The sequence below is a fragment of the Pelobates fuscus genome, chromosome 12 (assembly GCF_036172605.1).
Source record: "Pelobates fuscus isolate aPelFus1 chromosome 12, aPelFus1.pri, whole genome shotgun sequence".
In the NCBI taxonomy this organism is placed as follows: Eukaryota; Metazoa; Chordata; class Amphibia; order Anura; family Pelobatidae; genus Pelobates; species Pelobates fuscus.
In genome coordinates, this window is record NC_086328.1 from 78,330,798 (window position 1) to 78,391,745 (window position 60,948).

Genomic DNA, 60,948 nt, shown 5'->3' on the forward strand with positions numbered 1-60,948 from the left:
ATTGCTGGGACCATGATAATATCTCAGCTTTGCGCCAATCAATTGTGGGGTTATGCTTCTGTAACCAAGGGTATCCCAAAACAACCTGGTAATATGGAGAGGAAATGACCTGGAATTGGGTCGTCTCATGATGTAGAGCCCCTACAGCCAGAGATATGGGCACGGTTTCTTGGGTCACGTGGGTTGGCTGTATTGGTCTGCCATCGATGGCTTCGAAGGCTAGTGGGGAGTTGCGAGACTGTAAGGGTATAGAGTGCTTTGCTGCAAATGCACAATCTATAAACAAGCCTGCGGCCCCAGAATCAAGTAACGCCCGGGTTTCAATGGATGAATCAGACCAGGAGAGGATAACAGGCACCAAGGGTTTGCGCACACATATCTCTGGGTCTGCAGAAAGACCACCCAAGATCTGCCCCTGACAGTATCTTGGGTGCGGGCCCTTTGCCGGACGAATCGGGCAAAATTTTAACAAGTGACCATGGTGTCCGCAGTATAGGTACAGACCCTCCCTCCTCCTAAAGGCTCTCTCCTCGACCGAGAGGCGTGAGAAGCCTAATGCTTTGGCTCCACACAGACAGAGGACTCAGGACCAGGAGGCATGGGAGGTGAGGGAGGTTCGGGTGGGCAAGAAAAGCTCGGTGCCAAGTTTACAAGAGGCCTCCGCAGGCGCTCCTTGGATGAGGATCTCTCTCGGAGTCTGATGTCAATGAGGGTGACAAATGATATCAGTTCCTCGAGATCTTTAGGTAATTCTCTGGCTGCAATCTCATTTTTAAACACACCGGAGAGACCTTGTGCAAAGGCAGCCACGAGAGTCTCGTTGTTCCAGCCACCCTCTGCTGCCATGGTACGGAATTCGCTGGTATACTCGACAATTGTTTTTGTGCCCTGAGAATTAGACATGAGTAGTTCGGCAGTAGGGGTGGAGCGAGCTGGAATATCAAAAACCCTATTGAAGGATGCAACAAATTCAGGGTAATTGTAAATAATAGGCTTCTCTGCCTCCCAGAGAGGTTTTGCCCAAGCTAGGGCCTTTTCAGACAGCAAAGAAATCATGAAGTGAACTTTGTCACTGTCTGTAGGAAATGCCTGGGGCAGGGTTTCAAGGTATCCTTTAACTTGATTTATAAATTCTCTGCACTGAGCTGGGTTGCCCCCAAAACACTGAGGGAGCGGCACAGACCCAGTCATTTCTCTAGCCTCTACAGGTTTGGAGGCTACAACCGGTGCTAGAACAGGAAGTGAGGCAGAGGCGGCCGCAATCGCAGGCTGGCCGGGTACTGGATCCAGATGGGCATACTGGTCCAAATGGTGGTTCTGCTGGTCCCACTGGGTAAGCAGGTTAGGTATAGGTGTCTTGCCTGTACAATCTGTATTCATGGCCCTTGCGTAATGTCAGGGACCAGGAACCAGACAGAGACAGAAGTAGATGCAAACACACCTTTAATAATAAATAACAAATAATAAACAAAAGCAAAGTCCAGGAATCAAGCAGGGGTCAGTCACCAGAGCGGGTAGTCAGACAAGCCAGGATCAGGAGCACGGAGAGCAGCGGAGTCAGGAACAAGGCCGGAGTCAGGAACCAGGATCAAACAGGAAACACAGGAACAAGGAGACTTCTGGGAAACAGGAAACCACGCAAGGGCAAGGAGGTTCTGGGCTTAGCTGCTTAAATAGGCAGAACTGATAAGCAGCAAGGTTGATTACTACTCACAGGTGAGTAACCGTGGCAACAAGCAGAAGCAGCTCATAGTAATTGCAGCTGAAAACTCAATCACTGAAACAGAAAGGGTTGCTGTTTAAAACAGCAAAGAAACCCTGACAGTGTGTAGGTCTGTGTGTGTATGGATCAGTCTGTGTGTGTATGGATCAGTCTGTGTGTGTATGGATCAGTCTGTGTGTGTATGGATCAGTCTGTGTGTGTATGGATCAGTCTGTGTGTGTATGGATCAGTCTGTGTGTGTATGTGTCAGTCTGTGTGTGTATGGATCAGTCTGTGTGTGTATGGATCAGTCTGTGTGTGTATGGATCAGTCTGTGTGTGTATGGATCAGTCTGTGTGTGTATGGATCAGTCTGTTTGTATGGATCAGTCTGTGTGTATGGATCAGTCTGTGTATGTATGGGTCAGTCTGTGTGTATGTATGGGTCAGTCTGTGTGTATGTATGGATCAGTCTGTGTGTATGGATGATCAGTCTGTGTGTGTATGGATCAGTCTGTGTGTGTATGGATCAGTCTGTGTGTGTATGGATCAGTCTGTGTGTGTATGGATCAGTCTGTGTGTGTATGGATCAGTCTGTGTGTGTATGGATCAGTCTGTGTGTGTATGGATCAGTCTGTGTGTGTATGGATCAGTCTGTGTGTGTATGGATCAGTCTGTGTGTGTATGGATCAGTCTGTGTGTGTATGGATCAGTCTGTGTGTAGGGGGGGCAGTCTGTGTATGTATGGATCAGTCTGTGTATGTATGGATCAGTCTGTGTATGTATGGATCAGTCTGTGTGTGTATGGATGATCAGTCTGTGTGTGTATGGATGATCAGTCTGTGTGTGTATGGATGATCAGTCTGTGTGTGTATGGATGATCAGTCTGTGTGTGTATGGATCAGTCTGTGTGAGTATGGATCAGTCTGTGTGAGTATGGATCAGTCTGTGTGAGTATGGATCAGTCTGTGTGAGTATGGATCAGTCTGTGTGAGTATGGATCAGTCTGTGTGAGTATGGATCAGTCTGTGTGAGTATGGATCAGTCTGTGTGAGTATGGATCAGTCTGTGTGAGTATGGATCAGTCTGTGTGAGTATGGATCAGACTGTGTGTAAGGGGGGTCAGTCTGTGTGTGTATAGATCAATCTGTGTATGTATGGGTCAGTCTGTGTGTGTATGGATCAGTCTGTGTGTGTATGGATCAGTCTGTGTGTGTATGGATCAGTCTGTGTGTGTATGGATCAGTCTGTGTGTGTATGGATCAGTCTGTGTGTGTATGGATCAGTCTATGTGTGTATGGATCAGTCTATGTGTGTATGGATCAGTCTATGTGTGTATGGGTCAGTCTGTGTGTGTATGGGTCAGTCTGTGTGTGTATGGATGGATCAGTCTGTGTGTGTATGGATGGGTCAGTCTGTGTGTGTATGGATGGATCAGTCTGTGTGTGTATGGATGGATCAGTCTGTGTGTGTGTATGGATGGATCAGTCTGTGTGTGTATGGATGGATCAGTCTGTGTGTGTATGGATGGATCAGTCTGTGTGTGTATGTATGGATCAGTCTGTGTGTGTATGGATCAGTCTGTGTGTGTATGGATCAGTCTGTGTATATATGGATCAGTCTGTGTGTATGTATGTATGGATCAGTCTGTGTGAATGGATCAGTCTGTGTGTGTATGGATCAGTCTGTGTGTGTATGGATCAGTCTGTGTATGTATGGATCAGTCTGTGTATGTATGGATCAGTCTGTGTATGTATGGATCAGTCTGTGTATGTATGGATCAGTCTGTGTATGTATGGATCAGTCTGTGTGAGTATGGATCAGTCTGTGTGAGTATGGATCAGTCTGTGTGAGTATGGATCAGTCTGTGTGAGTATGGATCAGTCTGTGTGTAGGGGGGGTCAGTCTGTGTGTGTATGGATCAATCTGTGTATGTATGGGTCAGTCTGTGTGTGTATGGATCAGTCTGTGTGTGTATGGATCAGTCTGTGTGTGTATGGATCAGTCTGTGTGTGTATGGATCAGTCTATGTGTGTATGGATCAGTCTATGTGTGTATGGATCAGTCTATGTGTGTATGGATCAGTCTATGTGTGTATGGATCAGTCTATGTGTGTATGGATCAGTCTGTGTGTGTATGGATCAGTCTGTGTGTGTATGGATCAGTCTGTGTGTGTATGGATCAGTCTGTGTGTGTATGGATCAGTCTGTGTATGTATGGGTCAGTCTGTGTGTGTATGTATGGGTCAGTCTGTGTGTGTATAGATGGATCAGTCTGTGTGTGTATGGATGGATCAGTCTGTGTGTGTATGGATCAGTCTGTGTATATATGGATCAGTCTGTGTATATATGGATCAGTCTGTGTGTATGTATGTATGGATCAGTCTGTGTGAATGGATCAGTCTGTGTGTGTATGGATCAGTCTGTGTGTGTATGGATCAGTCTGTGTGTGTATGGATGATCAGTCTGTGTGTGTATGGATGATCAGTCTGTGTGTGTATGGATGATCAGTCTGTGTGTGTATGGATGATCAGTCTGTGTGTGTATGAATGATCAGTCTGTGTGTGTATGAATGATCAGTCTGTGTGTGTATGAATGATCAGTCTGTGTGTGTATGAATGATCAGTCTGTGTGTTTATGGATGATCAGTCTGTGTGTTTATGGATGATCAGTCTGTGTGTGTATGGATGATCAGTCTGTGTGTGTATCGATGATCAGTCTGTGTGTGTATGGATGATCAGTCTGTGTGTGTATGGATGATCAGTCTGTGTGTGTATGGATGATCAGTCTGTGTGTGTATGGATCAGTCTGTGTGTGTATGGATCAGTGTGTGTATGTATGGATCAGTGTGTGTATGTATGGATCAGTGTGTGTATGTATGGATCAGTGTGTTTATGTATGGATCAGTCTGTGTATGTATGGGTCAGTCTGTGTGTGTATGTATGGGTCAGTCTGTGTGTGTATGTATGGGTCAGTCTGTGTGTGTATGGATGGGTCAGTCTGTGTGTGTATGGATGGATCAGTCTGTGTGAGTATGGATCAGTCTGTGTGTAAGGGGGGTCAGTCTGTGTGTGTATGGATCAATCTGTGTGTGTATGGGTCAGTCTGTGTGTGTATGGATCCGTCTGTGTGTGTATGGATCAGTCTGTGTGTGTATGGATCAGTCTGTGTGTGTATGGATCAGTCTGTGTGTGTATGGATCAGTCTATGTGTGTATGGATCAGTCTATGTGTGTATGGATCAGTCTGTGTGTGTATGGGTCAGTCTGTGTGTGTATGGGTCAGTCTGTGTGTGTATGGGTCAGTCTGTGTGTGTATGGGTCAGTCTGTGTGTGTATGTATGGGTCAGTCTGTGTGTGTATGTATGGGTCAGTCTGTGTGTGTATGGATGGATCAGTCTGTGTGTGTATGGATGGATCAGTCTGTGTGTGTATGGATGGATCAGTCTGTGTGTGTATGGATCAGTCTGTGTATGTATGGATCAGTCTGTGTATGTATGGATCAGTCTGTATGTATGGATCAGTCTGTGTGAGTATGGATCAGTCTGTGTGAGTATGGATCAGTCTGTGTGAGTATGGATCAGTCTGTGTGTAGGGGGGGTCAGTCTGTGTGTGTATGGATCAATCTGTGTATGTATGGGTCAGTCTGTGTGTGTATGGATCAGTCTGTGTGTGTATGGATCAGTCTGTGTGTGTATGGATCAGTCTGTGTGTGTATGGATCAGTCTGTGTGTGTATGGATCAGTCTGTGTGTGTATGGATCAGTCTGTGTGTGTATGGATCAGTCTATGTGTGTATGGATCAGTCTATGTGTGTATGGATCAGTCTATGTGTGTATGGATCAGTCTGTGTGTGTATGGATCAGTCTGTGTGTGTATGGATCAGTCTGTGTGTGTATGGATCAGTCTGTGTGTGTATGGATCAGTCTGTGTATGTATGGGTCAGTCTGTGTGTGTATGTATGGGTCAGTCTGTGTGTGTATGGATGGATCAGTCTGTGTGTGTATGGATGGATCAGTCTGTGTGTGTATGGATGGATCAGTCTGTGTGTGTATGGATGGATCAGTCTGTGTGTGTATGGATCAGTCTGTGTATATATGGATCAGTCTGTGTGTATGTATGTATGGATCAGTCTGTGTGAATGGATCAGTCTGTGTGTGTATGGATCAGTCTGTGTGTGTATGGATCAGTCTGTGTGTGTATGGATCAGTCTGTGTGTGTATGGATGATCAGTCTGTGTGTATGGATGATCAGTCTGTGTGTGTATGGATGATCAGTCTGTGTGTGTATGGATGATCAGTCTGTGTGTGTATGGATGATCAGTCTGTGTGTGTATGGATGATCAGTCTGTGTGTGTATGGATGATCAGTCTGTGTGTGTATGGATCAGTCTGTGTGTGTATGGATCAGTCTGTGTGTGTATGGATCAGTCTGTGTGTGTATGGATCAGTCTGTGTGTGTATGGATCAGTCTATGTGTGTATGGATCAGTCTATGTGTGTATGGATCAGTCTATGTGTGTATGGGTCAGTCTGTGTGTGTATGGGTCAGTCTGTGTGTGTATGGATGATCAGTCTGTGTGTGTATGGATGATCAGTCTGTGTGTGTATGGATCAGTGTGTGTATGTATGGATCAGTGTGTGTATGTATGGATCAGTGTGTGTATGTATGGATCAGTCTGTGTGAGTATGGATCAGTCTGTGTGAGTATGGATCAGTCTGTGTGAGTATGGATCAGTCTGTGTGAGTATGGATCAGTCTGTGTGAGTATGGATCAGACTGTGTGTAAGGGGGGTCAGTCTGTGTGTGTATAGATCAATCTGTGTATGTATGGGTCAGTCTGTGTGTGTATGGATCAGTCTGTGTGTGTATGGATCAGTCTGTGTGTGTATGGATCAGTCTGTGTGTGTATGGATCAGTCTGTGTGTGTATGGATCAGTCTATGTGTGTATGGATCAGTCTATGTGTGTATGGATCAGTCTATGTGTGTATGGGTCAGTCTGTGTGTGTATGGGTCAGTCTGTGTGTGTATGGATGGATCAGTCTGTGTGTGTATGGATGGGTCAGTCTGTGTGTGTATGGATGGATCAGTCTGTGTGTGTATGGATGGATCAGTCTGTGTGTGTGTATGGATGGATCAGTCTGTGTGTGTATGGATGGATCAGTCTGTGTGTGTATGGATGGATCAGTCTGTGTGTGTGTGTATGGATCAGTCTGTGTGTGTATGGATCAGTCTGTGTATATATGGATCAGTCTGTGTGTATGTATGTATGGATCAGTCTGTGTGAATGGATCAGTCTGTGTGTGTATGGATCAGTCTGTGTGTGTATGGATCAGTCTGTGTATGTATGGATCAGTCTGTGTATGTATGGATCAGTCTGTGTATGTATGGATCAGTCTGTGTATGTATGGATCAGTCTGTGTATGTATGGATCAGTCTGTGTGAGTATGGATCAGTCTGTGTGAGTATGGATCAGTCTGTGTGAGTATGGATCAGTCTGTGTGAGTATGGATCAGTCTGTGTGTAGGGGGGGTCAGTCTGTGTGTGTATGGATCAATCTGTGTATGTATGGGTCAGTCTGTGTGTGTATGGATCAGTCTGTGTGTGTATGGATCAGTCTGTGTGTGTATGGATCAGTCTGTGTGTGTATGGATCAGTCTATGTGTGTATGGATCAGTCTATGTGTGTATGGATCAGTCTATGTGTGTATGGATCAGTCTATGTGTGTATGGATCAGTCTATGTGTGTATGGATCAGTCTGTGTGTGTATGGATCAGTCTGTGTGTGTATGGATCAGTCTGTGTGTGTATGGATCAGTCTGTGTGTGTATGGATCAGTCTGTGTATGTATGGGTCAGTCTGTGTGTGTATGTATGGGTCAGTCTGTGTGTGTATAGATGGATCAGTCTGTGTGTGTATGGATGGATCAGTCTGTGTGTGTATGGATCAGTCTGTGTATATATGGATCAGTCTGTGTATATATGGATCAGTCTGTGTGTATGTATGTATGGATCAGTCTGTGTGTGTATGGATCAGTCTGTGTGTGTATGGATCAGTCTGTGTGTGTATGGATCAGTCTATGTGTGTATGGATCAGTCTATGTGTGTATGGATCAGTCTGTGTGTGTATGGGTCAGTCTGTGTGTGTATGGGTCAGTCTGTGTGTGTATGGGTCAGTCTGTGTGTGTATGGGTCAGTCTGTGTGTGTATGTATGGGTCAGTCTGTGTGTGTATGTATGGGTCAGTCTGTGTGTGTATGGATGGATCAGTCTGTGTGTGTATGGATGGATCAGTCTGTGTGTGTATGGATGGATCAGTCTGTGTGTGTATGGATCAGTCTGTGTATGTATGGATCAGTCTGTGTATGTATGGATCAGTCTGTATGTATGGATCAGTCTGTGTGAGTATGGATCAGTCTGTGTGAGTATGGATCAGTCTGTGTGAGTATGGATCAGTCTGTGTGTAGGGGGGGTCAGTCTGTGTGTGTATGGATCAATCTGTGTATGTATGGGTCAGTCTGTGTGTGTATGGATCAGTCTGTGTGTGTATGGATCAGTCTGTGTGTGTATGGATCAGTCTGTGTGTGTATGGATCAGTCTGTGTGTGTATGGATCAGTCTGTGTGTGTATGGATCAGTCTGTGTGTGTATGGATCAGTCTGTGTGTGTATGGATCAGTCTATGTGTGTATGGATCAGTCTATGTGTGTATGGATCAGTCTATGTGTGTATGGATCAGTCTGTGTGTGTATGGATCAGTCTGTGTGTGTATGGATGATCAGTCTGTGTGTGTATGAATGATCAGTCTGTGTGTTTATGGATGATCAGTCTGTGTGTGTATGGATGATCAGTCTGTGTGTGTATCGATGATCAGTCTGTGTGTGTATGGATGATCAGTCTGTGTGTGTATGGATGATCAGTCTGTGTGTGTATGGATGATCAGTCTGTGTGTGTATGGATGATCAGTCTGTGTGTGTATGGATGATCAGTCTGTGTGTGTATGGATCAGTGTGTGTATGTATGGATCAGTGTGTGTATGTATGGATCAGTGTGTGTATGTATGGATCAGTCTGTGTGAGTATGGATCAGTCTGTGTGAGTATGGATCAGTCTGTGTGAGTATGGATCAGTCTGTGTGAGTATGGATCAGTCTGTGTGAGTATGGATCAGACTGTGTGTAAGGGGGGTCAGTCTGTGTGTGTATAGATCAATCTGTGTATGTATGGGTCAGTCTGTGTGTGTATGGATCAGTCTGTGTGTGTATGGATCAGTCTGTGTGTGTATGGATCAGTCTGTGTGTGTATGGATCAGTCTGTGTGTGTATGGATCAGTCTGTGTGTGTATGGATCAGTCTATGTGTGTATGGATCAGTCTATGTGTGTATGGATCAGTCTATGTGTGTATGGGTCAGTCTGTGTGTGTATGGGTCAGTCTGTGTGTGTATGGATGGATCAGTCTGTGTGTGTATGGATGATCAGTCTGTGTGTGTATGGATCAGTGTGTGTATGTATGGATCAGTGTGTGTATGTATGGATCAGTGTGTGTATGTATGGATCAGTGTGTGTATGTATGGATCAGTGTGTGTATGTATGGATCAGTGTGTTTATGTATGGATCAGTCTGTGTATGTATGGGTCAGTCTGTGTGTGTATGTATGGGTCAGTCTGTGTGTGTATGGATGGATCAGTCTGTGTGTGTATGGATGGATCAGTCTGTGTGTGTATGTATGGATCAGTCTGTGTGTGTATGGATCAGTCTGTGTATATATGGATCAGTCTGTGTGTATGTATTGTGATCCTTGTTAGTAGATAGCACGGTCCTCTAGGGCAAAATATGCACAGTCCTTTTATTTTCTTATAATCCCGGCAACTTTATTTGTAAATTTACACATCAGGCAGCAGCAAACGAAACATAAATGCAATGATGTAACACAAATCCCTACAACAAAAAGCCTAGCTCGTCTGAGCACTAACTCACATCAGATTCCCTATCTAGCAGGGGTTAAACTATAACAAAATTTGTGGGTTTCACCAACCTAGTGTATTTGTCTGCTCTCAGCACTCCAGTGCTCCAAGCCAGCCTTGACTGCTTCTTCTCAGCACTCCTAGTGCTCCAAGCCAGCACTCCCAGTGCCTCAAGCCAGCACTCCCAGTGCCTAGTCTCCTTGACTCTCTTACTGGAGAGAACACCCTCTCTCCTACCTGCTTCCTGAGAGGAAGCCAGCAATCCCCCTGTACCTGCCTAGCAGGGAGTGGTTTATTCCCACTGCTCCAGCTGATCATCTGCAGCTGAGTAGTGGGTTGGAGACTGTCCAAAAACCCTGGCCTGGATCTTTGTCTCCCAAGAAAACCACTAAACTGTGGAGTGGAGCATTGGTCCACCCTTCTCCAAATACTCCACCCCAGGGGCCCATAACTAAACAAAGCTTTGTGTTGTGCAACACGAAAACTACACATACTTCCCCTGGGGTTAAAAGGCCTCTCTGCCTTCACTTTATCACATATCCTCCCCTCCAGCTCAGACCCATCGGGTCGAGCGGCCTTAGAACACAAACCGTGAACATTCACGTCACCTAGGGCTGTACCAGCCCTGACTTGCTCCTCAGTTACAGGAAGTGGCCTATTGTAGATGGCTGCTACCTTGCTCCCTTGTAGTTTAAGGAACCTCCACCCAAGTGGATAACCCAAATAGTTAGCTTCCTCAAATCCTAGATAACACTTGTTAGCGGTCAAACCGGTAGCCCTTACATTATGCACAACCAACTGGACCTTCATCAGGTGTGCTTCCAAGTCCACCCTGTGAATCGCCACACCGCCAAGGTAGGCAGCTGCATTCTCTCTGTGGGGCCAAAGTATCCTATTTATATGCAGAAAGGGGGCTGGTGCACTATGCAACCTGAATGGCCGTACTTTATGTTGCCATAACCCCTTGGGAGTAGAAAACGCTGTCCTTCCCTTTGCTTTCTCTGTCAGGGGAACCTGCCAATACCTTATGACCAGGTCCAAGGTACTCAGATACCTGGCCTTACTTATACGCTCTTGCGTTTGAGCTGAATGTACTACAGGGCATTTAACATTTACAACCTCAGTGACAAACTCTACCTCTGCCTTGGGGTATGTGCGGGTGTCACCATGTGTACATACAATATTAAACATTTGTCTTATATCACATTTCTCTGGCTGAAGCAGAACACTTTTCAAAGTAGCCTCGCTTCCTGAATCAATTAGTGCTTGTGCACAATTCCCTTCCACCATCACCACTTTTAACTGTGCTGTAACACCACCACCAGTCGCCATAAACATCTTTAAGCAGGTCAATACAATCCTATGCAGAGCCCTTAATACTATGTCACATTGTATTGTCTCTTCACTCTCAGGACGGTTATATGTAATATGTCCTTGCAGGTGGCAGTTGAAGCATCTGAGCTTTTTCTCAGTCTGGTCTCGTAGCCATAATGGGACTTTTGGGTACACTCTACCATCATATTTATATTGTCCCTGGCTCAGTATCAGGTTTTCTCCTTTCTTTCCAGTTTCCCCGCTAATATGGTTGTTAGCGGATCTAGGCTGAAGATCAATACGGTGTGGCTCCTTAGCAGCCAAGTTCCTCACAATCATCATCATCTGCTTCCACATCCGCAGCTTCTGATTTGATAATCTCTCAACGTCGGAGTAACTTTCAAGCGCAAACTTTACAAAGGCTTGGTGTGTAATTAGCCTTTTTCTATCAGCTAAAGGCTTGTCAGGGTCTGCAGATATTTGGTCATATTGGTAAGCCTGCATCTTCTGGAAATGGCGGATAAGACTCTGCTTTTGAATCTTCAGCTGGGTCCACTTTTCATCCCACTGCCACACAAGCCACAAGTCATTAATGTTAAGTTCTGGTTCCACATATTCTTTTCTGTAGAATGCAATAAAGGGGACCCCAAAATGCTGATTCCTCATGAAATTTAGGGCCTCTCTGATCTTCTGTATAGTGCTTGGACCCTTCCTGCTGAAGGTGGCTCCAGCTTGTCCACGTTCTAGGTAGTCCGTGCTTTCCTGTAGAGATATTGTTGGTGTTGCAAAAGTATTTCTATATATCCAGTCAGCTTCTTCTTCAAGCTCATCATCTTCATCGCCTGCCTCATCAGGTGATTGTTGGAAAGAGACTTCTACATCGTATGGATTTTCCAACATTCTCAATACCCGCTGTACCTCGCTGAAATCTCCCTTCTCAGCTGCATCAATTGCGTTTTGAGCAACATAATTTCTGAGCACAAATGCCGTATTGTTAGAGTCCATTATTTTCACACGTTCAGCCACAAATGTATCATTATCCCCAGTAGTTGCTTGATCTTTTGACAACCGAGTGCTGTACTTGTGAAGCCATTCTTCCCAGAGTGCACGGTTATTACTCAGTAGCTGGTCTTCACTGGACTCTTGCAGTTTATTGTAGCGTTCGATACGATCAAGCTCCTTATATATGTTGGCTTTTGTTCCATTCAAAGCAAATAACTGAGGGTTACTCTGCGCTAACAACAGCATCACCGACAGTTGTCTTGGATCCATTTTGGGTTTGAACACCACCTTTAACTCGTCCAAGGAAGCGTACTGCTCAGTTAGAATATCTAGAAAATCCTCTGCGCTGACGAAATTCCCAGCATACTTGCTGAGCACTCTGAAAGTATTTGTAAAATCTGCTCCCGTTTTGTTCATGGTTTCCAACAGGTCTGAGATAAGACTGCTGTCCTCCTCGAGCTCTGCTTGAATCAGGCCAAGCTTCTTTCGCATCTTCTGCATATACCACCTCTGGAACTCTGAATCATACTCCTCATCAATTATACTTTGACTGATTGAAAAAGAGGAGTGGGTGTAGTTGGATTCACCAGCTCCTCCACACTCCAAATAGGTTACTAGAGGTATATACAAGGGGCTTAACCCCAGAGAAATCAGAGAAGAATAATGAAAATGAAAACTGAATATGGAGAACACTCACATACAGTGAGTGTAGACCAGATCCGTCTTCATGGGTTATATACCTCAAAATAGTGAAAGGCACATATAAAGGAAGGGGGGAAGGGAAAAAGAAAAGAAAAAAACCGGGTAAACCTTTATTAAGAAAACAAATGTAATTTAAAGTTAAAAAGGGCCGTAAAAAATGGCCACAAGTAGGTGCCAATGCACACTGAAACCTAAACGGTGGGCAAATAAATTGTCATAGAATAGATACTTTGACTGATTTCTACCGGAAACTCTGGTACCAGCGACTCAGCGAGCTTTCCCAAGTTCCACTTACAGATTTCTGGTTGCTTGTTGTAGGCATAACGACCCATGTTATCCGACCCATTGCAAATGTGATCTGGATCATACCTGTCCATGAATCCATATGGGCCATAATCAATAGTAATCCCAACAATGCTCATGTTATCAGTATTTAACACGCCATGGCAAAATCCAACACACTGCCACTCTGCAACAAGCCTGGCAGTCCTCCTGGTTATCTCTCTGAAGAAAGCTGCATTTCGTTCAATCTTGTGCTCTGCATGTGTATTCTGAATGTCTGGATAGAACGTACTGATAACATAATCAATCATTTGGATGCGAACGTCATTTCTGTTGACACTAGGACCCCTTCTGCCTGTTAATTCATCAGTTTCCTTGAATATTTCAAAAGAGCCAAATCTAAGGAATGTAGGAGCGATGCGTAAAACTATAGTACAGCTTTCTTCCTTTGGGTTTCCCTCTGCTTGCTCGGCCTTGAGTGGCCACCTCCCAATGTCAGCAATGATTTCCTCTGGGCTGTCTGGCGGTCTCCCTGCTCCCTTGGGGGTGTCCAGAGACGCAGTCATGTCCTCTCGCTGGGTCAGGACAGCCCCGGTATCAAACAGCCGGTCAGGCATTCCGAGTCCCGCCTTTAATCCCATGACTGTGTTCCCAGAATCTGGCAGCTGTTCCAGGTAGTCAGTGCGCCCAGGCCTTGTAGCAGTAGTCTTTGCCAGCAGATCCAGTTCTACAGCTCCCGGACAATCATTCAAAGTCTTTGTAGCAATACCAGGTGTCTCTGAAATATTTTGTTCTGCTACGCCAATGTCACCTACTTTGTAACTTTCGCCTTGGTCTGGCTTAGCTGCGGACGTGCCCATTTTATCATCACAGCATGGTTCTGTAACAGTCGCTCTCTCTTGAATTAGATCAGAAGCGACTACATTGCCTTTCTTATCGTGACTTTGTTTTGTCACTACTTCTCTGTCTTGCTTTTCTCTACCAAACTGTCCAACAGCTGGTTGACATTTTTGGGTAGCCTCTGCTACTAAACAGTGCACCGCATTGTTATACTCAACTGGGGTGCCTTGCTTCTCTCTATTAAGCTCAGCTCCTTCGCTGTTGTCTTCTCTGACTCCCCAAGTCAGTCTGTTTTTCATGGCTTTAACTTGTTCACTTGGGTGTACATCAGCGGCTTCTGCTTCACTTTTTATTACACAAACCGGCTTGACACTGCTGGCCTCAGCCACAGTAGTTTTTTCTCCTTTTGTTGCCTTGGAAAGATTTATCAGCACCTTTCTGTTTTCTAATGTCTTTCCAGCTTTCTCTTGAAACATGCAAGATTCAGTTTCTGAGCTTGAAAATGTTTTTGTTTCCAACTCTTTTTCTAAGACTTCATCTGTTGTGATGTCACTCAGAGCAAGTTTGAGGCTTTCACGTGAAGCTGCAATGTTTTGATTCTCATATAAACACTTGTCAACTTCAGTTATCAGTTTGTCTTGTTCTCCCTTCTGATTCTTCTGCTCCTCACGGGCTACTTTAAACATCTCCGCTTGTGTCACAGCAAGCTGTTTCACCAAGGACTCAGTGCACTCCATTTGTGTTTTGGCCAGGACTTTAGCACCCTCTGCCTGGGCCAGCACCAGTTGCTGCAGGGCTGCACTGTTTTCTGCAGCTCTCCTGTTAGCCTCCTGTTGTACAGCAGTTGCCTGTACCAGAGCCTTCAGCAGGTCCTCCATTATAGCACCACGCAGGTAACAGTCTTAAAGGTACAGTGCTTTTTATTCGATTAGCAGGTCTGCCAAAATAAAAGTCCTCAATAAGCAGACCCACGGATGACTGGCACACCCACAGACCCTCAATGTGCTACTGTGCCCGCATTCTCCACCATATTGTGATCCTTGTTAGTAGATAGCACGGTCCTCAAGGGCAAAATATGCACAGTCCTTTTATTTTCTTATAATCCCGGCAACTTTATTTGTAAATTTACACATCAGGCAGCAGCAAACGAAACATAAATGCAATGATGTAACACAAATCCCTACAACAAAAAGCCTAGCTCGTCTGAGCACTAACTCACATCAGATTCCCTATCTATCAGGGGTTAAACTATAACAAAATTTGTGGGTTTCACCAACCTAGTGTATTTGTCTGCTCTCAGCACTCCAGTGCTCCAAGCCAGCCTTGACTGCTTCTTCTCAGCACTCCAAGTGCTCCAAGCCAGCACTCCCAGTGCCTCAAGCCAGCACTCCCAGTGCCTAGTCTCCTTGACTCTCTTACTGGAGAGAACACCCTCTCTCCTACCTGCTTCCTGAGAGGAAGCCAGCAATCCCCCTGTACCTGCCTAGCAGGGAGTGGTTTATTCCCACTGCTCCAGCTGATCATCTGCAGCTGAGTAGTGGGTTGGAGACTGTCCAAAAACCCTGGCCTGGATCTTTGTCTCCCAAGAAAACCACTAAACTGTGGAGTGGAGCATTGGTCCACCCTTCTCCAAATACTCCACCCCAGGGGCCCATAACTAAACAAAGCTTTGTGTTGTGCAACACGAAAACTACACATACTTCCCCTGGGGTTAAAAGGCCTCTCTGCCTTCACTTTATCACAGTATGTATGGATCAGTCTGTGTGTGTATGGATGATCAGCCTGTGTGTGTATGGATGATCAGCCTGTGTGTGTATGGATCAGCCTGTGTGTGTATGGATCAGTCTGTGTGTGCATGGATCAGTCTGTGTGTGTATGGATGATCAGTCTGTGTGTGTGTGGATCAGTCTGTGTGTGTGTGGATCAGTCTGTGTGTATGGATCAGTCTGTGTGTATGGATCAGTCTGTGTGTATGGATCAGTCTGTGTGTATGGATCAGTCTGTGTGTATGGATCAGTCTGTGTGTATGGATCAGTCTGTGTGTGCATGGATCAGTCTGTGTGTGCATGGATCAGTCTGTGTGTAGGGGGGGGGTCAGTCTGTATATGTATGGATCAGTCTGTGTATGTATGGATCAGTCTGTGTGTAGGGGGGGGTCAGTCTGTATATGTATGGATCAGTATGTGTATGTATGGATCAGTCTGTGTATGTATGGATCAGTTTGTGTATGTATGGATCAGTCTGTGTGTGTATGGATCAGTCTGTATGTAGGGGGGGTCAGTCTGTGTATATATGGATGATCAGTCTGTGTGTGTATGGATGATCAGTCTGTGTGTGTATGGATGATCAGTCTGTGTGTGTATGGATGATCAGTCTGTGTGTGTATGGATGATCAGTCTGTGTGTGTATGGATGATCAGTCTGTGTGTGTATGGATGATCAGTCTGTGTGTGTATGGATCAGTCGGTGTGTGTATGGATCAGTCTGTGTGAGTATGGATCAGTCTGTGTGAGTATGGATCAGTCTGTGTGAGTATGGATCAGTCTGTGTGAGTATGGATCAGTCTGTGTGAGTATGGATCAGTCTGTGTGTAGGGGGGGTCAGTCTGTGTGTAGGGGGGGTCAGTCTGTGTGTGTATGGATCAATCTGTGTGTGTATGGGTCAGTCTGTGTGTGTATGGGTCAGTCTGTGTGTGTATGGATCAGTCTGTGTGTGTATGGATCAGTCTGTGTGTGTATGGATCAGTCTGTGTGTGTATGGATCAGTCTGTGTGTGTATGGATCAGTCTATGTGTGTATGGATCAGTCTATGTGTGTATGGATAAGTCTGTGTGTGTATGGATCAGTCTGTGTATGTATGGGTCAGTCTGTGTGTGTATGTATGGTGTAACGGAGCTCCGTGTACTCCGACTGAGTACCCTCCGTTGATGGATGCTCCTAGCGCTCTCAGAGGACTCCAAGCACTGCAGACGACACCACAACCACCGCAGGCTCCACAACCGCCGTAGCTTAACTGGAGCCGCGCCGTCTTCCTTCCACCCTGGATCGGCTTCTGTCCTCCAGGACCGTGTGGGGAAGACCTCTCCTCCAGGAGAGCGTATCCGGAACAAGCTCTTACAAGAGCTAAGTGATTAAGAGCTCAGGGGAATATGCAGCGCATAGCAATCCCCAGTGTGATATAGCAGTTCCCTCCAATAACGAGACAAGGCTACGTATTGAGGGTCAGAAGAGGTCTGAGGACTGGAACACCCAGCCTGCTTTTTATTAGGATAAGGTACACACAGGACACTCCCAGGGGGAGGATGAAATTAACCAATAACAGCATAGTACAGCCCACAGGTTCCCTCCCCTCAGATAAACAGTTAAACCAATTATTACATACAATAAAAATACAGTTTTTACACACACACTGTAACTTTAAAACCATACATTCAATTTCAATAAAAGTTACATATTCAGACTCAGCATACATCAGACATAAACACTTCCAAAAATCAGCCAAATCCCTCCAGTGGATCAAAAGTTAGCTGGAAGTCCTTTATGACCGACCGCAAGCACAATTTCCTGCCCAAAACAGTTCCATAGATTTGGGCTGTGCGGTCGGTCAATTTCATGCGAAAAAACGACTAAGTCCCATTTCGAACGGGACTTAGTCTCTGGAGCTGCAAGTTCAGTATGGGAGAAGGTAAGGGTCAGCGGTGTTCGGCAGAATGTGTAGCCGATTTTAGTTCCACAGAATCTTTAGCATACACCGCTGACCGCATTCGAGGAAACCAAGATGGCCGCCGCCACGTGCAATTGACCGGCAGTAACCTCACAGCCTGGGAGGTAAATTGCCTGCACACTTTAGCTTCTGGGTGGTCCGCCTGTGTGGTACTTGGTTCAGTAAGCCCTATTTACTATACCAAGTGGGAGAAAGCCAGGGGCAAGTTATTTTACCGGTCTGGGGACATAGTCTTAAAGGGGCATTGTTCAGCAAAGTCACAATATGTCCCCAGACGGTTCTTAAAGGGCCATACACACCCAATAAATGTTAATAAGTTTTCAGGGGCACAATCTTCCAGGGGCCATAGTCATGAGGCAGGAGGCTGGCAAACATGCTTCTCCACAATCCAGGGAAGCAGGGCAATTTCTCATTGAAAGGGCCAGTTACAAATAGCGATTTGTAACACATCTCCCCTTTGGGGGGAAGACCAACCAGGCAACTGACCTTCTGTCGGTCAGTGCCTCCGCCAGTCGATCCACCAACCCACAACAAACAGATGTCCGAGTAGCCCCCCCACAACATCAAAGCACAGGAACAGCCCACCCACAACACACAGTCACTGCACCTGGGTATTTGGCTGTGGTAATGAGGCCACATGCCGAGGGTACTTGAAGGGCAGAGGCCAACTGCACTCTGCCCAGATGCCAGCTCTTCCGCTGGGGTAGCCTGCAGGACATCAGGCTCTGGACCAGGGACAAAGGTAGGGCAGAGGCCGACTGCACTCTGCCCAGCTGCCAGCTCTTCTGCTGGGGTAGCCTGCAGGACATCAGGCTCTGGACCAGGGAAAAAGGTAGGGCAGAGGCCGACTGCACTCTGCCCAGCTGCCAGCTCTTCCGCTGGGGTACTGAGACCATAATCCGGCTCAGTAGTTAAGGGAACCTGGACGTCAGGAGGGGTTAGCATCGCCTCCGTTAACCCTGGTGCCACGCTAGGAGTTAGCTGGGGAGGGGAATTTGTACTTACCCCCTCCTCTGGGTGTCCCGGTGAGGGCAGTTGGGGATCTGGAAAGGCTGTCCAGCATCCCTGCAGGTCAGGCACAGAGACCACGGTCCCATCTGCGCCGTCTGGAGGATTGGTGTCTCCCCTTGTTGGGGAAAGCTGCCGCTGGGGAGAGGGGGTGCTGTGCTCCCTTCCCGGAAACACAGGCTGCCGCTGGAGAGGGAGACCGCCTGTCTCCACTCCCTTACCATGGTCCTGTTGCTGTAGAGAGGGACCAACTGTCTCTGCTCTCTGTAGGACACACGGCTGCTGGGGGGGAAGGGCGGCACCTTCGGCCCCCTGGGGTACACACTGCCGCTGGAGAGGGAGACCGCCTGTCTCCACTCCCCCACCACGGTCCCGCTGCCGTAGAGAGGGACCAACTGTCTCTGCTCTCTGCAGGACACACGGCTGCTGGGGGGGAAGGACGGCACCTTCGGCCCCCTGGGGCACACACTGCCGCTGGAGAGGGAGACCGCCTGTCTCCACTCCCTTACCATGGTCCTGTTGCTGTAGAGAGGGACCAACTGTCTCTGCTCTCTGTAGGACACACGGCTGCTGGGGGGGAAGGACGGCACCTTCGGCCCCCTGTAACTCACGCTGTTGTTGGGGCGCAAGGACGGAATACTTTGCCCTCACTGCCCGATATTCTGCTTCCATCTGCAGATACTCCGCCAGTTCTCTCCTCACTATTGGTACAATTTCCTCTGTTAGGAGGGGCCCGTAGATAGCCAACCGCCGCTTCAGCATAGCGTCAAACTGTACGTGACTATACCAATAGTCCAGTTTTGCTTGGTGTTCCCAGGATGCTGTTCCTCGCACTAGGGAAGCCATCCTGTTGTAGCCAGGGGCGCTGCCCAATGGCTAGCGTTGCCCTCAATTGTAACTCCAAACGTTACCCGTGTCTCTGAGCTGCTTCTCCTCGCACTAGGACGCCATCCCACCGCTGCCACCAATGTAACGGAGCTCCGTGTACTCCGACTGAGTACCCTCCGTTGATGGATGCTCCTAGCGCTCTCAGAGGACTCCAAGCACTGCAGACGACACCACAACCACCGCAGGCTCCACAACCGCCGTAGCTTAACTGGAGCCGCGCCGTCTTCCTTCCACCCTGGATCGGCTTCTGTCCTCCAGGACCGTGTGGGGAAGACCTCTCCTCCAGGAGAGCGTATCCGGAACAAGCTCTTACAAGAGCTAAGTGATTAAGAGCTCAGGGGAATATGCAGCGCATAGCAATCCCCAGTGTGATATAGCAGTTCCCTCCAATAACGAGACAAGGCTACGTATTGAGGGTCAGAAGAGGTCTGAGGACTGGAACACCCAGCCTGCTTTTTATTAGGATAAGGTACACACAGGACACTCCCAGGGGGAGGATGAAATTAACCAATAACAGCATAGTACAGCCCACAGGTTCCCTCCCCTCAGATAAACAGTTAAACCAATTATTACATACAATAAAAATACAGTTTTTACACACACACTGTAACTTTAAAACCATACATTCAATTTCAATAAAAGTTACATATTCAGACTCAGCATACATCAGACATAAACACTTCCAAAAATCAGCCAAATCCCTCCAGTGGATCAAAAGTTAGCTGGAAGTCCTTTATGACCGACCGCAAGCACAATTTCCTGCCCAAAACAGTTCCATAGATTTGGGCTGTGCGGTCGGTCAATTTCATGCGAAAAAACGACTAAGTCCCATTTCGAACGGGACTTAGTCTCTGGAGCTGCAAGTTCAGTATGGGAGAAGGTAAGGGTCAGCGGTGTTCGGCAGAATGTGTAGCCGATTTTAGTTCCACAGAATCTTTAGCATACACCGCTGACCGCATTCGAGGAAACCAAGATGGCCGCCGCCACGTGCAATTGACCGGCAGTAACCTCACAGCCTGGGAGGTAAATTGCCTGCACACTTTAGCTTCTGGGTGGTCCGCCTGTGTGGTACTTGGTTCAGTAAGCCCTATTTACTATACCAAGTGGGAGAAAGCCAGGGGCAAGTTATTTTACCGGTCTGGGGACATAGTCTTAAAGGGGCATTGTTCAGCAAAGTCACAATATGTCCCCAGACGGTTCTTAAAGGGCCATACACACCCAATAAATGTTAATAAGTTTTCAGGGGCACAATCTTCCAGGGGCCATAGTCATGAGGCAGGAGGCTGGCAAACATGCTTCTCCACAATCCAGGGAAGCAGGGCAATTTCTCATTGAAAGGGCCAGTTACAAATAGCGATTTGTAACATATGGGTCAGTCTGTGTGTGTATGTATGGGTCAGTCTGTGTGTGTATGGATGGATCAGTCTGTGTGTGTATGTATGGATCAGTCTGTGTGTATGGATCAGTCTGTGTGTATGGATCAGTCTGTGTGTATGGATCAGTCTGTGTGTGTATGGATTAGTCTGTGTGTGTATGGATCAGTCTGTGTATGTATGGATCAGTCTGTGTGAGTATGGATCAGTCTGTGTGAGTATGGATCAGTCTGTGTGAGTATGGATCAGTCTGTGTGAGTATGGATCAGTCTGTGTGAGTATGGATCAGTCTGTGTGTAGGGGGGGTCAGTCTGTGTGGGTATGAATCAATCTGTGTATGTATGGGTCAGTCTGTGTGTGTATGGATCAGTCTGTGTGTGTATGGATCAGTCTGTGTGTGTATGGATCAGTCTATGTGTGTATGGATCAGTCTATGTGTGTATGGATCAGTCTATGTGTGTATGGATCAGTCTATGTGTGTATGGATCAGTCTATGTGTGTATGGATCAGTCTATGTGTGTATGGATCAGTCTGTGTGTGTATGGATCAGTCTGTGTATGTATGGGTCAGTCTGTGTGTGTATGTATGGATCAGTCTGTGTGTGTATGTATGGATCAGTCTGTGTGTGTATGTATGGATCAGTCTGTGTGTGTATGTATGGATCAGTCTGTGTGTGTATGTATGGATCAGTCTGTGTGTGTATGTATGGATCAGTCTGTGTGTGTATGGATCAGTCTGTGTGTGTATGGATCAGTCTGTGTGTGTATGGATCAGTCTGTGTATATATGGATCAGTCTGTGTGTATATGGATCAGTCTGTGTGTATGTATGTATGGATCAGTCTGTGTGAATGGATCAGTCTGTGTGAATGGATCAGTCTGTGTGTGTATGGATCAGTCTGTGTGTGTATGGATCAGTCTGTGTGTGTATGGATCAGTCTGTGTGTGTATGGATCAGTCTGTGTGTGTATGGATCAGTCTGTGTGTGTATGGATCAGTCTGTGTGTGTATGGATCAGTCTGTGTGTGTATGGATGATCAGTCTGTGTGTGTATGGATGATCAGTCTGTGTGTGTATGAATAATCAGTCTGTGTGTGTATGGATGATCAGTCTGTGTGTGTATGGATGATCAGTCTGTGTGTGTATGGATGATCAGTCTGTGTATGTATGGATCAGTGTGTGTATGTATGGATCAGTGTGTGTAGGTATGGATCAGTGTGTTTATGTATGGATCAGTGTGTTTATGTATGGATCAGTCTGTGTATGTATGGATCAGTCTGTGTATGTATGGGTCAGTCTGTGTGTGTATGTATGGGTCAGTCTGTGTGTGTATGTATGGGTCAGTCTGTGTGTGTATGTATGGGTCAGTCTGTGTGTGTATGGATGATCAGTCTGTGTGTGTATGGATGGATCAGTCTGTGTGTGTATGGATGGATCAGTCTGTGTGTGTATGTATGGATCAGTCTGTGTGTGTATGGATCAGTCTGTGTGTGTATGGATCAGTCTGTGTATATATGGATCAGTCTGTGTGTATGTATGTATGGATCAGTCTGTGTGTGTATGGATGATGTAGCGGAGAGCTGATTTCTCGCAGCTATTCTCCACTTTAGATCCAAGGAAGGCTCAGGAACAAGTCATTAGTAAATCCACAGCAGAGTTTCCAGCAGGTAAAAAGGTACAGCAAAATCCCCACAGCACTCCCAATAACTGGACGACACACAGTTTCAGGAGTAGAACTGACAATCGTTTATTCCAAGGTTTCTTATAAAGCCTGCTCCCATGCAAGGGAGGGAACTACAGTAATTATGACAGTAACCAATGCAGTGCTTGTTACCTCCCACACATCTCCTCCCCTCAGAGTGAGTCATAATCCCCTTAACTTGTACAGTACTTTACCCCAAACTTGGATGTACCCCTAAATCATCACATATCCTTAATATTAGGGTACCGCTAGGTAGCCCTGATCTGGGTGAATATAATATCCAAAATTCACCCAGATCGGACCAGTGGTTCGGCAGTTACAGGAAGGTGAAGTTTGACCGACCGCACACGAGTTGGTATCCGAAAAGGGTTCCATGAGAATGGGCCCTGCGGTCGGTCTCCGTTCGGCATTTAAAACAGACATTTATAATTGCCATCCATACTTTAATTCACCTAGATAGTGATTCCCTCATTCGGTACTTTGTAACTACCGAATGGGGATTCGTTAGGTCTCTCCGTTCGGCAGTTACGGAGCTCTGGAGGTCTCAGCGGTGTGGGGTTGTTTGAGTGTCTGATTTGAGTTCCAGACACTCGACGACAAAACACCGCTGAGATTTTCATGCGTAAGATGGCCGCCGCCACGTGTACGCATGCCGAATGGCGGCCACCCAGACACAATGTTAATGAGCCGGTTAACTTGCGGTTTGGAGAGAATGTGAACCTTAATTGCTGGCACACTTCTCTCCGGGGTGGTCTCTCCGTTCGGTAGTTTCCATAAGTATATAGTACGGATGGAAACTACCGAATAACATACAATTCACATATTAAATAGGCGAATAGCAATTTCAACATAGGTAAAAATATAACGAATACAGTCACACAGGCATTTTGCAGGACAGGCTTACTGCGTTCCGCTACACTGCTCCCCCTTGCCCACAAGCCGGCATACACAGTCTGATCCCACACGGATCGGCTTGGGGATGACCAGGGGTGCTCACGGATTATTTCTCCAGATCAGTTTGTCGTGACAACCCGTCGGCGTTTCCATTTTGCTTACCCGGGCGGTATTGAATGTTAAAGTCAAAGGGCTGCAGCACCAAACTCCAGCGCAGCAGCCTGGCATTGTCCCCAGCCACCCGGTTCAGCCAGACCAACGGGTTGTGATCCGTGAGCAAAGAAAAAGCCTGTCCATACAAATAGGGTTGTAATTTCTTCAAGGCCCACACCACAGCCAGGCATTCCTTCTCGATGGCGGCGTAGCTTACTTCCCTGGGTAAAAGTTTGCGACTGATGTAAGCCACTGGATGTTCTCCGCCATCGGCCCCGACTTGGCTCAATACTGCCCCCAATACAAACATAGAAGCGTCTGTGTGAACAAGAAAACGTTTAGTTGGATTGGGAGCGGCCAAGACAGGGGCATTAACAAGTGCATCTTTCAAGTGTTGGAATGCCTGCTCACACTCCGGGGTCCAGGTTACTTGGCGGGGAAGGTTTTTACGTGTCAGGTCAGTGAGGGGTTTGGCCAGGGCACTATAATTGGGCACAAACTTCCGGTAATACCCTGATGTCCCTAGGAAGGCTAACACCTGGGTTTTAGTTTTCGGGGTAGGCCACTGTGATACTGCCTCTACTTTGGCTGGTTCCGGCTTTTGTTTACCACAGCCTACTCTGTGGCCCAGGTACTGTACCTCGGCCATCCCAATGCTACATTTCGCTGGTTTTAGGGTCAAACCAGCCTCCCTGATCCTGTCTAGAACCGCTCCTATATGGGCCAAGTGTTCCTGCCAGGTATCGCTAAATATGGCAATATCATCGAGATATGCGCAGGTATAGTCTTGGAACCCATCTAGGAGGCGGTCCATCATCCGCTGGAAGGTAGCCGGCGCGTTTTTCATCCCAAACGGCATGACCTTAAATTGGTACAGGCCGAATGGGGTGACAAAGGCGGACTTAGGGATGGCGTCCGGGGCCAAGGGAATCTGCCAATACCCTTTACACAAATCAATAGTGGTAAGGTATTGACCCCTGGCCATCCGGTCCAGCAACTCATCTATCCTAGGCATCGGGTATGCGTCGGATACGGTCTTCTCATTCAATCTCCTGTAGTCCACGCAAAAGCGGGTCGTGCCGTCCCGCTTTGGTACGAGGACTACTGGAGAGGCCCAGGGGCTGAGGGCTCAATGACTCCTAACTGTATCATCTCTTCAATCTCTTTGCGCATATTCTCCCGTACCGCTTCAGGGATGCGGTATGGAGTCTGGCGCATGGGAAGTTGACCAGGGGTTTCTACTCGGTGGGTAGCCAGAGGGGTGTATCCAGGTACATTAGAAAAGGTCTCCTGCTTTTCTTGCAGTAGTTGTTGTACCTCGATACGCTCCTGTGGGCTCAACCGATCCCCCAGTACAACTGCTCCTAAATCCCCAGCCAGCTGTCCGTCTTCTAACAGATCGGGGAGGGGTAGGCTGTCGCCTTCTTCAGAGGTGGGGGCGCAGATAGCTGTCACCTCCTCTGATCGTTCTTGGTAAGGCTTCAGCATGTTCACATGGATCATGCGTCGCCCCCCATTCCCTGCGCAGTGGCCAATTATATAAGTGGTGTCACATCGTTGTTCTACCACTTTATAAGGGCCTTGCCAGGCGGCCTGTAGCTTATCGTGTCGGACAGGTTTTAAAATTAAAACTTTCTGTCCGACCTGAAAACTGCGGTCCCTGGCGCCTCTATCGTACCAGGTGCGTTGACGCGTCTGAGCTGCCTGTAGGTTTTCCTTTACCGTCTTTGTGAGTGCTTCCAGGCGATCTCGGAGGGCCAACACATATGGTACAATAGGGGTGCCGTCAGCGCTACGGTCTCCCTCCCAGTGTTCTCTAATCAAGTCCAGGGGCCCCCTTACTCTCCTCCCGAATAGCAGTTCAAAGGGGGAAAATCCCGTAGATTCCTGCGGCACCTCCCTGTAAGCAAACAGTAAGTGCGGCAGGAATTTTTCCCAGTCTCGGTGAGTCTCCGCGAAGGTTCGGAGCATCTGTTTTAAGGTGCCATTGAACCGTTCGCAGAGCCCATTAGTCTGGGGGTGGTACGGAGCACTAATTATGGGCTTAATTTTACAGAACTTCCAGAGCTGTTGGGTGACCTCTGCCGTGAACTGAGTGCCCTGATCCGAGATGATCTCCCTGGGTAACCCCATCCGGGAGAAAATCTGCATCAGCGCCTCAGCCACCGTCTCTGCATGTATATTAGTTAAGGCTACCGCCTCGGGGTAGCGAGTGGCGTAGTCCACTACGGTCAAAATGTACCGTTTGCCTGATGGGCTAGGCTTCCGGAAGGGGCCTACAATGTCTACTGCAACCCTATGAAAGGGTTCCTCAATTATGGGTAGGGGGTGCAGCTTTGCCTTACGCTTATCCCCTCTCTTTCCTACCCTCTGGCACGTATCGCAGGTATTACAATACCTGTGCACCTCCTGGCTAATCCCTGGCCAGAAGAAACTTTGGGTCAGCCGATATCTGGTACGGCTGACCCCCAAATGTCCGGATAGCGGAATATCGTGCGCTATCCGGAGTAATTCGGTTCGGTACCTCTGAGGTACCACCAGCTGTCTTGCAGTAATGGGGTCTGACCCAGCTATCTCTTTACTCGTTTCCCGGTATAATAACTGCCTGTCCCATACAAATCTTTCCCCCTCTGCCCCCGGTTGGATAGAGGTGACCTTGTCTCGGTATACTTGTAAGGTAGGGTCAGTGATCACCTCGGCTACAAACTCGTCAGGAGGGGCCCAAGGGATACAGTCTAGGGAAGGGGAGGAATCTCTTACCTGGACCTCCGGCAGTGCGTTGTTGTGTTGGGTGCGGGCCTGTTGCCTGGTGACTACTGGGTGTGCTTCCTCAGTAGTTTGTGGTTCAAATGCGGAGGTGAGTTTGCCCAGATCATTCCCTAGGACCACCTCAGCAGGTAATTGCGGCATTAGTCCCACTTCCACATTCCCAAACCCCGCACCCCAATGCAAGTGTAACAGATCCCTAACAACCTCTGGTGGATGTGAAGCAAACCAGGGAATTACAATTTACACATCCATTCGCTCCATTCCTCTGTTCGTCTGGTTCCGTGCGAATTTCACGTGTAATGCAGAGGTGGCCGCCATTTCGGGACTTTCCACGTGTTCGCGGCCATCTTGTGTGCGAACAGCGGTGTTTGCCTGCAATCGCATGGAACTGAAAACGGATACGCAAACAGGCGAACACCGCTGAATCCTCCAGACCTCCATAAGTTCGTACGGAAACTACCGAACGTCCCCTCGTTCGGTAGTTATATGCAATCATCTATGGGGATTCCAGCGAACCCCGCGATTCGCATGGATGGCCAGAATATCATACCCTTTTACCGTGCGAACGGAGACCGACCGCAAGGCCAAAACTCATGGAACTAATTTCGGCTAGTTGGTCTGTGCGGTCGGTCAAAACTTTGGAACGTTATATCTCCCGAACTGTACATCCGAATGGGGTGATTTTTGGATATATTGTCCCCCTGAAGGAGAGCTATCCAGCGCTACCGGATTTAAAGCTGTACCCCCTGTTTTTGGGGTACATCCAGAACTGGTGGAAAAATGTGGACATTTTAATTGGGTTATGTAGTTATCTGAGGGGAGGAGACGTGGGGGTGTTACCATCTGTATTATTGGTTGTTTTCATCCTCCCCCTGGGAGTGTTCTGTGTGTATCTATTTCTAATAAAAAGCAGGCTGGGTGTTCCAGTCCTCAGTTCATCTTGACCCTTCAAAACGTAGCCTCGTCTCGTTCTTGGAAGGGGATTATTTGGGAATATTATTCTGCTCCTGTTTACAGCTGAACCTGCTCCTCACTCTGGATATCGTGGATGGGATTACATCAGCCTACTTCTCCACAGCAGCTTGCAGGGAAAAAGGACGTCCTCAACGGCAGAAACCCTCTCTCTATCTGGGTAGCCGTTACATTGGTTGGCAGCGGTGGGATGGTTCTTTTGCCCAAGGAGCAAGTGCTGAATGGAGTCTCAGTATGCCAAGCTGAAAAGACCCACACTGAAAGATCTATTGGAAAATCGTGGTAGGAGTGCTAGTAACAGACCAAGGAGAGAGCTGATAGCTGACCTACTGGAGCTGGACGAAATGGATAGATCCATGGAGGTAACTGAACCTATTGCACCGGTCAGCGAGAACGATGTACTCACTGCTATTGTACAGCGAAGATTAGCATTATATCCGGAAAAGACCACGGAGCTAGTAGACAGACTGTTCAAGAACGCAAAAGAGGAGATCGAGACTAAGAGGAGGCAAGACACGGAACATGTATTGGCGCAACAAGCTAGTACACATATAGTTCCTACTCCTCCTCCCGTTGCTGCAGGGAGGAAAATACCATTTACTGCATTTAAAGCGTTTGCAGAAAATGAGGAAGAGATTGATGGGTATTTGGCAGATTTTGAGCGGCAGTGCTCACTGCACCAGATACCCCCAGACCAATGGGTTACTATTCTGGCTGGAAAACTTTCAGGAAAAGCAAATGAGGCTTTTCGGGCACTCACGGCCGAAGATATCACACAATATCAGCGGGTGAAAGCCGCACTACTCACCCGATACGCAGTCACCCCAGAGGCATATCGCCGTCGCTTCCGGGAGTCCAAAAAGAAGGCAGCGGACTCCCACATGGAATGGGCAAACAAGCTACAAAGGGTGGCATCACATTGGATGCAAGGGTGCAATGCTAACACCGGAGAAGAAGTGCTACAATTGTTCTTGATGGAACATTTCTTCCAAGATTTGGCGGCAGATACACAGGATTGGGTGAGAGATCGCCGCCCAGCCAACTTAAATGAGGCAGCACGACTAGCGGACGAATATGTGGAAACGAGAAAAGTGAGCCAAGGTACTACACGACCAGCACCTAGAACAGAGGCCCGCACCCCAACATACGCTGCACGCACAGAATTCCGGGCCCCGGTACCCCCAGGACCTCCACGTCCTCAAGGGTCTAACAACCAGCCCCGGGAATCCTACAGAGTGACGTGTCATCGCTGCGGCAACCTGGGACATATTGCCCGTGTTTGCCCGTTGGGATCAGCCAATAATAATTGGAGGCGCACATCTAACAACGAAAGCCCATCTTCACGCCCCGCTGCTGCTCACTGCCTGGAAATTGAAGGGAGCCCTGAGGAATGCCTGGGAATATTATATGAGGCCAACCCCATACAAGCGGCTTCCCCAGATAATCGCCAGCACCACCGTCAGGAGGTGCGTGTAAATGGACAGATAGCACAAGGCCTAAGGGACACTGGCGCTACCATCACTTTAATACAAAAGCATCTGGTGAAGCCAGAACTTGTGTCTAACCGTACTGTTGCTGTTCGGGTCGCAGGGGGGGCTGTTTTTCGCTTACCCACCGCCCGGGTACACTTAGATTGGGGAGTCGGGTCAGGAAAGACCACGGTGGGCATTATGGACAACCTACCCGCTGAGGTCGTGTTGGGCAATGATATTGGCCCTCTAGCCTCGGCCTTTTTACCCACTACTGCTGCGGCTTGCCCCGTGACCACCCGCTCACAGACCCGTATCGAGGACGATCCGCCAACAGGTCGGGAGACCCAGGTAAGCCACCGACAGACACCTAGCAATGACACTACAGATAGACCGCTAGCTTGGGACACCCCAGAGGAGTTTGGGAGGGAAACTAGACAGGACCCCACCCTCCGAAAGTACCGAGAACTAGCTGACAATAGAGGGGATGAGCGGGAACGTTTTATATGGGAAGGGGACCGATTATACAGATTAACCGAAGGCAGGAAGAGAGGCTGTGCTCCTTCGCAGAAGCGCCAATTAGTGGTACCTAGAAAGTACCGATTGGAGCTTCTCCGAATTGGCCACGACATTCCGTTAGCAGGACATCTAGGGGGTAACCGCACAACATACAGAATCACTCAGACCTTCTTTTGGCCAGGAATCTCGAAGGACGTGCGCCGTTACTGTAGCACGTGTGATGTATGCCAGAGGGTGGGGAAGAGAGGGGATCATCCGAAAGCCCGACTGTCCCCTATGCCTGTGATCGAGGAACCATTTAGCAGGGTGGCAGTCGATCTAGTAGGACCCCTACCTAACCCCAGTCCCTCTGGTAAGAAATACATTCTTACCGTGGTGGACTATGCCACCCGCTACCCAGAAGCCGTCGCTCTGACGAATATCCAGGCTGACACTGTCGCTAGTGCGCTAGTCGGGATATTCACCAGAGTAGGATTTCCCCAGGAAATCTTGTCGGACAGAGGGACCCAGTTTACCGCAGACTTAACCCAGCAGTTGTGGAAGGTCTGTGGTATTAAGCCCCTACTTAGTTCACCGTACCACCCCCAGACTAACGGTCTCTGTGAACGCTTTAATGGTACCCTAAAGCAATTGCTACGGACCTTTACGGCGGAATACCGAGACTGGGAGCGATTTTTGCCACACCTCCTGTTTGCTTATCGGGAGGTGCCGCAGGAGTCCACTGGGTTCTCTCCCTTTGAACTGCTCTATGGACGGAGGGTGCGAGGCCCTCTCGACCTCATCCGAGAGCACTGGGAGGGAGAGACGGAACACGAAGGTGTCCCCATCGTACCATATGTGCTAGAAATGCGGGACCGTATGGAACAGTTATCCCGGATGGCCCGGGATCATCTCCATGCGGCCCAGGGTCGGCAGAAACATTGGTACGATCGGAACGCTAGGCTGAGAACATTCCAGGTAGGACAGAAAGTTCTAGTGCTTAAACCCGTTCGAGGAAATAAATTGCAGACCTCCTGGCAAGGCCCCTACAAAGTAGTAGCCCAGGTCTGTGACACCACCTATATCATTGCCAGTAGCAAGGACGAAAAGATACAGAAGTCCTTTCATATAAACCTATTAAAGGAATACCAAGAACGGCCCGAAGACATAGCCGCCATATGCATCCCCGCCACTGAGGACCCTGACAGTCTCCCCATCCCTGATCTATTAGCCAACCCCGAGTCCAAAACTCTGCTTAATACAGTACAGCTAGGGGAGCGATTAACTCCCACAGAACGAGAACAACTCCAGCAACTACTAGTTGAAAAGAGATTAACCTTTTCCCAGGAGCCAGGCTACACACCTGTAGCGACCCATTACGTAGAAACCCCAGGACAAGCCCCGCTCCGACAAACTCCCTATAGAATTCCCGAGGCTGTAAAAGAAGAGATGAGGAAGGAGATTCAGGAAATGTTAAAACTAGGGGTTATAGAGCCATCCGACAGTCCCTGGGCATCTCCCGTCGTCCTAGTCCCCAAAAAGGACGGGACGACCCGGTTCTGTGTCGATTACCGACGCCTCAACGACCGAACTGTGACAGACGCATACCCCATGCCCCGAGTAGACGAGCTATTGGATCGCATTGCCAGGGGACGCTATCTGACCACCATTGACTTGTGCAAGGGGTACTGGCAGATTCCCCTGGCCAAGGACGCTATCCCTAAGTCGGCGTTTGTCACCCCGTTTGGCCTATACCAGTTTAAGGTCATGCCTTTCGGGATGAAAAACGCCCCAGCTACTTTTCAGCGCTTAGTGGACCGCCTCCTTGATGGCTTCCAGGACTTCGCTTGCGCATACCTGGATGACATTGCGATCTATAGCGAGACTTGGGGGGAACACCTACAACACATAGAGACTGTGTTGGATCAGATTAGGGCCGCCGGCCTAACTCTAAAGCCGGAGAAGTGTAACTTTGGCATGGCTGAAGTCCAGTATTTGGGACACCGGGTGGGTTGTGGGAAACAACGACCAGAACCCGCTAAAATAGAGGCCGTAGCCAATTGGCCCACACCCCACACTAAGACACAAGTGTTAGCTTTTTTAGGGACAGCAGGGTACTACAGGAGATTTGTCCCTGACTACAGCGCCATTGCCAAACCCTTGACAGATTTGACAAAGAAGAATTTACCTAGAGTAGTCCTGTGGTCTCCCGCCTGTGAAACAGCCTTCCAAACCTTGAAACAAGCCTTGATCAATGCACCTGTTTTATCTGCCCCCGTCCCTAACAAAAGATTTGTCGTCCACACAGATGCGTCCATGTACGGACTGGGGGCAGTGCTAAGCCAGGTCGGCGAAGACGGGGGCGAACACCCTGTCGCGTATCTCAGCAGAAAACTGTTACCTAGAGAAGTGAGTTACGCGGCAGTGGAAAAAGAGTGCTTAGCCCTGGTCTGGGCCCTAAAGAAATTAACCCCATATCTGTATGGTCAAGAATTCACCTTAATTACTGATCATAACCCCCTTGTATGGCTGAACAGAGTAGCTGGAGATAATGGACGCTTACTGAGATGGAGTCTCGCACTACAGCCATACAATTTCTCCATCCAATATCGCCCTGGCAAGTTTAATGGGAACGCGGACGGTCTGTCCAGACAAACAGAACTATTGCCCTAACAAAGGACCGGACAGCCCCAAGTTGACCCGAAAAGGATCAATCCGGGTCTGCCGGAGTGTTCCACAAAAGGGGAGCAGTGTAACAGATCCCTAACAACCTCTGGTGGATGTGAAGCAAACCAGGGAATTACAATTTACACATCCATTCGCTCCATTCCTCTGTTCGTCTGGTTCCGTGCGAATTTCACGTGTAATGCAGAGGTGGCCGCCATTTCGGGACTTTCCACGTGTTCGCGGCCATCTTGTGTGCGAACAGCGGTGTTTGCCTGCAATCGCATGGAACTGAAAACGGATACGCAAACAGGCGAACACCGCTGAATCCTCCAGACCTCCATAAGTTCGTACGGAAACTACCGAACGTCCCCTCGTTCGGTAGTTATATGCAATCATCTATGGGGATTCCAGCGAACCCCGCGATTCGCATGGATGGCCAGAATATCATACCCTTTTACCGTGCGAACGGAGACCGACCGCAAGGCCAAAACTCATGGAACTAATTTCGGCTAGTTGGTCTGTGCGGTCGGTCAAAACTTTGGAACGTTATATCTCCCGAACTGTACATCCGAATGGGGTGATTTTTGGATATATTGTCCCCCTGAAGGAGAGCTATCCAGCGCTACCGGATTTAAAGCTGTACCCCCTGTTTTTGGGGTACATCCAGAACTGGTGGAAAAATGTGGACATTTTAATTGGGTTATGTAGTTATCTGAGGGGAGGAGACGTGGGGGTGTTACCATCTGTATTATTGGTTGTTTTCATCCTCCCCCTGGGAGTGTTCTGTGTGTATCTATTTCTAATAAAAAGCAGGCTGGGTGTTCCAGTCCTCAGTTCATCTTGACCCTTCAAAACGTAGCCTCGTCTCGTTCTTGGAAGGGGATTATTTGGGAATATTATTCTGCTCCTGTTTACAGCTGAACCTGCTCCTCACTCTGGATATCGTGGATGGGATTACATCAGCCTACTTCTCCACAGCAGCTTGCAGGGAAAAAGGACGTCCTCAACGGCAGAAACCCTCTCTCTATCTGGGTAGCCGTTACAGCAAGTGTACCCTGGCTGTGTCTAGCCGATACACGGCTCCCCCTGCAACCCTGACAGCCACAGTCTTATTCAGTTTGGCTTTGTCCGAAACCAAATGACTTTGCACCAGGGTGATGGTGGCTCCCGAGTCTCTGAGCCCCTGCATAGGCTTCCCTTCCAGATACACGGTCTGCCTATGGTGCTGTCGATTATCCGCCTGTGCTTGTAAGGGGTTGGCCTCATGCAGCACTTCCCACTGTTCTACAGTCGTGACTGGAACGGCAGAGCTGTAGGGAAGTGGTACCTCGTCCTGGTAGTGATGCGCTGCTGCTCTCGGTGGTGGTGGTGGAGGCCCTGGTCGGATCCAGGTGGTGCGGTCTCTAGACTGCGGACAATCTCGTTGGAAATGTCCCCACTTCTGGCATCGGTGGCATTGCACAGAAGCAGGTGTGCGGTATCTCTGCTGCGCTGCTGCTGGTGCTGGTGGAGGGAGTTGTCTTGGTGGGGGTTGAGGGTTAGGAGAGAAGGAATTCCCCCCTAGTGGCCGCATGACAGGTTTGGTACTCACTGCCTTGGTTTGTCTGCGAGCTTCCATAAAATCATCTGCCTTTTTGGCAGCCTCGGTGAGGGTGGTGGGGTTACGATCCCTCACCCATTCCTGTAGTTCTGAGGATATCCCCTCATAAAACTGCTCCAACAGCAGCATTTGTAACAAGTCCTCCATGGACCGCGCTTTACTCGACTGCATCCACCCAAGAGCTGCCCTTTCTAGTCGGCAAGCCCACTCTGCGTGCGAATCTTTGTCCGCCTTTTTCAATTCCCTGAAGCGCCTCCGGTATGCCTCTGGTGTTATTGCATACCGGGCCAGGATAATCTCTTTTACCCGGCTATAGTTCCTAATTTCAATATCAGGCACAGTGCGGTAAGCTTCAGCTGCCCTTCCTGACAGCCGTCCTGCTAATATGGGTACCCACTCTTCCCTTGGTATGTTATGCAGCGTACACAGTCTCTCAAAGTCTTGGAGGAAGGCATCTATATCCTCCTCTGCTTCCACATACGTTTTAAAAGCTTGATAGGGAATTTTAGGCTTACCCTCTTGTGTCACAGCTTCTGCTGCACTTCTTTCCGGTGTTTGTGGTCTCCTGTTTCTCATCACAAACTCCTGCACCTCTGTCATTGTTTTAGAGATGATCTCTGTTGGTGGGTTTTCCCCATAAAAGGCCAGTCTGAATTGTAAATGCCTTTGGAACTCCTCCTGTTCTGTTTCAGGTCTTTGTTCCGTGGCCTGGACCTCTTCTGCTCTGTACTCTGCCATTACTTCGGTGATAAGCGTTGCTTTGGATTTGCTGCTGGCAGAAACACCTTTCGCTTCCAGAAGGTCTTTCAATGTGGTTCTCTTTAGCGTAGAAAGGTCAATCTCCATTAATCCTTGTTCCTCTGTGAGTCTGGATCCCAGCGCTGCCAACCAATGTAGCGGAGAGCTGATTTCTCACAGCTATTCTCCACTTTAGATCCAAGGAAGGTTCAGGAACAAGTCATTAGTAAATCCACAGCAGAGTTTCCAGCAGGTAAAAAGGTACAGCAAAATCCCCACAGCACTCCCAATAACTGGACGACACACAGTTTCAGGAGTAGAACTGACAATCGTTTATTCCAAGGTTTCTTATAAAGCCTGCTCCCATGCAAGGGAGGGAACTACAGTAATTATGACAGTAACCAATGCAGTGCTTGTTACCTCCCACACATCTCCTCCCCTCAGAGTGAGTCATAATCCCCTTAACTTGTACAGTACTTTACCCCAAACTTGGATGTACCCCTAAATCATCACATATCCTTAATATTAGGGTACCGCTAGGTAGCCCTGATCTGGGTGAATATAATATCCAAAATTCACCCAGATCGGACCAGTGGTTCGGCAGTTACAGGAAGGTGAAGTTTGACCGACCGCACACGAGTTGGTATCCGAAAAGGGTTCCATGAGAATGGGCCCTGCGGTCGGTCTCCGTTCGGCAGTTAAAACAGACATTTATAATTGCCATCCATACTTTAATTCACCTAGATAGTGATTCCCTCATTCGGTACTTTGTAACTACCGAATGGGGATTCGTTAGGTCTCTCCGTTCTGCAGTTACGGAGCTCTGGAGGTCTCAGCGGTGTTGGGTTGTTTGAGTGTCCGATTTGAGTTCCAGACACTCGACGACAAAACACCGCTGAGATTTTCATGCGTAAGATGGCCGCCGCCACGTGTACGCATGCCGAATGGCGGCCACCCAGTCACAATGTTAATGAGCCGGTTAACTTGCGGTTTGGAGAGAATGTGAACCTTAATTGCTGGCACACTTCTCTCCGGGGTGGTCTCTCCGTTCGGTAGTTTCCATAAGTATATAGTACGGATGGAAACTACCGAATAACATACAATTCACATATTAAATAGGCGAATAGCAATTTCAACATAGGTAAAAATATAACGAATACAGTCACACAGGCATTTTGCAGGACAGGCTTACTGCGTTCCGCTACAGATGATCAGCCTGTGTGTGCATGGATGATCAGCCTGTGTGTGCATGGATCAGCCTGTGTGTGCATGGATCAGCCTGTGTGTGCATGGATCAGCCTGTGTGTGCATGGATCAGCCTGTGTGTGCATGGATCAGTCTGTGTGTGCATGGATCAGTCTGTGTGTGCATGGATCAGTCTGTGTGTGCATGGATCAGTCTGTGTGTATGGATCAGTCTGTGTGTATGGATCAGTCTGTGTGTGTATGGATCAGTCTGTGTGTATGGATCAGTGTGTGTGTATGGATCAGTGTGTGTGTATGGATCAGTCTGTGTGTGTATGGATCAGTCTGTGTGTGTATGGATCAGTCTGTGTATGTATGGATCAGTCTGTGTATGTATGGATCAGTCCGTGTGTGTATGGATGATCAGTCTGTGTGTGTGTGGATCAGTCTGTGTGTATGGATCAGTCTGTGTGTGTATGGATCAGTCTGTGTGTGTATGGATCAGTCTGTGTGTGCATGGATCAGTCTGTGTGTGCATGGATCAGTCTGTGTGTGCATGGATCAGTCTGTGTGTGCATGGATCAGTCTGTGTGTGCATGGATCAGTCTGTGTGTAGGGTGGGTCAGTCTGTGTGTGTGTGGATCAGTCTGTGTATGTATGGGTCAGTCTGTGTATGTATTGGTCAGTCTGTATGTGTATGGATGATCAGTCTGTGTGTGTATGGATGATCAGTCTGTGTGTGTATGGATGATCAGTCTGTGTGTGTATGGATGATCAGTCTGTGTGTGTATGGATGATCAGTCTGTGTGTGTATGGATGATCCGTCTGTGTGTGTATGGATGATCCGTCTGTGTGTGTATGGATGATCAGTCTGTGTGTGTATGGATGATCAGTCTGTGTGTGTATGGATGATCAGTCTGTGTGTGTATGGATGATCAGTCTGTGTGTGTATGGATCAGTCTGTGTGAATGGATCAGTCTGTGTGTATGGATCAGTCTGTGTGTGTATGGATCAGTCTGTGTGTGTATGGATGATCAGTCTGTGTGTGTATGGATGATCAGTCTGTGTGTGTATGGATGATCAGTCTGTGTGTGTATGGATGATCCGTCTGTGTGTGTATGGATGATCCGTCTGTGTGTGTATGGATGATCAGTCTGTGTGTGTATGGATGATCAGTCTGTGTGTGTATGGATGATCAGTCTGTGTGTGAATGGATCAGTCTGTGTGTATGGATCAGTCTGTGTGTGTATGGATCAGTCTGTGTGTGTATGGATCAGTCTGTGTGTGTATGGATGATCAGTCTGTGTGTGTATGGATGATCAGTCTGTGTGTGTATGGATGATCAGTCTGTGTGTGTATGGATGATCAGTCTGTGTGTGTATGGATGATCAGTCTGTGTGTGTATGGATCAGTCTGTGTGAATGGATCAGTCTGTGTGTGTATGGATGATCAGTCTGTGTATGGATGATCAGTCTGTGTGTGTATGGATGATCAGTCTGTGTGTGTATGGATGATCAGTCTGTGTGTGTATGAATGATCAGTCTGTGTGTGTATCGATGATCAGTCTGTGTGTGTATCGATGATCAGTCTGTGTGTGTATCGATGATCAGTCTGTGTGTGTATCGATGATCAGTCTGTGTGTGTATGGATGATCAGTCTGTGTGTGTATGGATGATCAGTCTGTGTGTGTATGGATGATCAGTCTGTGTATGTATGGATCAGTCTGTGTATGTATGGATCAGTCTGTGTATGTATGGATCAGTCTGTGTATGTATGGATCAGTCTGTGTATGTATGGATCAGTCTGTGTATGTATGGATCAGTCTGTGTATGTATGGATCAGTCTGTGTATGTATGGATCAGTCTGTGTATGTATGGATCAGTCTGTGTGTGTATGGATCAGTCTGTGTGTGTATGGATCAGTCTGTATGTATGGGTCAGTCTGTATGTATGGGTCAGTCTGTGTATGTATGGATCAGTCTGTGTATGTATGGATCAGTCTGTGTATGTATGGATCAGTCTGTGTATGTATGGATCAGTCTGTGTATGTATGGATCAGTCTGTGTATGTATGGATCAGTCTGTGTATGTATGGATCAGCCTGTGTATGTATGAATCAGCCTGTGTATGTATGGATCAGCCTGTGTATGTATGAATCAGCCTGTGTATGTATGGATCAGTCTGTGTATGTATGGATCAGTCTGTGTATGTATGGATCAGTCTGTGTATGTATGGATCAGCCTGTGTATGTATGGATCAGCCTGTGTATGTATGGATCAGTCTGTGTATGTATGGATCAGTCTGTGTATGTATGGATCAGTCTGTGTATGTATGGATCAGTCTGTGTATGTATGGATCAGTCTGTGTGTAGGGGGGGGGGGGGGGTCAGTCTGTATATGTATGGATCAGTATGTGTATGTATGGGTCAGTCTGTGTATGTATGGATCAGTCTGTGTATGTATGGATCAGTCTGTGTATGTATGGATCAGTCTGTGTATGTATGGATCAGTCTGTGTGTGTGTATGGATCAGTCTGTGTGTGTGTATGGATCAGTCTGTGTGTGTGTATGGATCAGTCTGTGTGTAGGGGGGCAGTCTGTGTGTGTATGGATCAGTCTGTGTATGTATGGGTCAGTCTGTGTATGTATGGGTCAGTCTGTGTATGTATGGATCAGTCTGTGTGTAGGGGGAGTCAGTCTGTATATGTAAGGATCAGTCTGTGTATGTATGGATCAGTCTGTGTGTGTGTATGGATCAGTCTGTGTGTGTGTATGGATCAGTATGTGTATGTATGGATCAGTCTGTGTGTAGGGAGGGGGGGGGGGGCAGTCTGTATATGTATGCATGATTGGCAGAGCCTGAATGAAAAAAAAGTGGTTTCACTTTCAAACAGATGTAATATACCTTAAATAATGGTATCTCAATCTCTAAATTGAACTTTAATCACATACAGGAGGCTCTTGCAGGGTCTAGCAAGCTATTAACATAGCAGGGGATAAGACAATCTTAATTAAACAGAACTTCCAATAAAGAAAGCCTAAATAGGGCTCTCTTTACAGGAAGTGTTTATGGAAGGCTGTGCAAGTCACATGCAGGGAGGTGTGAATAGGATTCATAAACAAAGGGATTTAACTCCTAAATGGCATAGGATTGAGCAGTGAGGCTGCAGGGGCATGTTCTATACACCAAAACTGCTTCATTAAGCTAAAGTTGTTCAGGTGACTATAGTGTCCCTTTAATAAGCACACAGTGCAACCCTAATACACATATACTCACAATACAGCCCCTAAATGCACATGCACACACTTTACAGGCCCTTCCAGCACACACACACACACATTTTCTCACACAATCACAATTTAATATTTTTGTTTCAATTTAAATCCACCCAGCCTTTGGGAGAGCTGAGTGGATCTTTCCCTGGCGTCCAGTGTGTCTACTCCCAGTCTTCCTGCAGTTTCTCTCTGCTCCTCTGTGCGCTCTCTGAAGTGATGCTGGGGGCGGAGTGATGTCATGTTACTAAACAGCACACAAAGGAGCAGAGAGGAACTTCAGGAAGGTTACTGCTCCCTCACGCACCATCTCCATGCTCCCTGCGGAGGCCGGCTCTAATGTTTCCTGCGCGGCTTAGCAAAGGGCTGACAAATGCCAGGTGCCAGGGTGAAATGTCTAGTCGTCATGGCGACCTGGCGCCTGGAATTTGTCGAGCCCTCTGTGTGTGTATGTATGTATGTGCCCCCCTTATTTTGTCCCTGGCCCCTTATGTGCCCCCCCTAAGTTTGAATCCTGGAGACGCCACTGTGGTTGGGTGAATCATTCCGGGCCTTGCAGTGGCATACCACTACCCGTGTATTGTTGGTCACAAATGCTTAGAGGGGGAGAACTAAGATGGCCCTGATCTGTTATGGGATGTTTTTGGGCAAGCTACAGACTTCTGGTGCATTCAAGATGAGCGGGAAGACAGCTTGGACCTTACAGAGTCTTGGCTAGTGTATGGGTGAGACAGCTATACCCTGTGCAGGATAGTCTGATCACTTTGAAACTTTAGCACAATACCCTGCTCTAGGGTGGGAGAGTTCCGGATAGACCCCAGTTTAACTGCGGAGACTGGGGTTGAAGTGCTCAGGGTGTCCTGGTTACAGCTAGGAAGCAAGCTTGGTGGAGGTACGCAACCAGGGTACAAGGAGCTCTGTTACAATATTTGAAATAATAATTGTAATAATAATGTAATAATAATGTAATAATAAAATAACTGCTCTTCTCAGAGCCACCACCTTCTCCAGTCAGAGCTGTATTTGTGATACACATGCACTCACTACATTTACCCTCTCACTCCTCATTCTAACGGCAGGATTAACCTAATGAATGCTGTAATCCCAGCATCTAGTGCTAGAGATGATTAGACATGCGCGTGTTATTTAATAGTACATAGCTAGTCGATGTGACTACGTCCCCGTATACCAGTTTCACAGCACAGTGACACATTCAATCGCTGTTTTTTTTTTTTTAATTCCCTCCATTCAGAGATACGATGAGAATTTCCTCATTAAACACGTTTTAGTCACGTTTTAGGGAGGGACGCATATATTGTTACAATCCGAAGTAGACACAAAGTGTCCTTCCAGCCTAGATCTTATTTTATTTGTTTCCCTGTTTGGTAAGAGAATAAAGCACAGACTATTTTAGGGATTGCTGTTTTCATAGCTGAATATCTACATGGTGATAATTATTGGGCTGGCATCGGCATCTCTCACATGGGAATCGCTTACATAGGAAATCAAAGTGTGGTAAAACCCAAGAAATGAAACCATGTGCAGTAGCTAAGCCGACTTTCAAAGAAACACTAAAGACATGATGAAAATGATTAGACTTCCCAACATTTCACAATTTCCTGTTTCATCCTGCGCGTTTACACAGCTTTGGTAAAAAGAGAAAAAGAGTTCAGTTAAAAAAAAAATGGTAATGGTGCGTGTCTACATAATCCCTCCTCCTGTGCTGCAGTTCACCATTTGGTCTGCCCAAGTCGTATATAAGGAAGAGCTTTGCGCTTACTCTCGTATCATTCGGATTCAAGGAACAGCAGAACCATGTCAGGCAGAGGCAAAGGAGGAAAGGGTGTCGGAAAATGTGGCGCTAAGCATCACAGGAAAGTCCTACGTGACAATATCCATGGTATTACCAAGTCTGCAATTCGTCGCTTGGCTCGCAGAGGAGGAGTGAAGTGTATCTCCGGTCTCATCTATGAAGAAACACGTGGCGTGTTGAAGCTCTTCCTGGAGAATGTCATCCGGGACACTGTCACCTATACCGAGCATGCCAAGAGGAAGACTGTCACCGCCATGGACGTAGTCTTTGCCCTTAAACGCCAGGGTCGCACTCTCTATGGCTTCGGAGGTTAATACTCTCGCTCGACTTTACAGCACACCCCAATAACCCAAAAGCCCTTTTTAGGGCCACCCACCTTTTCACCAAAAGATATATCCTTAATCACTTCAAACCGTTCCATACCTTACAAACTACATTCTGCGCGCGCACACCCCGGGATGGAGATAGAAGTACACACTGCTCACAGGCAGAGAGAGACTAAACACGTTTTCTAGATCGCAGTTTAGAGTGATCGAGGTATTTGAGTCTCTAGCATTCTCCTTTGTAGTGTTAATGGTCATGTAGATCGTGTTGTTATGGACAAATGCAAATATTACAAGTTTTATAATGAATTGTTGTATTTCTTTAAACTGTGTACTTTGTCTTTAAGAGATATTGCAAACTGACAAGGAGTTAGGAATGGAACATATTGTTTTTCATAGAGGTTTCTTTAAGCAACAACCTCAGTGCATATTATGTTTACGCCATTTTGTCCCAGACGGATTACAATAACAATAATGCATAAACAAGCTTCAAGGCTATCCTATGATTCTTTCAGTACACAATATACTGTGGTAACCTTAAGTAGATAAGGATGTCCAGACATCTTGAACTAAGTCAGGAAAATGTCCATGATGTATACACCCTTTAGTTATTTCCTTGTATTTTTGCCAAGTCAAGGGAGGTCCTAAAATGAATAAAGTAAAAGAAGTGTTACTTTTTCATGTATGAACTACGGTAACCCTAAAATGAAGACACCTAAGGTATAAATAGGTGTACTTTTAAATGTTAAGGACCAGAGGAGAGACTTGGAGACAGATGCTGCTCCATCTTAAAATGACAGAGAGGCTGACATGATGACATGTTCAGAAGGGTATGTTAACCTATTAATGATATTTGCAAGCATTTAGTTTAATCTTATAAACTCTGCTCAATGGATTTTATATGTCTATATTTATGTTTTTATATAATAAATATCTAAAAGACAAAACTATTGCTTCCAAGACAATCCTTATTTTATATTGTATTCTCAATTATTTATATCTGTTAAATAGAGGATCTCTTACACTAACTATATAAAATTATGATATCTGTATGGTTAGCCCTACTAAGTTCTATGCTTTAAGACATTATAGTATTAAATAAGGGAACCAGCTGCCGTTACAGTGTACACTTCGATATATGCCTGCACTTTTACTACTCCATTTCTTGTAATGCTAGTACTATATCGCGGAGCATTTAAATCGAGCCAGTTTTGTAAGGGCTCTAAATGCACTTCCTAAGCATTATGATTGTGGACAAATACTTTTCTTGACGGTCTGGCTGGATGTGTAACCTGGACTTTGACGAGTTGGGCTATTGAATATTGTTACTCTTGCCTACATGTTATACATGCTTGCAACGTAATGCCACTTCATTAGAAACATTGTTGCCAGCTGTAAATATACACATAGATACACATAGTACGTTTCTTTCTCTTTTCTCCACATGATCGCTTGTACCGTGTGCTAGAGAATAGGAGTGCTCATTGATTACAGGCTATGAAATTGTGGTGAAACAATGTGAAATGCAAAATGAGGAGTGAAATGCCTGGATACATTTGAGCAATGTTGAAAGAGTGTATGCGAGGGCTCATAAGTGAGTACATATGTGCTGGAGCTCATTCGAGTGCTGATTTGGTGGCTCTGAAAAGAGCCTTTGTGTTTGTGCTAGCAGGCTTCAACTTAAGCACTCTCCCCTCGGATTCTACGAGCCAGCTGAATAACTTTGGGCATGATGGTGACCCTCTTGGCGTGGATAGCACACAAATTGGTATCCTCAAAGAGACCGACCAGGTAAGCCTCACTGGCTTCTTGCAGAGCCATGACAGCAGAGCTCTGGAAGGGCAGATCAGTCTTGAAATCCTGAGCAATCTCACGGACAAGTGGCTGGAAGGGCAACTTGCGGATCAGCAATTCAGTAGACTTCTGATAACGCCGGATCTCACGGAGAGCCACAGTTCCTGGACGGTAACGGTGAGGTTTCTTTACTCCGCCGGTAGCTGGGGCGCTCTTCCTGGCAGCTTTGGTGACTAGCTGCTTGCGGGGAGCCTTACCTCCAGTAGATTTACGAGCTGTCTGCTTAGTTCTGGCCATTGTAACTAAACCGCAGTGAATGAAAGCTTTGCGCTTTAGCCTGCGCTTTATAGCCTGTACGGCTTTTTCATTGGTTCATGAGGTGGGTGGAGTATTCTGATTGGTTGAAAACTAAGCGCAAATCATAATTAAAAAATGCCTGCTCAAATTAACTGCCTCGAATCCCCTCCCCCACCCTCACTGACCGGCCGCAGATAATAAACGCTTTCCCCCTCCCCCCAAGTCGATCCCCGTGCTCACATTCTATCCAGACCATGGCATGCTGGACTCGCGTCCCCACAGACGGAATTTAAGCCGATATTGACCCCTCCGGTCCCGGCGGCATTTATTTTAGACGCTTCTTCTTGATAGGGTTGGCAGTGGGCAGTAATGGACGTATTACTACTGATCTACTTATTGATGGGTCTAGCGGCTTTACCGAAGGGGAGGGGGGGCATGGGACCTACACTCTCTTTTGATGGGATTCACTTAAAGTGTGAACACGAACCCGCGTCTGATAAAGGACTTTAGCTCACAGTGGCTCAGCTGCCTTACTACCGAGCTACATAAGGCAGAGCGGGTGGAAGCAGGGATTGTTACAAGGCATCCACTCATTGAAACAATGTTGCAAGGATCCCCTTGTGCACTGGGGAGGCCAGGCTACTAAAGTTGCGTTAGTACATCGAGCAGCACAGAGAACCGAGCTGTAGCACCATATCCTATACTAGGTTTCACGCTGCATGTTCAGACAGGGAGAGGAGGAACCCTATGTGGGAGGGATGTAAAGATGCCCTCGCTTTGCATTAGAGGCCACTGCACCTGGCTACGTACACACTATATACACTTGCCCCGATGTTTTACTTAATATCTTGGGCATGCATGTCAGCCACTGATTCTAACACGAGTTCAAGAGTTGGAAGGTTTGACTGGATATAGACTGCAAACGGCATTGCGTGCAGTACGAGAAAGACCCCCTATTACTTTAGCTTGCTCATGAGTTTCCAGCGTGGGGTGTGTGTGTGTGTGTGAAAGCAGACAAGGGAGACAGTTGCGCGCAGTGAAACAATTAATCAACTCTTTGTGGAGACTGTGGGTGGCTCTTAGAAGAGCCTTTGTGTTTGGAAGGTGAGGCTGATGCAGCAGCTGTCCGCTTTACTTGCTCTTGGCGGGTTTGTGGCTCTCGGCTTTCTTGGGCAGCAGCACAGCCTGGATGTTAGGCAGGACACCTGCCTGGGCAATAGTCACTCCTCCAAGCAGTTTGTTGAGCTCTTCGTCGTTACGGACAGTGAGCTGGAGGTGGCGGTGAATGATGCGGGTTTTCTTTTTGTCTCTAGCGGCATTCCTTGCCAGCTCCAGAATCTCAGCAGTCAGGTACTCCAGCACTGCGGCCAGATAGATGGGGGCACTGGCTCCTACACGATCTGCATAATTGCCCTTCCTGAGCAAACTATGAACTCTGCCGACGGGGAACTGCAGCCCAGCTCGCGACGAGCGAGTCTTCGCCTTTTCACGGGTCTTTCCACCTTGCTTTCCGCGACCAGACATGATTGCTACACATACTCCTGACAAAAGAATCAGAGAGAAATTATAGCTAGCCCTCCCCTAGCCCTGTCTTTTATAAATCCATTCTGCTCTGCGATTGGTTAGGTGCCGAGAATGGGGAGTTCTAAGGACAGCCAATCAATTCCAGGAACTAGAGAGTAGGCGTGTCTGAATCCCACCAGAAGATGGCGCTGACCAATAGTAAATGGAGAAGCTGAAGTGCTAGTCTAGTCAGTTTTCCCTGTTGTGTAAAGAGCTGTAATTCAAAGACAGGTACCCTTTGCGTTTTCCAATGTAGTGAATATACAGAAAAAAACAAGAATATATACAAATAATTGTGCAGTATATTAACACTGTGGTTGGAAATTGAGTGAGTTCACAATTATGTCTACACTCACATTTTTTAGAGCCTTTTCAAGTGAATTAGGCTCTAAACTTGTGCACGTCTGTGTCTTTAAAGGTAGATCACACGACCCCTCTCTCCAAATTGGATGGTGTATTCTCCTCTCCACTCGGTATATAAAAGACACAGAATTAACGAGCTAAGTGTAGCATCCTTTGTAGTTTTTGTGAGTTTTAAGAAATGAGATTAAAATGCTCACCTTGTTTAGAGCCTTTTGGTAACTGGCTCTAAGTATGCAGACCTAGTGTCAATTTGTGGGGTGACACTGCCCCTTCCCTGGAATCACTGGTGCTGGATACAGTTGGTAGTAAAAAATAGATGAATTTATTACAATGTATAAATAATCAATATAAAATACTTTCTAGAAAATAAAAAACAGATAAGAACAAATATATTATGAGTATTAGTGGTTTCCAATAAAAATGTTAAGTCCACTTTAAAAGCTAAAACGCGTTTCGCCGGTAAAACGGCTTCCTCAGTCAGCTTGTAAAAGACTTCTTGATGCTCTGTACTTTTAAATCTGTAAAATCCCGCCTAAAATGCGTCCTTCCAATCGGAATGGTCCTTCCGATCACCTGACGTGACTTGAACAGCCGTCGCGTCACTTCCGGTTTTTCGGCACTACAGGATCCAGAGTGCTTTGCGCCCAGCGCGTCACTTCCGGTTTTCGTCCGGTCGTTTATGGGGAATGTAGTCCGAAAATGGCGATTTGCCAAGTCCATATTTGGAGCCTATTTGGCTCAATTGCAACAATAAAACGAAGATAAAAGAAAGAAGTGTACAGTTAAATGTTCTTATGTATGCTCTTTATATATAAAACAGAAAAAATGCTTTGCTAGCCTTTTTTAGCATTTCCATTAAAGTTATTCCGTTTTCAATATATAATCTTGTCTTAAAAACACAATAAACCATTTTTATGTAAACCTTTTTAATTAAAAATCATGCAGGTTTCTTTAAATTTAGTGGAAAAAAAGTGACTTGTGCTTAGGATGTGCTTTTTATACATGGAGCCTATTTTCTGCAGAAAACATTTTTTCAAATACACATCTAATTATTTGTTTTATATCCTAGTTGGTATGGATTTTTCCTTAGGTGAGTGTATCTGTTGGCTCTCTTATTTAAAAGGTGGTATCACATCTATACAAAAAACATGCAAAGAAAATAAAATAGACAAAATGCTTTTAAAACCAGTGGAAGACGAACGTTGGTGATTAAAGAGTATACATGTTTTTTTTATAAAAAATGGCATAGCTCAAAATCTGCATTAAGACCTGCAGGGGCTAAAGTGTTGAGGTTAAAAATCCATTTTGTTTCTATCTTGCCTAATTTCCTAATCTCATCTTCCCCTCGCCAGTTGAGTGTGATTTTTTGGATTGCCATAAATTCCAGACATTGGGGGTCTCTATTATGTACTGAATTAAAATGCTCTGAAACACTATGTTTGTCATAACCTTTTTTTATGTTTCTAATGTGTTCATTTACACGGGTTTGTAAAGGGCGTTTTGTCCTGCCCACATACAGGGCCGGTGCAAGGATTTTTGCCGCCCTAGGCAAAAAAAAAATTGCCGCCCCCCCCCATATGTCCAGCCCACCATGTGACATCACAATGCCCCGCCCATATGCTCTGCCATATGGGCCAACGCCAGTCTTCACAAAGTGTCTTTTATCTGAAAAGACAGTGTGTTTACATTAAAAAAGCCTACAGGCACAGGCTATAGACACCAGAACCACTACATTATGCTGTAGTGCTTCTGGTGACTATAGTATCCATTTAATGTGAGGTAAATTAGAGATTAGTGCCACTAATAATATATTGGATTGCCTACTTACCACCAGATGAGGACAAGAGGCTGATGATGGGCTCAGTCTGGCTCCACAGGTCTGGTGTAGAAGAGGCTCTCTAGAGACTGTTTTTAACAGTGCTCACAACAATTAACGAACAGGAAGCAGCTCCATTTTTTAGGGCCCCTTACACAGCTCAAGGTCTGGGCCCCCAGGGGGCATACGCCTACAATGCCCACACATAAATCCACCTACATGGCCCATCCATGAGTTGGAGATGTTTTATGTGTGCAATTTGTGTAAGGGATGTAGTGTGTTTATAGGGGATGTAGTGTGTGTTTGCGTGTAAGGAATGCATTGTATGTTTCTGTGTGTGTGTGTGTGTGTAAGGGGTGCAAGGTTTGTGTCTGTGTATGTAATTGAATGCAGTGTGTGTCTGTAAGGGGTGCATTAATTATGTAAGAGAACGTAAGGGATGAATTGTGTGTTTCGGGTGTGTCTGTGTGTGAGTAGGAATGCATTGTATGTTTCTGTGTGTGTGGGGGGGATGCATTGTGTATGTGTGTAGTGTAAAAGAGAGGGTTTGTGGGGTAGGATAGGGACTGAGATGGGAACAGCTCTTTCTTTTTTTTAAAAAATTCATAGTGCTCTCCCCTCAATTATTGATTTCCCCTTCCCTTCTGTCCCTCCGTGTTCTCCCCTTCTGTCACTTAGTGCTCTCCCTTAGCCCCCTGTCCCTCTGCAGTCCCCCTTGGTGGTCTTCTCACTCCCCCCTCCCCCCTTAGTGGTCCTCCCTCTCCCAAACCCCTTAGTGGTCCTCCCTCTCACAAACCCCTTAGTGGTCCTTCCCCTACTCCCCCCACCCCCTTAGTGGTAATCACCCTCCTCCCCTCTCCTTAGTAGTCCTCCCTCCTTACCCCCCTTTGGTGGTCCTTCCCCCCTTAGTGGTCCTTATCCCCCCTCCCCTAGTGGTCCTTATCCCCCCCATCCCTCCCCTAGTGGTCCTTATCCCCCCATCCCTCCCCTAGTGGTCCTTATCCCCCCCTCCCCTAGTGGTCCTTATACCCCCCCTCCCCTAGTGGTCCTTATACCCCCCCTCCCCTAGTGGTCCTTATACCCCCCCTCCCTTAGTGGTCCTTATACCCCCCCTCCCTTAGTGGTCCTTATACCCCCCCTCCCTTAGTGGTCCTTATACCCCCCCCTCCCTTAGTGGTCCTTATACCCCCCCCTCCCTTAGTGGTCCTTAACCCCCCCCCCTTAGTGGTCCTTATACCCCCCCTCCCTTAGTGGTCCTTATACCCCCCTCCCTTAGTGGTCCTTAAACCACCCCTCCTCCCTTAGTGGTCCTTATACCCCCCCTCTCCCTTAGTGGTCCTTTAAACCCCCCCCCCCTCTCCCTTAGTGGTCCTTAACCCCCCCCCCTTAGTGGTCCTTAACCCCCCCCCTTAGTGGTCCTTAACCCCCCCCTCCCTTAGTGGTCCTTATACCCCCCCCCCTCCCTTAGTGGTCCTTAAACCACCCCTCCTCCCTTAGTGGTCCTTATACCCCCCCTCTCCCTTAGTGGTCCTTTAAACCCCCCCCCCCCTTAGTGGTCCTTTAAACCCCCCCCCCCCCTTAGTGGTCCTTAACCCCCCTCTCCCTTAGTGGTCCTTAACCCCCCCCCCCTCCCTTAGTGGTCCTTACCCTCCCCTCCTGCCCATGTAGCGTGGCCGGGCGGCGCGGAACGCGGGACAGGAACCTCTGTTTCCTGTACCCGGCCGCCGGCGGAATGACAGGAAATGCTCACTGAGTGAGCACTTCCTGTCATTCCGCCGGCGGCCGGGTACAGGAAACAAAGGTTCCTGTCCCCGTTCCGCGCTGCCCGGCCACGCTACATGGAGACCGGCAGGAGGGAGCGCTCTGCGCTTCCCTCCTGCCGGTCACAAACCCGGCCGCCCTCCTGCAGCAGTGCTGCGCCGCCTGGGGCTTGCTAAAGCGCTCAGGCGGCGCAGCATGAGGAGGCGCAGCGGGGACAGGGATCCGGCGCCCCCTGGTAAGTTGCGCCCTAGGCGGCTGCCTAGGTCGCCTTACAGGTGGCGCCGGCCCTGCCCACATACAATAAATTGCACGAGCATTTTAAAACCTATATTACTCTTTTTGAGAAGCATGTAATCATCTGGCGTATCTTATACTTATTTTCTCCTTTTGAGTCATGGAATTCTGTAATATGTCTCTTTGCACTTTTCGTGCTTCTACACGCTAAACACTGTCCACAGCCAAAAAAACCTTATTTCTGGAAGAAGGGGGTAGGTGTATTTTATCTAATATGATTGTGTGTTAATTTTCGTTTTAAATTGGGAGCTCCTCTGTACACTAATTGTGGTCTCTCTGGTGTACAGAGGAGCTCCCAATTTAAAACGAAAATTAACACACAATCATATTAGAGAAAATACACCTACCCCCTTCTTCCAGAAAGAAGGTTTTTTTGGCTGTGTACAAGGTGCTGAAGCAGGTCTACCCCGACACCGGCATTTCCTCCAAGGCCATGGGGATCATGAACTTCTTTGTCAATGATATCTTTGAGCGCATTGCAGGAGAAGCCTCTCGCCTGGCTCACTACAACAAGCGCTCCACCATCACCTCCCGGGAGATCCAGACCGCCGTGCACCTGCTACTACCCAGAGAGCTAGCAAAGCATGCCGTGTCTGAGGGCACCAAAGCAGTCACAAAGTACACCAGCGCCAAGTAAATACCCCATCTCCATCACCTGCTAAAACAAGGGCTCTTTTAAGAGCCACCCACACTGTCTCTCTCGGAGCTGGCATTACATCCACCTGCAGCGTTTCCCAAATGTAAAACTCACTGATAAACCTCTGATGACCACTCATTACCATAGAAAGCAAGCGTGTAGATTTGCTTTCACTTAACCCTTTCTATACTCCTCTTGTTATTAGGAGACTTGTTCAGGAGCTGCAGCCATCCCAAACTAATATTTGCTGATCTTGACCTCAAATGTAAAATGTGCTTTGAATTCTCACTTAACCCCTTAAGGACAACGCTTCAGAAGCTGGACATACCCTTGAGGACACAAGCAATTTTTGCATTTTGTTTTCTTTTTGTGTTCAACTGCAATTTGCATCTCTCTCATTTATTGTACCAACACATTACAAAGTACATACTATGATTTGATTTACAAAGTACATAATGTGTGTAGGATTTCAGTTTATTTTGAAAGTTACAGGTCACAATCTAAAAGGACTAAAATAAAATTTCAATGTGAAACAATTTTAGAAGTTTGTATGTTTGTCTTGGTAGTTTAATACCCATTACAGAGATATATATCATAGGAGTGCGGGGCGAGATGACGTAGGTGCGGACGCACGCACCGGAGGGCGGAGCTAAGGAGGGCGGGCGGCGGTTGAAGACGCGGTCGAGGGAGATCTGAGTTTAGTGAGCGGGAGATGTCGGAGACAAGGTCGGGAATAAGCATATATCTGCATGTCCGTATTGGGAAGCCAACAGCCAAGTACCCCGAAGAATTGAAGTGAAGGGCGGCAGAGGAAAAGCCGAAATTCTACCCGCAGAGATAAGGGATAAGTAGAGAACCTCTTTCTGACTCCTTTTTTTTTTTTTTCTTCCCCCCTCCCATCTACTCTCTGGAAGATATATAAACACAGTCCATAGTCCACTTAAGCTAAAGAGAGATATACTAGTGCCAAAAGTGCTGTTTATTTGTGTATGGCTAGGGCTAGGGCTAATCCTCTCGTATCCCTTTGGCTGCTAAATTTGAAACTTATGTTGCTATAGACAAGATTTTGTAATGTCCAAATTTGAAAATCATGCTGTTATAGACAAGATTTTATATGCTCATTAGAAACTGCATTACTATGTTGTAACTGGGTAACTGGGTGGGAAACTCCAGCAGGTTACTGTGGAGAGTATGATTTGGCGTTGCCTCACACGGTTAAAGTGTTTAAACCGTGACGAAAAGAACGGAGATATAAGCCTATTCACATGGTTTATATGGTTCAGTTGTTAAACGTTTTTTTCGTGAGAATGAAGCCCATGGAATAAGCAAAGCTAGGTGGAATGGGCCTTGACAGAGCTAGGAGGCAGGCCTATGGAGGAGTGTTACTTGATTGGTCAATTGGTAAAAGGGGAGTGGCTTAGTCATATAAATATTCGCCATTTTAAAATTGGGTTCCATTTTAATTTGAAATCTTTACCTGTTGTTAGCTGTTGCTGGCTTCTGGTTGGGATTTCTTCTTCTTTGTTTTTCAGATGGATTCCGTGGCTGAGAGTGATATGGCAGCGATCCTCGAGGGCGTGAAGGCGGCGATCCGGCAGCATGGCACAGCTTGGATGGAGCAGCAGCTGGGGGCAGCACTGAGCATGGCGGGTCCGTCGGCGGCGCCGGCGCGGAGGACTTCACGCCGGACCAGGCCTCCACAACGATTGAGCCCTGATGCCGGTGCTGGCGCGGTTAGGAGTCGCAGCCCGTCAGCAGGCAGGACAAGGACCGGCAACAGGAGATGTGGCGGCCGGGCTAGGATCCGCGGAGGTAGCGGCCCGGAGGCGACCGCGCACCAAGGTCGGCAAGCAGCATCTGAGGTGTGCGGTCAGGACAAGATGGCGCCGAGGAACGCAGAGGCAGCGGGCTCGTTACCAGCAGCGGGCCCCGTTGGGAGCAGGGAGCAACCCGCGGGACAGAGTAATCGCGGTGAGTCGCCCCCTGGGTCAGTTAGGGCAAAAAGGGGTAAAAAACAGGGGTTGTCAAGTGAGGCCCTCTTAACCCGTTCAGGTTCAGCAGATGATGGGGCAGCCAGTAAGGGCTTGGATAGCAGGGGACAGTCAGCACCTGCCACCCATTCCAGGGCGGGTAGGGCGGCACCCAGAGCACGCAGCGGGTTGCAGCAAGCGAGGGCTAGGCCGCAAGCACCCCTTCCATCAGCGCAGCGGCCGCAGGTGACAGGCAATAGGACTGCTCATAGGGCGCTGGTGACGGGTGGCGGGGTCACAGCAGGCAGTGGCATGGCCCCCTCCAGAACTGGCACAGAGATGGGGCGCTGTAGGCCGACAGATCAGCGGGCGGGCAGGGAAGGCCGCGCTCAGGATAGGTCGGACAGCCCCGTTAGTTGGCGCAGAGACAGGGGGGGTGATAGGGGATCCCGTCATCGCTCCAGGAGTAACCGGCGGAGCAGACAGCGCAGCAGCAGCGGGGAGTCTTCGGTTGGGCGTTACCGCGGCTCACCCGTTCGGGGTCCAGTCTCGCGGGGGAGTGCATCCAGGTCGGCGAGCAGGGGCTCTCCTGACAGGCGGGACAGAAGTTCGTCCGGGGACAGGTGTGGCAGAAAGGACCGGCAGGCCAGGAGTAGCAGTACGCATAGAAGCGCAAGGGTTGAGGTTAGGGAGGATTTGGGTTCTGAAGACGGCCTCCCCAGTTGTGCTTCTTTCGTCCACAGGTCATTGGAAGTCGGGTCAGCGGGCCGCAGGAGGCCTAGGGACGGCGGAGAATTCGCAGCAGCATCGCCAGGCCCATCGCATGGCGGAGTTCGGGATGCAGCCCCAGGATCAGCAACACCACGGGGTTTGGTCGGTGAGTTGCACAGTACACCACACTCTGGAGATTTATTAGAGGGCTTAAAATCGTTCCTTACATCTTGGAGTTCAGGGCTGGATAAGGGGGCTTCTTTTAGCAGGGCTTGGTTGCCAGGATCGTCGGGTTTGGGGTCGGGGGTGCTTCCGGTCCCCGAGCGGGCGGGGAGTGGGGCAGGTGAGTTGGCAGCAGCGTTAGCGGGGTCAGTAGCCTCAGAAGTGGCTGCGGAGAGGGACACGCTAGTGGGCGAGATTCCGGATGCAGCACGGCAGAATGTACACGTGTCGTTTGCGGGTCCGCTAGGGTGTCACCTTAAGATGGAAGTTAAGGAAAGGTTGTGGAAGGGTGAATTTGTGGAGATCTTCTCCCTTCTCCCTTTAGATGAGTACCTGGATTTGAAGGAGGAGGATAAAAAGGACGCTAAAAAAGAGGAGGAGGAAAAACGGCGTCGGTATAGGAAAATCACGAAAACTTTCGGGAATTGGTTGCGAGCATTTTGCATACTGGCGAGTGTGCTGGGGGAAAAGGCCCCTGAAAAATGTTCCCAACTGTTTTGTTACTTAGACGGGGTGTGGGAGTCTTACCGCACTTATGGGGGGCTAGCCTGGTGGCGGTACGATGAGCAGTTTCGCCAGAGGCTATCAGCTAATCCAGGGATGAGGTGGGATCAGATGGACCTACCGTTATGGATGAAGCTGATGATGTCCCAGAAGGCGGCCCCCTTTCAAGGGGGGGCTGGCGTCGGTGCCTCTTCCACCGCGTCGGCTGCGCAAAGGAAGGGATTTTGCTGGCTCTATAACGAGGGCCAATGTAAGTGGGGTGCCTCATGCCGCTTTAAGCATGAATGCTCCGGATGCGGAGGGGGGCACGGTTACAACCGGTGTTTCAAGCGGGGTAAGTCCGCAGCACCTAGCTCGGCCGGAGGTGCTTCGGCACCATCCGCTGCCGCTGGGTCGGTCACCAGTGAAGGTAGACGCGATGCTTCCGTGGCTAAACAGCTACGGTAAACGAGAGGATGCCTGTTTGTTGTTTGAGGGATTTACGAAGGGTTTTATCATTCCCTTCCGGGAGCGGGTTGTGGCGCCTCGTTTCCGTAATCTGCGCTCCGTTGGCGAACATCATGATGTAGTGTGTGAGAAATTGCTTCATGAGGTTTGCCTGGGCCGGATGGCGGGACCGTATAAAGAGCCTCCGCTGCCCGATATCAGGGTTTCCCCTCTAGGCTTAGTGCCAAAGAAGGAGGCGGGAAAATTTTGCCTCATCCACCACTTGTCATACCCGAAAGGGTCATCGGTCAATGATGACATTGACGGGGCTCTCTGTTCTGTTTCCTATGCATCATTCGACCAGGCGGTCGAGCTGGTAAGGGAGGCAGGACGCGGAGCGTTGTTGGCTAAGGCGGACATAGAAGCGGCTTTCCGCCTTTTGCCCATTCACCCAATGTGTCACCACTTATTGGGTTGTTTTATTGATGATAGCTATTTTGTGGATCTGTGTCTACTTATGGGATGCTCCATTTCATGTGCGTACTTTGAGAAATTTAGTACGTTCGTGGAATGGGTAGTGAGGAAGGAGGCGGGCACCAAGTTTGTGGTCCATTATTTGGATGACTTCTTGTGTGTGGGGCCGGCCGGCTCTGACGCTTGCCGTTTCAGGTTGCGGTGTCTTGAATGGGTTAGCCAGGTTTTTGGGATACCTCTGGCTCGCGACAAGACCGTGGGGCCTGTTACTTGCCTTAGTTTCCTAGGACTTGAAATTGACACGGTCGCCGGGGAATGTAGGTTGCCAGCGGATAAGTTGGAGTCCCTGCGCGACGCTATTTCAGAGTTGCGGGGGGCAAGGAAGGCGACACTGAGGGATATACAATCGCTGTTGGGACGGTTGAATTTCGCTTGTCGCATTATTCCGGTGGGTAGGGTGTTTAACCGGTTCCTAGCCAAAGCCACGGCGGGAGTGCGGTCACCTCATCATTTTATTAGAGTCACCGCTCCGATCAAGGAGGACTTGGGGGTATGGGAGACCTTCCTGAAGGATTTTAATGGGAAGGTCTTTTTCAGGGAAAAGTGTATTGAGTCGCCCGAGTTGGAATTCTTTACCGATGCATCGGGGGCCTACTTCGCGGGTCAGTGGTGTGCGGAAAGATGGCCTGAAAGGTGGGCAGTCAGCCCGCTGATTCGGAACTTGGCTTTTCTCGAGCTGTTCCCATTGGTGGTGGCACTCTCATTGTGGGGCCAGGTTTTACGCAATAGGAGAGTGGTTTTCTTTACAGACAACATGGCTGTTGTGGAGGCGGTGAACAATCTGTCAGCGTCCTCGGTCCCAGTGGTCCGCTTGCTTCGTCGGTTTGTTTTGTACTGCATGCAGTTGAACATTGTTTTTCGTGCACGTCATGTCCCAGGTTTCTTAAACGTAATTGCTGATGCTCTTTCTCGCTTTCAGTGGGAAAAGTTTTGGGCGGAGGCTCCGACCGCGCAACGGGAGGGTCTGCCATGTCCGGATCTGATGTGGCGGCTCGGGACATCTTGCTTGGAAGACTGATCAGGGATTCGTTGGCTCCGGGCACGTGGGCAGCGTATAGTAAAGTGTGGGAAAGGTGGGACGAAGCAGTAGGCTGTACAGGGGACATGGTATCGGCAAAGGTACGTCTCGAGACTCTGTTATGGTTGCTTTGCCGGCTGTTCGCAGGGGGTGCTTCCCCGGCAGTGGTTGGTCGGAACTTGGCAGCCCTGGCGTTTCTCTTCAAGCTCCGTGGGTGGGAGGATTTGACAAAGTCGTTTATTGTGCGGCAGGCAGTTAAAGGTTATCGCAAGGGGAAGTCTGTCCCTGACAGTAGGAGGCCGGTGTCTTTCACGGTGCTTCTGCAGCTTCTGGGGGTCTTGCCAAGTTTGTGTTTCTCGCTGTTTGAGGTCTTGCTATTTAAGGTGGCTTTTGTATGGGCCTTTTTTGGGGCATTTCGGGTGAGTGAGATTGTAAGTGGGAGTAAGCTTAGGCAAGGGGGTCTTCAGTTCGAGGACGTGGACTTGAGGGTAGCAGAAGTAGCTATTCGGCTACGGCGCTCGAAGACTGATGTCTTTGGGAGAGGTCGGACGATTAAGCTGTCTGCTATACCTCAGGTGGAGGCTTGCCCGGTGGGCTGTGCTCAGCGATATGTGGAAGTCCGCCCAGGAGGGGCGGGGTTCATTTTTTCGCCATGCTGACGGCTCGGCGTTGTCGAGGTTCCAATTCACCAGGGTCTTTAAGTTGGGTTTGGAGCGCTTGGGCATGGATCCCTCGCAATTTGGCACCCACTCGTTCAGGATTGGGGCTGCCACAGAGGTGGCGAGATTAGGCTTGGGGGACGAGTTGGTTAAGAAAATTGGGAGATGGGAATCGCTTAGATTCCGTTCATATGTACGACCTGACCTGTTATTATAAATGAAGTTGATGTTTTGGCGGTACAATTCAGGTTGGCCGTGGTTATAAGTTATTTATTTTCTTTGCAGGTGGAGTCGCATGGATAGTAGGCCACTCATATGTCTACTGGGCTGAACGGAGGGCTGCAGTTCGGAGACAAGGCACGCAGCTCGGCTTTCCGTTGAATGTATTACGTGTGTTGTGGTTTGGTTTTCGTGGTTATGGTTGGAGAGACACGTGTTTGGATTTATTCCGGAGGATAGGGCAAGGGGAAGTCCCCGAGTTCATATTGTTCCACACAGGGGGGAATGATTTTGGGTTGGTCCCGCAAAGGGAATTAGTTTGTGGGATTAAAAGGGACTTGGATAAGTTGAGGTCTTTGATCCCCGGGGTGGTTATTGTTTGGTCGGAAACGGTACCGCGTTTCCATTGGCGTCATGCGAGGGATTTCGCAGCGATGGCAAGATATAGACGGAAGTTCAATAAGTTGTTGGCGATTTTTATTAAGAGATCTGGGGGGGTAGTAGTGCGGCACAGGGAGCTGGAGGATATGTTACCGGGATACTTCCGGCGTGATGGGGTTCATTTGTCTGAGGTGGGTTTGGATTTTCTTAATTTGGGCTTTCAGGATGGTTTGCGGCAGGCTTTGTTTATTCGGGGTGGGGGCGCCCAGGAGGCTTGAGGGGTCAAGCTCTGTGCTGTGGCGGGGGATGGTTTAGTTTAATTGGGGGTAGGTCGGTTTTTGGTAAGTGGGATAGGTCAAGAGGAATACTTACCTTTAGATTTGGTGGTAGGTTCGAGCTCGGCGGTAGCTACGAACCTGGGGGTGTAGGGGTGTCTCGGTATGCCCCTACACTGGAAATGGATGCCCTTGGTGGCTGGGACAATGGTGTAGGGGTGTCTTGGTATGCCCCTACTGTGAAATGGGATGCCCTTGGTGGCTATGATAATGGTGTAGGGGTGTCTTGGTATGCCCCTACAATTGGAAATGGTTGCCCTGGGTGGCTGTGTTAATTGTTTATGTTATTTATGATATGTTACATTGTTATATGGTATTATGTAAATATGTTTGAGGTCATTGTCTGGGTATTTAGTTATGTTAATTGGGGGAATGTCTTTTCAAATATTGGTGACAATGACCTCTTAAATTTTATATCTTAATTTTTATATATTTATGTAATTAATAAAGCCGTGGAATATTTTTGCCAAATAATCCTTGTGTCTGTGTTTATTGGAGGTTAATTGGTTATAACTGGAATAGGCCAAAGAGACGACAATGCGCATGTCATGCGGTAGCGATTAATTAACCAACGGGTTAAGGATGTGGCCAGCGATAAGTTTTGCGTATCTCTCTGGCTACTAAATTCGAAAAACCGGCTACTAATGATAGGTTTTTAAAAAGTCTATTTTTCTGCTGTGGACTGGTAGGAGACTCCAGCAGGTCACTGTAGAGGCGATTGAAATCGTAGAGGTCATTGACTGGTGCTGCCTCACGAGGTAAAGACCTTAAAAGTATATCGCAAAGAACGGAGAAATAATTCTATTCATACTGTTTATATCGGACATACTGTTCATACTGGTCAGTGGTTAATTTTTTTTTCTTTTTTTCCAACTGGCTATAAATAATTTACTAACAAGGCACCAGCATATATAGCTTCGGAAAAGAGGCATACCTCAATTGAAAATAACGGCAATTAAAAAGCGCAACTATATATAATAGATGCCGATAACATTAGATCTCTCTATAAAAAAGGTAATAGATAAGTATTAAGGAGACAAGGAAGAAAGAAATAAAGTGAAAAAAAAAATAAGGGAAAAAAAGAACAGAAAAAATAGAGAAAAAAGAGAAGGAAAAAGGAAGAGAAGAAAAGAAGAGGTAAGGGAAATCAATAAAAGCAATAAACCTTATTAAAATCTAAGGCCATAGGTATAGCAAAATGGTAGCAAAATCCCAAGAGAAAATTACTCAAAAAAGGAGAAAAAAAATTCTAAACTAGGAAAAGAAACTATGAACTTTTTTTCACCTCCTAATAAAACAATCAAAGAGAAACAAACAGAGAATACATCCCTAATGACTTCAAGAATCGAAGAATCACCGAGTAGCCAAGAGAGCATACCTAGCACACAGATAACTGCAGAATTGTTAGAAAGATGCATAGAATCTCAATCAAAAACTTTAATGAAACACATGAATCAGAGTTCGGAAGAGATTCTCGGCCAAATGAGACAGCTGACAGAAAAAATAAATACGGCGGAAGAAACAATTACATCTATTGAATTCCAAGAAAAAATAATATTAGAACAAAATAAAGAAATGACAAAGAAAATCAATGCACTAGAAACGAAACTGGGAGACTTGGAAGATCGCTCTCGGCGTAATAATTTGAGAATAAAAAATGTACCATAAACTATTGAGCAAGAGAATATACCAGACTATGTAATCAATCTCTGGAAAGCCTGGGGGATTGAAGTGGAAAAATACAACTGCAATATGGAAAGATATCATAGGGTGTTCAAACCCAAAAGTATTCCAGACAATAAGGCAAGAGATATAATTTGCTGCTTTCAATCATTTCAATTTAAAGAAATAATACTGAAAGCAAGCAGAAAAAAGAGCTGCAAGGAGAAGAATTCAAAAATATACAAATCTTCCCAGACCTGTCTTTCTTTACTCGAGCACAAAGAAAAAAATATGGACCAGCAACAGCTATATTAAGGCAACATAATATAAAATATACGTGGAGTTTTCCAACAGCTATAAAAGTGTTTATGGAAGATCACGTAGAGGTTTTTGACTCGTTGGATAAAATACTATCCTGGATAAATGAGAAACAATTAACATAAAAAAATTTGGCAGCATGAATAGGGGCGGGGAGAGAGAGAGGGGAGGAATTAATGTAATGTTTTTGTTTTTTTTTCCAATACGGTTTATAGAATATTTTATAAAAACAATAGTTATAGACTCACGGAGTACAATGTAATAACACAATAATTTGTATGAATTTACACTAGTAGTAACCACAACGGAGAATAAAATATATACACGGAATAGGTAAGAAACGATAAGAGTCAGACACAGGATGGTAATAAGGGGAAATAGAATAAATATACATTCACCTTTCTCTGAGTTTAATAAATATAAAGAACAAAATAATCAGAGGAGAAATACGGTTAGGGATAATAGAGGTATCACATAAAAGAATAAAACAGAGAACACTGGCACTAAAAGCACAATATTTTGAAAGAAGCAATAAAAGGAAAACACTCAGAGCAGATTACAATACGAGGATTAAAGTAGAGAAGTGTAGATCACAGGGAAATAATAGGTGTGATAGGTTTATTTTTTTTTTCTCTCTCTCTTTCTCTCTCTCTCTCTCTCTCTCTCCTCCCCTTAAGCGCAGAAGGGGGAGGGGAGAGGGAGGGGGGAGAGAGGAGGAGAGGGAGGTACACAAAGAATCCGAATATGTGTGAATTAAACAATAATCATAGATTCAGTAAATAAATCTGTACCGCTACAAAGCCCAAATTACTTCGCCCATGAGTTCTTAATAGGACTTAGAGATTGCCTACAAGAAGGCAACTTAAGCTAATGAAAGTATAGATCTCTAAACAATATAGAGATTTTAGTAGAAGACGCTAAAATGGAAGAATGTATGTGTAGTATGAATGAATTAGGTACAGTGGTGAATGACATTGTGATTAGAGTTAATCGACGTGGAAGTAAGAGAGGATGGTTAATCAGTCATTAAATGTTGAAATTAATATCAATTAATATTCAGGGCTTAAATACACCTAAAAAAAAAAATGGGCTTTTAATGATTATTTAGAATCTGAAAATATTCAAGTGGCACTAATACAGGAGACACATTGGACCCTTAAAGAGAAAATTAGTTGGTGTAAGAAATTTTTTCCATTGGTATTCACTTCTTCTCAAAAAGAGGAAAAAAGGGCAGGGGTGGCAATTATGTTTTCAAAACACATACAAGTAGAAATACAACATCAGGAGAGTGATGTAGAAGGAAGGTTCCTAATTTTAGTTTGTACAATTAATGGTGATCTATATACTTTGGTAAATATATACTTACCTAATATTAACCCGATGAAATTACTTTCTCAAATCCTAGAGCGTGTAGACAAAATTGCTATGGGTTGTATATTATTGGGGGGAGATTTTAATTGTGTTTTGGACACAGAAATGGACACACACAGATAAAATAATATAAACACAGATAAAACTAAATTGAGGAACACTAAAACCTTTTCTAATATTATTAAAAAGAACAACCTATTCGATATTTGGAGAATAAGAAACCCAATAATTAAAGAATATTCCTTTTACTCATGGCCCCACAACTCATTTTCAAGGATTGATTTTTTCATAGGTGATACAAGAATAAGAGAAAAAGTGGAACAGATAGAGATAAAAACCATGATATGGTCTGACCATAACAGTATTATAATGACATTAAAAGAAGGGAAGATCAATCATCCAAGGACAACCTGGAAATTAGATGAGTCAATCTTATATAATAAAGAAAATCAAGAACTTTTGAGAGAGGTCTCAAAATATTTTTTTATAGAAAATAAATCGTTAGAGTTATCAGATGTAACAATATGGTGCGCATATAAGGCAACGATTAGAGGGCACTGTATAAAGATTAAAAAACATATTCAAAGAACAGAAGGATTGAGGTTGGCTATGTGGTATATTCAATTATATCAAATTATTAAAGAATATAAGGATAATCCAAATAGAGAAGGTCAAATAAGAATAGAAAAAATTAAACAGACTATAAAAAATAAAATTTTAGAAAATATAGAAAAAAAAAATGTCTAAATTAAAAATTAAATATTATTACCGGCAAAATAAAGCAGATAAAATCTTAACAAACCAACCAAAAAAAAGTAAAGCAGATAATAGAATAGATAAAATTATATATGACGGGAAAACATGCATAGCACCTAAAGAAATATGAGAAGCTTTTAATCAATTCTATAAATCCTTGTATAATTTACCTAAAAATAACTCAAACGAGAAAATAGAAAAATATCTTAAGGAGGTGAAAATCCCAAAAATATCTATAGAACAAAGAGAAAATCTAAATAAAGATATCACAAAAGAAGAGGTATTAGAACAAATAAATACATTGGCACAATATAAAACTCCAGGCCCAGATGGATTCAGTAATAGGTTTTATAAAGAGATGAAGGATATAATTGCAGATCCATTAACTGAGACTTTTAACGAGGCCATAAAAAAGGGAGCGTTTCCACAAGAAATGTTAAAGGCAAATGTTCTGCCAATACTAAAACCAGGCAAAACACCAACTGAAGTGAAAAATTATAGACCA

At 46.9% G+C, this 60,948-nt stretch overlaps 3 protein-coding genes across 3 annotated transcripts; 1 reads left to right on the forward strand and 2 right to left on the reverse strand.

Annotated features, from left to right (window-relative positions):
• Positions 1-40,511: 40,511 nt before the first annotated feature.
• On the forward strand, positions 40,512-40,823 carry LOC134578497 (histone H4-like). The gene has a single exon (XM_063437487.1). The coding sequence runs from the start codon at positions 40,512-40,514 to the stop codon at positions 40,821-40,823; it is 312 nt and encodes a 103-aa protein (XP_063293557.1).
• A 1,689-nt stretch (positions 40,824-42,512) lies between these two features.
• Positions 42,513-42,923, reverse strand: LOC134578498 (histone H3-like). Its single transcript, XM_063437488.1, has one exon. It carries the CDS (start codon positions 42,921-42,923, stop codon positions 42,513-42,515), a length of 411 nt encoding a protein of 136 aa, XP_063293558.1.
• Positions 42,924-44,054: 1,131 nt separating this feature from the next.
• LOC134578499 (histone H2A type 2-B-like) lies at positions 44,055-44,447 on the reverse strand. Its single transcript, XM_063437489.1, has one exon. The coding sequence runs from the start codon at positions 44,445-44,447 to the stop codon at positions 44,055-44,057; it is 393 nt and encodes a 130-aa protein (XP_063293559.1).
• Positions 44,448-60,948: the final 16,501 nt, after the last annotated feature.

Bases quoted from the DNA above. Each gene is read 5' to 3' on its own strand.
- LOC134578497 (XM_063437487.1), top strand. From the start codon at position 40,512: ATGTCAGGCAGAGGCAAAGGAGGAAAGGGTGTCGGAAAATGTGGCGCT.
- LOC134578498 (XM_063437488.1), bottom strand. From the start codon at position 42,923: ATGGCCAGAACTAAGCAGACAGCTCGTAAATCTACTGGAGGTAAGGCT.
- LOC134578499 (XM_063437489.1), bottom strand. From the start codon at position 44,447: ATGTCTGGTCGCGGAAAGCAAGGTGGAAAGACCCGTGAAAAGGCGAAG.